This window comes from Zalophus californianus, chromosome 17 (assembly GCF_009762305.2).
Source record: "Zalophus californianus isolate mZalCal1 chromosome 17, mZalCal1.pri.v2, whole genome shotgun sequence".
In the NCBI taxonomy this organism is placed as follows: domain Eukaryota; kingdom Metazoa; phylum Chordata; class Mammalia; order Carnivora; family Otariidae; genus Zalophus; species Zalophus californianus.
In genome coordinates, this window is record NC_045611.1 from 49,764,768 (window position 1) to 49,825,715 (window position 60,948).

The 60,948-nt window shown below is 57.0% G+C and overlaps 3 protein-coding genes across 8 annotated transcripts; all 3 read left to right on the plus strand.

The window, feature by feature from the left end:
* The first annotated feature begins 10,025 nt into the window (after nucleotides 1–10,025).
* On the plus strand, nucleotides 10,026–20,313 carry BCL3 (BCL3 transcription coactivator). Its single transcript, XM_027619891.2, has 9 exons — nucleotides 10,026–10,414; nucleotides 12,145–12,298; nucleotides 17,156–17,264; nucleotides 17,505–17,709; nucleotides 17,816–17,904; nucleotides 18,124–18,201; nucleotides 18,818–18,985; nucleotides 19,230–19,347; nucleotides 19,698–20,313. The coding sequence occupies exons 1-9, from the start codon at nucleotides 10,159–10,161 to the stop codon at nucleotides 19,883–19,885; spliced, it is 1,365 nt and encodes a 454-aa protein (XP_027475692.1). The 5' UTR covers nucleotides 10,026–10,158; the 3' UTR covers nucleotides 19,886–20,313.
* A 9,961-nt stretch (nucleotides 20,314–30,274) lies between these two features.
* CBLC (Cbl proto-oncogene C) lies at nucleotides 30,275–47,620 on the plus strand. 6 transcript variants are annotated; one of them, XR_003524005.2, is made up of 12 exons: nucleotides 30,275–30,674; nucleotides 33,667–33,813; nucleotides 34,381–34,537; nucleotides 34,806–34,927; nucleotides 36,174–36,311; nucleotides 39,048–39,135; nucleotides 39,827–39,958; nucleotides 41,354–41,512; nucleotides 42,245–42,313; nucleotides 44,884–44,999; nucleotides 45,124–45,197; nucleotides 45,306–47,620. XR_003524005.2 is itself a non-coding variant. In XM_027617089.2 (11 exons), the coding sequence occupies exons 1-11, from the start codon at nucleotides 30,322–30,324 to the stop codon at nucleotides 45,131–45,133; spliced, it is 1,491 nt and encodes a 496-aa protein (XP_027472890.1). In that variant the 5' UTR covers nucleotides 30,275–30,321; the 3' UTR covers nucleotides 45,134–47,620. The 6 variants fall into 6 exon arrangements, 4 of the variants coding, with proteins under 4 accessions (XP_027472890.1, XP_027472893.1, XP_027472892.1 ...); XM_027617089.2 differs by having other exon boundaries at nucleotides 45,124–47,620; XM_027617090.2 differs by having other exon boundaries at nucleotides 30,299–30,674; nucleotides 33,700–33,813; nucleotides 45,124–47,620.
* A 2,789-nt stretch (nucleotides 47,621–50,409) lies between these two features.
* BCAM (basal cell adhesion molecule (Lutheran blood group)) lies at nucleotides 50,410–59,645 on the plus strand. Its single transcript, XM_027618874.2, has 15 exons — nucleotides 50,410–50,538; nucleotides 52,578–52,699; nucleotides 53,245–53,470; nucleotides 53,554–53,624; nucleotides 53,823–53,919; nucleotides 53,994–54,176; nucleotides 54,609–54,745; nucleotides 55,121–55,277; nucleotides 57,252–57,367; nucleotides 57,468–57,609; nucleotides 57,775–57,911; nucleotides 58,105–58,249; nucleotides 58,339–58,483; nucleotides 58,950–59,067; nucleotides 59,175–59,645. Exons 1-15 carry the CDS (start codon nucleotides 50,457–50,459, stop codon nucleotides 59,178–59,180), a joined length of 1,884 nt encoding a protein of 627 aa, XP_027474675.2. The 5' UTR covers nucleotides 50,410–50,456; the 3' UTR covers nucleotides 59,181–59,645.
* The last annotated feature ends 1,303 nt before the right edge of the window (nucleotides 59,646–60,948 follow it).

The window sequence follows — 60,948 nt, forward strand, 5'->3', positions numbered from 1 at the left end:
TAAGGCCTTGTCCTCAGGCCTACCCCAGGCCCTTCCCACCCTGAGTCAGGGGGCCTTTGTCCCTGGAGCTTCCTGGGTTCTGAGACTTTAAGACAGTGTGTCAGAGATTTGCCAAGAATGCATTTCTATCATTCTTTAGTTCCTAAGCCTCTCTGATCTGATCCTTCTTCGTTCTTAAAACTCCACTGGTCTTTGCTCCTCACGTTCCCCAATTGCAAGCTTCTCTGAGCCTTTGATCCTTTGATTCTAGGATTCATTCATTCGCTTCAAAACTATTTATTGAGCCTCTCTGCTGTTGTCGGGCTGAGGATACGGGAAAGAACAAAATGGATAAGATTCCTGCCTTAGGGGAAACCACATTTACTGAGCCCTTACCACGTGCCAGGCCCCATTCTAGGAGCACACGTGTAACTTGTTTAATCCTTCAGCCAACCGGGTGAGTGAGAGACCCCTACAATCCCCATTACATGAATGAGAAAACCAGCCACAGGACTCCGGAATGCCTTGTTCCAGAAAGGCTGGGACTCCAGAATTCTTTACCCTTAAGATTTTAGGGTTCTAGAATTTTTTTTAAGACTTTATTTATTTGAGAGAGAGAGAGAGATCAGGAGTGCGGGCGGGGGGTGGGGAGGGTAAAGGGAGAAGCAGGCTCCCCGCTGAGCAGGGAGCCCGATGCAGGACTCGATGATGAACCCCGGGACCATGACCTGAGCCGAAAGCAGACGCTTAACCAACTGAGCCACCCAAGTACCCAGGGTTCTAGAATTTTTTGGCGTAAAGATTCTGTTGCACTTGGATTCAAGTAGACAATGGACACAGGAAAAGGTACTCAACCTTGATGTTGAGCCAGGAATTGCAAATTAGAACCACCCTGAGACGCTCACACACACACACACACACACACACACACACACACACACACACACACACGCAGAGTGACTCATTTTATTTTTTTTAAGGTTTTTATTTATTTGACAGAGACGCAGCGAGAGAGGGAACACAAGCAGGGTGAGTGGGAGAGGGAGAAGCAGGCTTCCCGCGGAGCGGGGAGCCCTATGCGGGGCTCGATCCTAGGACCCTGGGATCATGATCTGAGCTGAAGGCAGATGCTTAACGACTGAGCCACCCAGGCGCCCCGACTCATATTTTTAAAAGTCTGGCCAGAACTAGTGCTGGCAAGGAGATAGGGCAAGTAGAACCCGCAGCAGAAATGGGAAATGGGAGTAAAAATTGGTGCAGTCGGGATGCCTGGGTGGCTCAGTCGTTAAGTGTCTACCTTCGGCTCAGGTCATGATCCCAGGGTCCGGGGATCGAGCCCCGCATAGGGCTCCTTGCTCGGCGGGAAGCTTGCCTCTCCCTCTCCCACTCCCCCTGCTTGTGCTCTCTCTCTCTCTGACAAATAAATAAATAAATCTTTAAAAAAAAATGGTGCAATCACATGGGAAAACTGGCCGTATCTTGCCCTGGGGAAATAGACCCATCATCTGCCCCATCCTATGACAACTCCGCTCTTGGGGAATGCAGAAAAACGGGTGCTCCCTGGCACCAGGAGATGCACACATCCTTGTCAAAAGAGTCACTCATGTGTCAAAATCACACACGTGCCCGTCAATAGAAGAATGCATTAATAAACTGTGGTATATCGTGCAAGAAAAATAGTATACAGCCGTGCACACGAAGGCATTCCCATAGACCCAAGAATATGCACATACCTCACGGGGATACAACTGAGTGCAAGGAGCCACGTCTTGCACTGTAAGATCCCTTTATTAAAAACGCAAAACTGTAGTGGTCAGGTGTATATTCATAGGCAGTGAAAGTATTTTAAAAAGCCATAAAACCGGGCGCCTGGGTGGCTCAGTTGGTTAAGCGACTGCTTTCGGCTCAGGTCATGATCCTGGAGTCTCGGGATCGAGTCCCGCATCAGGCTCCCTACTCAGCAGGGAGTCTGCTTCTCCCTCGGACCCTTCCCCCTCTCATGTGCTCTCTCTCTCTCTCTCAAATAAATAAATAAATAAAATCTTTTTTAAAAAAGCCATAAAACCATACAAAAATATATGGGTTACTTTGAGGCGAGGGCAAGTGTTATGATCTGGAAGAGGCACGAAGGGGCTTCTGAGGCACCGGCAAAACCATTTCTGACCACAACTAACCGATCCCTTTATAATAGGTCGTGAAATGGGACATTATTATTTTATGCAATGCCCCCCTTATAGTTCATCATTTGAAAATACATATATTTTTTTAATCCCGCAATTCCACATCTCTCTGGTCCTCAGATGACTTGGTTCTCCAAGGGGGAAAAATTCCTGAACCCGGAGGCAGGAGGAGGCAGCTAGAAGCCACAGGAGAATTGGGATCTGAAACACACAATACGATCTGATTTTCCCAGAAGTGAGCAAATGTACTGTGACGATGCGTAACCACAGGAGGCCAAAGTGACAAGTTCCGAGGTGGGTGATGTCCAAAGTAGACACCACAAGCCAACCGCCGCCTCCCACCCACTCCTGCAGGGCACGGCCATAGGAGCCCCCATTTTTTCCATCTCTTACCAGCCAGCCCAGAGCTAGGTGCCCCGCGGGTACATCCTCACCAATGCCTGGTACCAGCCCCATGCTTTTCAGATGTGCAAACAGCTTGCCCGGGGGGTTGTGGAGCTGAGAGGCAGCAATGCTAGGGTTTGCTCCCGGCTGGCAACCCCATGCCACAAAGTGGGGGGCTGGAGACACCCTCCCCCCAGTCCTCACTGTCCTGGGAAGGTGTTGGAGGGCGGGGGTGGCCCCCACTGGGGCAGACGATGGCTGGGGACAGGGGAGGTGAGTCTGCCGTGGCCCAGGCTCAAATGAGGAAGAGCCTAGCGTGACCTCGGCTTTCCCAGGAGCCCAGGGAACTTTTGCATCTGTATTTTTAGGCCCTGGTGGCCGCAGGGACGGTTGTGGCCTCAGACTGGGGAGATGCCAACTTCCAGCAAAAAGGCTGGCTTTTCAGGAAGGGTGCTGTCCCTTCCTCTGGGATGGGCTCCGTGCTCTACCCTGGGGAGTGGGATTGAAAAGGCGGGGGATGCTCCAAGTTCCTTGGGGGAGGCTTGCCCCATCTCAGGGAGTAGCTAGGTTGGTGGGAGAGAGATACTTCCCCAACTCAAGTCTCTAGAAGCAAGCACTAATCTGATGGAGGAGGCAGGCAACAGCTCCCTCTGGGGCAATTCCTACCTTGTTTTAAATATTGGGGACAAGATTAATCTCACTCTCCCAGCCTCCTGGTACAATGGCCGATTCAAGCTACGCAACTCAGTGAGATAGTCTGATGGAGGAGGCAGGAGGCAGACTCACTCTCAGGGAACTTTAGTATGATTGGTGGAGGCATGCCCACTTTCTCCTTGAAGCTCTAGTCTAATACTCATCTGAATGTCCCCTGGAAGAGGGCAAAATGTCTCCCCTCAATTGAGAACCACTGTCCCAGGCAGATGAGGGAAACATGCCGCCTCATTTCCAAGGAACTCCCAGTCTAATGAGAGACATCCCCCAGCCACCCACCCAGAGAGAGTTCTGGGTCTGATAGGAGAGGCACCACTCACTCTTAGAGATATCTAATCTGAAAAGATGTCACACCCTCCTTGTCAGGGGGATCCTAATCCGGTGGAGGAAAAAGAACGCAACTCAAACGCACCACAAACTCCTACACCGGTGGGGAACATGTCCCCCACCTCGGGGACCTCCCAGTCTGATGGTGGAGGTCTTCCTCCCACCCTTGGCGAGCTCTAGTTTGATGAAAGAGCCAGCCTTCTTTCTTGTACATTCTCCCTCCTCCCTTGCCCACTGAATGAGGGTTCCCCCCTCCCCAACTCTGGGGTGTATCCTAGAATTGGGGAGCTTCTGCGGGAGGACACCACAGTTTCCCAGCCTTGGGACTTCCCTTCATTGGTCAGCCCAAGACCCGGGCACCACGGGGGTCAGACATGCCTGCCCTGCAGCTCACCTACCCGCCCCCCCCACCCCTGGCTCAGCCACCCAAGGCAATCACAGTAATGACACCACCTGGCTCTTTTTTTTTTTTTAATATTTCATTTATCTATCTGACAGAGAGAGACACAGCCAGAGAGGGAACACAAGCAGGGGGCGTGGAAGAGGGAGAAGCAGACTCCCCGCAGAGCAGGGTGCCTGATGCGGGACTCGATCCCAGGACCCTGGGATCGTGACCCAAGCTGAAGGCAGATGCTTAACGACTGAGCCACCCAGGTTCATGAGCTTCCTGTCCCAGCCTTGCCCGGGGCTTTTCCACCCCTGACCCCGCCAGTGCCCTACTCTGGGAAGGACAGGGTCCACCCCCACCTTCCAGACCAGGCTCAGAGAGCACAGACTGGCCGGAGGCCACCTAGCTGGAAACTGGTAGAGTGGAAGGGAGACCCAGATTTGTCTCCATTCCGATGGATGAGTAGGAGGCATCTGTGCCAGGTAAGTGCACCAAAGGCTTTCCTGCTGACTCACGGGAGCCTCCCAGCCATCACGTTACTCTTCTCGTGACTCAGAGGGGGAAACTGAGGCTCAGAGAGATCAGATGCTGCTCCGAAGCCACCCAGGCAGAGACAGTACTCGCCCTCAGATTGCCTGACTCCCACGGGCTGTCCTCACGGACGCTTAGAGACAGGAAGGCAAAAAGTTAGGGAGAGCCGTCCATGAGGAAGGGAAGTGGGGAGGCAGGATTGGGTAGGGGGGAAGGAAATATCAGGCCACCACGTCAGCCCAAGGGAGAGCCCCTGCAGCAGACTGCCCATTAGAGGAACCCCACAGTAGGCAGAAATGGCCAGAACCCCCTACCTCGCCTGGCTCTGTCAATGGCCAGAGGCTGCCCAGGAGATGGTGTCCCCGACTGGCAAGCTGAGGCTGAACTTGAAGGAGCCAACTGTGGGAGGCTGTCAGCCAGCCATCCGCACGCCTGCCACAAATCTTTTCTTGAAGGGGGATCCAAGCAGCGTGCCTCTGTGGCAGCCCCTCCCATACCTATATTAATAATAGCAATCATGGAAAAATGATACCTTCCATTTACTGAGAACTGAGCTCCTTGCCCGCTTGAGCTGATGCACGTTAACTCCTGTGACCCTCACAACAACCCCGTGAGGATTCACTGCTTTGTCCCCGTTTTATAGATAAAGAAACTGAGGCCCAGAGAGGGTAAGTCACTTGCCCAGGGTCACAGAGCTGGTATTCGAACCCAGCTAGACAGTGAGCCCCCCATTGACAGATGAGGACGCTGAGGCCCAGCATGACACTGCCTACCATCTGTCTACCATCACCTCCCCGGAACCCCTCTGACCTTCCCCAAACCGCCCCCCTCAACCCAGGGCAGATGCCAATATCCCAGATCTCTCCCACCGCATCACCTTTGTCTGATCAAGGCAGTGCATGGGGCAGAGGGTGTCTGGTCTCAAAGCCTGAGGAGAGATGTTGCAATCCTCTGACTCAGCATCGTGCGTGCAGACCCGGCAAGAGGGAGAAAGGGGAAGATTAAGTCTTGGCCAAGGCCCCAGATGGGCTGATCCTGCTTGGTGCCAGGGATTCCAGAAGCTGCCAAGGCCCCAGGGTGGGGAGGAACCAGGAGGTACAGGGCAGGCTGCAGGAAGCTGGCCTGCATTCGCCCCTGGGGGTGGGGAAGGGGCAGCCTCTGGGAGCAGAGCTGTCTGCAGACCCAAAGCTGTGTGACCTTGGGCAGGGCCCTCCAGCTCCAGGCTCGCATATGTTTTCCTCTGCCTTTGTAAATTCGCTTGCTCTCCCCAAACCTCTCTTAAATCGAAATCTATACCTTCCTGCTGCACTGTGACCTTCCCTCCATCAGCTTGACCTCCCTCCCCTGTGCCTGGAGGCAGGAGAAGAGCCTGCAGAGAGACCATAGTCCCTGCAAATCTCTGACCACAACTTTGGCTTTTTGGGTCTGAGTTTCCCCTTCTACACCCTTCCCACCCAGGGAGGGAGGGAAGGGTCTGGAGTTAGAGAGGAGAGGTCTCTAACTGTGGTCTCTCCAGACGGCACCCCTCCCAGGTCAGCGGGTGCAGCCATCAGGGTGCTGGGGACACACAGACCTGGCAGAAAATCTCGATGCTCCCTCCACTCTGTCCCTTGCCATATGACCCTGGGGCAGTGACATCCCTCCTCCATGCTTGCTTCTTTCTCTGTAAAATGGGGCTTTTGGTTGGATTTCCTCGCAGGGTGTCTAGAGGATTGAGTGTGCCAGTTCCCAGTGGGAGCTCAGCCCAGAGTGAATGGGCCCATCTTGTCTCACCTCCGGATGGAGAAGGGTGACAAGGAAGGCCTGGCCTGAGGAGTTAAGGCAGGCAGTATGGAGACAAGAACGGTCATCATGCATTCCATCATTCCTTCGGCACACCTGGTCTCAGTCGGCTCAGCAATCCTGTGAGGCAGGAGCTGTTATTATACCCAACTATAAAGTCACAACAAAGGCACAGAGAGGGAAAGCCACGTCTCCAAGGTCACACAGCTCTCACATGGCAGAGCAGGGCCCCGGACCCATGTCTCCAAGCCCCGCAGGGGGAAATCCTAATTTCCTCAATGAAATGGGTCCAGCTGTTGAGACTCTGTGATTAATTGATAATAATAATAATAATCACGTTTCCTGTGGTTATAATAAGGCAAATCATAATTGCAGCCACATTGCATCCAGTGCTTCCTATACATCAGGCTGGGCAGGGTGGAAGCATTCGTTTCTTGATTTAGTCTGTTTTATGGTAAGGAAGCCAAGGCTCCATGAGGTTAAGTAAGTGCGTGGAAGTCACACAGCTAATGAAGGCAGAAGACACGACTTGCACTCAGGCCTCAGCTGGGAGCAAAAATTGGGGCAGAAAAAAGGCCCAGGAATTAAGCTGATGGGAACCTAGGGTCTGACAAGCACTACCCTCCCCTCTGGAAGGCCCCCAAGAGCTAGGAACCTGCCCCAAGCCCCCAGCCTTCTAGCTGGGCCTTGAACAGGTACAGCCTTGGTCCTTCCTTCCCCCAGGAGGATGCAGGGGAGGATGAGGGGGGAAGAAGCCGTAGGAAACTGGAAACGATTTGGACAGATACAAAGGGCGGCCTGCAGGAGGGAAAGTGGTTAGACGCAATGTAGGACTTCCGGGCCCTCTCTGGGAAGTTTCTGGGACTCATCCAGGGGCTGCCCCTGCCAGCAGAGGGCCTCCAGAGCTCAAGCCCAGAGTGGGGAGACCCTAGTTCTCCCCGCCTGGGGCACAGGGAGCCAGGGGGGAAAGGAGGGGGCAGCCATCCTGGTTCCACATCCTCCATTCCCGACACTGGAGGGAGGCGGTTGTGGGAGCTGGGACTTTCCTGAGCAGTAGAAGATTCTGGGAAATTAGACAGCTGTGGGGCGGGGCTGACTCCAGGCCTCCCTTCCCTTCCCTTCCCTTCCCTTCCCTTCCCTTCCCTTCCCTTCCCTTCCCTGGGTCCCTGCTTGGTCCCAAGCACGCCTCTCTTCCCTCTGCCCCAAGGAGGCCCTCTTCTAACTGCTCCTCCTCCCTCAGACCATGCTTTCCATCCTCAGACCCTCAGGTCTCCCCCCCCCCCCCGCCCCGCCGCAAATCTCCTCTTCCCTCAGAACTCCCCCCCCACCCCAGCTCTCCCCTCCTCCCTCAGAGCTGCTCTCCTCCCTTGGTCCTCCTCAGACTTCCTTAGACAGCGCCCCCTCCTTCAGACCTCCTTCCCCTCTCTCAGGCCCTCCTCCCTCAGACATTCCTCCTTTCCCTCAGCCCCTCACCTCCTCCCTCAGACCTTTACTCCCTCCCTTCTCCCCCTCCCTTAGACCATTTACCTCTCTCAGACCTGTCTTCCACCTTCAGAGCCTCCTCCCTCAGACTTTTATCCCTCATCCATCCTCAGACTAAGAACCCCCAGCACGCTCTCTCTCTCTCTCAGCCCTTCCAAACCCTCTCTGGGCCAAGTACAGACACCCCCCCACCAACCAGTGCAGCCTAGGCCCACGTGCTACAGGAAGACAGGGAGTACAAGGAACTTGGGTGCCCTTCCAACCCCACCTCCTAGTATCACCACCTTGACAAGCCCCGCCCCTCTGGGGCTCAGCTTCCCCTTTTGTGCAGTGGGGTAGTGCTCCATATAGGACCTGTCTGCTGTCCGAGAGTCCCCTCAGGCGAGGTCTGAGGGGATGAGAACACCAGCACCCAAACTTTCCAACCTAATTCCTTCACTTGAAGCTACCCCAACATGGGGAGGCAGGGCATGACGTTGGCCCCATTTGCCAGAAGACCAAACTGAGTCTCAAGACAAAGGACTTGTCTGAGGTCCCACGGGGAGCAAGGAGTGGAGGTGGGATTTGGGCCCAGACCTTGCCCCCAAATGTTTCCCCATTACAGGGGCTAAGGGACCCAGAGAGAGGCAGAAAGGAGAGAAGGGGGGAAGGGGTGAGGCCTCTCTCTGCCCACAGCTGCTCTTCAAATCCCTGGTTAACGATCCACTGGGGTGGAGCCGGAGTCCTGGGCAAAGTCCCTTCCTGGGGACCGGGGCCCCACACCGATTTTCAGGGCCCCAGAGAGACGCTGCTAGGGAGACAGAGACACAGACAGAGATTGGGAGACAAAAAGAGAGAGGGGGCGGGGCCGGAGACGGGGAGAGGGAGGCCAGGGATGGATGGAGGGACAGAGTTGCAGAGACAGGGGGAGACACAAAGAGAACCAGGGGGACCTGCGTGCCTCCTGGACAGATCCGGGGTGCAGCCCCCATTCCTCTGCGCCACCCCCCCTCCCAGGTCCCCAAAGCCTCCCCCTTGGCCTCCCGTAACTCGGTGACCGGGACTCAACCCCAGCGACAGCCCCGCCTCAAGGGAAATCCGGGAAAGCCCCGCGCCGCTGGGGTCCCTCCCCGGGGCGGAGAGAAGGGAGGGAGGGGAGGGACCCCGGAAAAGGCCCGCCTCTGCCCCTCCCCGCCCACCGGCTCCAGCCTGCCTCTGAGTCATGCCCCCAACCCGCCCGGCCTGTTCCCCACCCACCAACCCCGCCCGGAGGGGAGGGGATGGTGGGGGAGAAGGGGTAGCCAGACTGCCACCCCCACCCCCACCCGCACCCCAGGCCCGGGCTGTGGTCGCCCTGACTCTGGTCTTGTGTCTCCGCGTCTCTTGCTATCTCTCTGTCTCTCCTTCCCTTGGTCTCTCACAGTCTCTTCGCCCAGAAGTTCGGGCTGGGTGCAGGGATCCCTCAGGGGGAGACACATCCAGTGTTTCTCTGTGCACTTTCCCACCGCACCCCACCCCCAGCGAAGTTCAGACCCACTGTCGGGACACCTGGAGGCAGAGATGGCGACAGGACAGGCAGAGGGACGGTGCCTGGGCGCCTGCCGAGAGCAGTCCCTGACCTGGGGGTGTCTTTTTTCCTCCCGCAAAGGAGGAAACGGCTCAGCGAAGGGAAGTGCCTGGTCAAGGTCACCCGGCGAGGAAGTGGGGAGTCGGGACTCGAACCCGCGTTCTAGCGAGCCCAGGGCCTCCTGGAATCCCTCCCTAGGGGAGAGGCTGAGGGCAGACAGCACTCGAGAGACCGAGAGATAGTGAGAGACACAGAGACAGGAGAGACATAGGCAGTGAGAACCGAGACACAGAGATAGAGATACAGGGAGAGGGAGAGAGACCGAGTCCCAGAAAGACACACCTATCCGGACGGGAGAGTCAGAGACAGTCAGAGACTCAGAGATACAGAGAGAGAGAGAGAGAGAGAGAGAGACAGTCAGGAAGACCAAAACACTGAGGCAGCGACTGAGAGAGCCCGCACCCGCAGGGGGTGGGGACCCCCGCCGCCTGACCCCGCCTCCTGTCCACCCCCCCTCCGCCGGGGCCCAGCAGCCGGGGGCGCCGCGGGGTCGGGAGGGGGCGGGCGCGGGCGGGGCGCTCGGCGAGCCGCTCCGCGAGGCGGCGGGAGCGGCGGCGGGTCCAGGAAACCCCTGGGGCGGACGGGTGGCCCCGGGGGGGTGGGGGGGGGAGACGGCGGGGGGGGGCGGGGGCGGGGAGGCGGGCGACCGGTACCGCCCCGGCCGACAAAAGTCCCTTCAGTTCAGCCGGCGGCAGGGGAAGTCCCGGCGCCCGGCGCAGCCACCCTCCCGTGCCGCCGAGCCGAGCCGCGCTCCGGCCGCCCGCTCGGCCGCCGTCTCCGGCGGCCCCATGCCCCGATGCCCCGCGGGGGCCATGGACGAGGGGCCCGTGGACCTGCGCACCCGGCCCAAGGCCGCCGGGCCCCCCGGCGCTGCTCTGCCGCTCCGCAAGCGCCCCCTGCGCGCTCCCTCCCCGGAACCCGCCGCCCCCCGCGGCGCCGCGGGTCCAGTTGTCCCCCCGGATCCCCTAGGCGGCGGCTCCGACTCCCCGGCGGTCCCCGCGGCCCCTCACGGACTGGCCCGGCCAGAGGCTCTTTACTACCAGGGTGAGTGGCTCCCACGGGTCCTGGCCAGGTGGGGGTCAGACAGGGCATAGGGTCCCCGGAGCCACAGAACGGTTCAGGACGCAAATACAGGGGCTCCCAGGGTTCTCCCAGCTGAGAAGCAGGGGGCCAGAATCCAAGGTCCCAAGGACACAGATATGGCATAGTTCCTGGGGAGATGGGAGGGGGCAGAGCCTGAGGTCCCGGGGACGCGGTTATGGGATCATCAGGGAGCAGTGCCTTGGGACACAGATATGGGGGTCCCAGGACGCTGGGTGTCAGGGGTCCCTGGGGGACAGAGCCCAAAGTCCGAAAGCCACAGAGGTGGGGACCCAGGAGACAGTGCCTAGCCGTGCAGATATGAAAGTCTCCGGGAATCAAGGGGGCAGAGCCTATAGTCCCAAGAACACAGAGTCATAAGCTCTTTAGAACCCGAATATCTCGGATTATGAGGACTCAAGGCTCGGGCCCGAGAAATTGGGGTTCTTGGCATCCAGATACGTGGTGTCAAAGGGAGTCAGGGAAACAGCAACTCGGGTTCTTAGAAGACAGATATTAGGGATGTCAGCATATCAGAATCTCAGGAACCTGGTATCAGGGAAGAGTGGGAATCAGGAGAACAGAGTTGGAGTTTTAAGCACCCCAATATCTGGAATCACAGGGATGCAAGGAAACAGGCCCAGATAATGGGGGTCCTGAGGAGCCAGTAGGACAGAGATCTGGGGCTCTGGGCACCCAGTTATGTATGGTCACACAGGCTCAGGGTCTCATCTGAGGTCAGGAAGTCAGGGGGTCACAAAGTCACGGCTTGGGGAGGGAGGGGTCTAGGAATGGGGGACAGGACTGGGAAATTCTGGGACTGAAGGATTTAGGGCCAAGATGAAGAATTTAGGCAAAAGGCTGCAAGGCACCAAGGCCTGGTACTGGAGATATGAGGACCTGCAAACTTGGGGGTGCACGGATGGGGGCCCCCAAGGATCAGGAGATGACAGAAGGCCAAACACCATTCTCCCCATCCTATCTCAAGGAAGGGGCATCCCCTACCACAGCTGTGCCACATCACCCATCCCTGAGTGACCCCAAAGCTGCACAGAGCCCATGCCTAGTGCTTCCAGATTTTTCCAGTTCCTGCACCTTCCCCCATCAGAGTACGGGCAGTTAGAAAGCCTCAGGGTGTGCATCAGGAGGCCCGCCACTGCCCCCTCCCCTTTCCTGTTCCTTGGATGAGAACCCAGGCCTCAGTTTTCCCCATCTGTGTGATGGGTGGTAATGGCTTCAACCGCTGCCATGGATGGTGTCTGACTCCACTCTTCTCTCCTTCTGACCCACCCTTCTCCCCAACTCTCTACAATCACCCACACCCTACACCTAGTGCTTCATCCATTCTTATCTCCTTCAACCACAAATTTACTCAGCAAATAGGCCCTGGGGTCGGTCCCCCTCGTGGGTGATGATGAGGTTCAGGGCCATGCCCACTAGGAGATGGGGAGTCAGACTAGTGAAGAGAAAAGTGACAACAGTGACCAGGGCTCACAGGGGATGGTGAAGGGGGAAGCCACCTGAGCCCAGATGGATGTGGAAGGCCAGTTGGTCTTGGGCCTTTATGGCCCGGTATGAAATGCAAAAGGTACCTAGGAAAAGGGGCAGGTGACACAGCAGGTGCGAAGGCCTGGAAGCAGGGGTGGGCTGAGGGTCTGCGGGCTTGGCCTCACCCATGTCCTTTCTCTGTCCAGGACCTTTACTGCCCATATACCCAACCCCAACTATGGGCTCCCTCTTTCCTCTCCTGAACCTGCCTACACCTCTGTACCCCATGGTGTGCTCCATGGAACACCCCTTGTCGGCTGACATCGCTGTGGCCACCCGTGCAGATGAAGACGGAGACACGTGAGTAAAGCACCCCCCCCATAAATGCCAACCCTCCACCCACCTCACCCACCACAACACAGGGCCACTCAGCTTGGGCTTTCGAGTTCTCTCAGCCTGTCCCCACTGCTGGCTGTGACTTGGAGCCTAAGTCTTCTCCCCCTCCCCTGCTCTGTGCCTCAGTTTCCTCTTCTGAAAAATGGGCAGTCTGAGAGCACTTACCTCCTAGGACTCTTCTTGAAGCAGGGGGCTTCAAAATTTTTATCAAAATCCAAACATGAGAGGGGTGCCTGGCTGGCTCGGTCGGTAGAGCATGCAAGCTCTTAATCTTGGGGTTGTGAGTTCAAGTTCCACGTCGGGTATAGAGATTACTTTTAAAAAATAAAATATCCCTTGGGCGCCTGGGTGGCTCAGTTGGTTAAGTGACTGCCTTCGGCTCAGGTCATGATCCTGGAGTCCTGGGATCGAGTCCCACATCGGGCTCCCTGCTCAGCGGGGAGTCTGCTTCTCCCTCTGACCCTCTTCCCTCTTGTGCTCTCTGGCTCTCATTCTCTCTCTCTCAAATAAATAAATAAAATCTTTAAAAAAAATAAAATAAAATATCCCCTAAGATACCCCAAAATTCTTTTAAAAAAAAAATCCAAACATGTGAAAGATACTTCACTGATTGATTTGTTACGTGAATTATACATGTTAAGCTCTCAGCACTGAGCCTGGTAGGTTATAAGTGCTCAGTAAGTATTAACTAATATTATTGTTATGATTACTTTATGCTAAACCCAGCACACATCCACACATAGAAGCTTGAAATAAAACTTGCACAGAACAAAACAAGAGTCACCCTTACTAGATGGGCTCTACTCTGTATTTTCTATTCTGGTCTGTTTCATGGTCATAGAGGTCAATTAATTTGAGGATCCCTTTAAACTGATTTCACAAAGGGGCGCCTGGGTGGCTCAGTTGGTTAAGCGACTGCCTTCGGCTCAGGTCAGGATCCTGGAGTCCCGGGATTGAGTCCCGCATCGGGCTCCCTGCTCGGCAGGGAGTCTGCCTCTCCCTCTGACCCTCTTCCCTCTTGTGCTCTCTGTCTCTCATTCTCTCCCTCTCAAATAAATAAAATCTAAAAAAAAATAAAAATAAAAAAATAAAAAATAAACTGATTTCACAAATCCCATAGTTTATCCCCTGCGGTTGGGAGAACGTGCCCTTGAGGCTGCTGAAAACCCCTGCAGGGGAAGGGTCAGCTCTGTGCCTAGCACACAGTAAGCACTCAACACCCTTCACCATGCCAATTATTATTTTATCCACCCAGGTTTGAATTTCAGCTGGCCACTTTCTCGCCCCTCTCTGCCAGAGTTTCCCCCTGTAAAAACAAGAACTATAAGCATGTGAAAGTCTGTGAGGCAGACCAGAGATCGCCTCTATAAAGTGCCTATCTGGGAATTGTAGGGTTGGAAAGGACAGGCTCAGGGCTGCAGAAAATGGGGCGGGGGGAGGCCTCCATCACTGGCCAACTTGGTGACTTTACATCCCTGAGCCTCGATGCCCCTTTCTGGAAATCGGGGCTCATCTCGGACCTACCAAAATTAGGATTCAGTGCAATGATGTACACACGCAGAGAACATACAATAGGGCCAGGCACACAGTAGGTCCTTCACACAGGGGAGTGGGGCAGGGGGTGTTCTCACAGAGCTCCCCAGGGGCTTCTGGGCCATTCTGTGAGTCTAAGCAGGAGAAAGTGCCTGAGAAATCTAAAAGGCTGAATAAAACTAGTTCCCTCCCACTCTGGGTACCTCTGGGGTCATCTGCGAAATAATTTGTATCTGCCCCCAGGGATGATTTGTTTGCAGCCTGCGAATGCAGGGTGCAGAAGGCGACCTGGCACACCAGTCTCAAATCCTGCGCCCCACCCGCCCTCCCCCGCTCTCCCCCCTCTCCCCCCTCCCCTCCAAAGCAAACACTTCAGCCTCAGCTGCCTGTTGGGGGAAATCCCTTCCCGCAGAACTTGACCGCAGCCCAGCTGCTCTGCCTCCCCCACGTCAGCAGCCGTCACTCACTCGCAGCCTCCCCCTCCTGGCGTTCAGTCTAACCTTAACCCCTTCCGCTGGGGCCAAGACTTTACCGGAATGGACAGCTGGCTAGCCTAGGGGTGGGGGAGGGAGACACGCTAAGTCTGGGTCCCCAAAGCAGCCAAGCTTAGTTGGGAGCCTGGACTTCTAGGGACTCAAGAGAGCAAGAATCTCGGGGCATCTGGACCCTCAAGAGGTCAGGCACCGGGAAGCTAGAGATCTCGGTCTGCGAGGGGGGGGGGTGTTCTGAGTCCCAGAGAGCAGACGTTGGGGTACTGTATTCCTTGACCCCTGGGGGATTAAGGAACAGGGTATACAGAGCAGCTTGGGGATCTATAACTCACAGGGACTGGGGAAGCTGGTATCCGCAAAGAGTTAGGGCACACCGTATAACCGGGTCCTATGAGATCTCAGGGGTGGTTGCCGGGATCTGGGGAGAGCGAACCAGCTGGAGTCTGAGCCCTGAAGGGTGGAGTTCCAGAGGGGCCCCTAGGCTGGAAAACTTGGGGTCCTTCCCCCCAGGGAAGCTTGGGTCTCTTTGGTTGGCCTCCCTCCTGCTCCACCCCACGCGAGGATGGAAGTGGGGGTGCCGGGGGTGGCCGGGGTAGATCCCCGGCGGGAGGCTTCCCTCCCCCGGGAGCAGGAAGCGGAGCCCCGCCCAGCAGACCTGTTACTGGAAGTCCGAGGGCTGGGCCGCCCCTCCCGTCCCCACTTCCTCCAGCCCCGCCCCACCCCCTGCAGCCCGCGCGTTTATGGGAACTCAGGCCTGGACGGTTTCTCTGAAATCATTCGCTCCCTCTGCCCTCGCTTAACCCCGCCCGCCCCGAGAGGGACCCAGGCCAGGCTTCCTGGGAGATGAAGGGAGGGAAGGGAGCCCTTCTCCGGGCCGCACCCCACCGCATCCCCGCCCCCCCGCCCCGGCCCAGGTCCGGCCCCTCCCCCAACATTTTCCTTTTAAATTTGGCTTTCACGGATCGGGATCTCCGGGTTCAGCATTTCACCTGCAGAGCTCCTGTGGGGAGGTGGGCGCTACCGTACGGAGGAGAAAACCCGAGGGCCACGTGACTTTGGTCTAGCACACACAGCTAGGGAGGGTTGCAGCCTAATCTGCACCCCTGGCCTGCTTAGCCCCGAAAAGCCACCACCACCCCCGGGGAGAGGGGGGTGAGGTTGCTGCAGGATCTCTCCACCGGCACCAGAGCACTTAAGGGAGCTGGTTTATCGTGTGGATTTTGGAAGCACATCCCACAGTGGGGAGAACCACTGTTCACCTGCCTTAGCAAGGCTCTAGTTAGTAAGAGGCAGTGGTGGGTTAGAAAGTCGTTGCTCCAGTAAATGGACGTCAAGGGAACGTTGTGCAGCCTGTGTGTATGCAGTCACCCTTGTAAGCTCAGTGCTAATGTCCCCCCCCAACACACACACACACACACACACACACACACACACACACACACACACACACAGTCATCCCAGACTGCCCCCTCAACTCTAAATGGCTCTTCCAGGTTGGGGGCTGTGGGAAGGATCCGAAGGGTATTGGGAAGCAGGACTGAGCAGAAATTGGGCTGCTGGGAGTCTCAGCAGGGCCTTAGCTGCCCCACAGGGACTGGAGCAGCTGCAGCGGCCTTTAGAGTGGGGCCAGAAGGCTAGGCCCTCTATGCCAGCACTGACAGGTCACTGGATGCCATGGGATGGCAGCTGCCCCTGCTCATGACCCAGGCAAGCAGTGCTTTTCAGCGGAGGATAATTCCCAGAGAGAGCTGAGAGCGGACAACCTTCCCAGAAGCTGGGGGAGAGAGTCCTTCAGTGTGGAAGGGGGGATCTGGGTCGCACAGCCCCGGGTGTCCAGAACAATGACCCCATCCGCGTACATCCCACCTCCCCTCTGGGCAAAAATCCCTCCAAATAGATGCTCTGGGGTTAGAGGCTGAGCGTGACTTGCAGTGACAACTGCTGAAGAGAACTTCCCACTCAGGTCACAGATGAGCAAGCCAGGGCAGGACGAGAGAGGTGGGAGCACACTCGCCAGCCTCAAGGATGGCCAGGGATCACTGCCATGGATTCCTTTATTCAGGGCATGCTTGTGGAGCAACTGCTGTCAGCCCCAGCCGCGCTCCGGGGCACGGGGCAGGGACCAAAGCAGACAAAACGCCCTGCCCAGGTGGCGCTGACATTCTAGAAGGGGAGATTCAGACAGGAAACAAAGCAAACTGTACAATGTCGGGTGATGATGTGGAGGAAAATTAAGCGGGGGGGGGGGGGGGAAGGGGAGTGAGCCGTGGCCACACCATTCCGGCAGAGGCCCAAATGCGGGGAGCAAGTCGTGCAGATGATCTGGGGGATGACTGTTCCAGACAGAAGGAACAGCCAGTGCAAAGGCTCTGGGAGGCAAGTAAGCATGCTTGTTCTGTTTGAGGCACGGCAAGGAAGCCAAGCAGAGCAAAGAGAGCAGTTGGAGAAGAAGCCAAAGGGATTGAAGAGGGGGAGGCAAGATCACAGAGGGCCTGTTTGGCCCTGATTCCGAGGGTTCTGAGCAGAGGAGGGACCTGACCTGATTGAGGTTGCAAAAGGGTCTCTCTGGCTGCTATGTGGGAGACAGACAGCAGAGCAGGGGTGGAAGGAAGCAGGGAACAGTCCAGGAGGGAGGAGATGGTGGCTGAACCAGGAAGGAGAGAATGAGGGTCAGGAAAAGTGGCTGGATTCTGTATATGCTTCCAAAGTACCTGGCACGTGTTCGACTTGGCACCACGGAGTGTATGGGGGTAAGAGGTGACCAGCCCCTGATGCTTGTGATCTCCCCCATCCCCAGGCCACTCCACATTGCGGTGGTGCAGGGCAATCTGGCAGCTGTGCATGGGCTGGTCAGCCTCTTCCAGCATGGCGGCCGGGAGCTGGATATCTACAACAACCTCCGACAGGTGAGCCTGGCGGCCTGGATCTTATGGAAGAGAGGCCTGAGGGTCTGGACTCCTGAGTCCTAGGAGCTGGGGGGTCCTGAGGAGCTGGTGGGGGGCGGCCGGCAGGGGGGAGCCTTACTCTTGAATCTGATCGGAGGACTGACTCCAGATTTCTGGTCCCGGGATAAGACTGGAGCTCGGGGTCACGACTGGGATGCAGGGCAGGGCACAGGTCCCTCACAGTCTCCGTGCCCCCCCCAGACACCGCTGCACCTGGCAGTGATCACCACATTGCCATCCGTGGTCCGGCTGCTAGTGATGGCTGGTGCCAGCCCCATGGCACTGGACCGCCATGGCCAGACAGCAGCCCACCTGGCGTGTGAGCACCGCAGCCCGACCTGCCTGCGGGCCCTGCTGGACAGCGCGGCCCCGGGCACCGTGGACCTGGAGGCCCGCAATTACGACGGTGAGCCCCTACCCCGGCGCCGGGTGGGGCTGTCTGGCAAGACCTGAGGTCTTTCCGGGGCTCCAAAGCCCCAGCCCCAGGTTAACTGAGTCTTCCTGTACCTCAGGGCTCACTGCCCTGCACGTGGCCGTGAACATGGAGTGCCCCGAAGCCGTGCTGCTCTTGCTGGAGCGCGGTGCCGACATCGACGCGGTGGTGAGCAGGCGCGGGCCGGAAGTGGGGCCAAGAGGAGCTGGGGGGCGGGGGCGGGACCCCCCAAGAGGCGGCGCTTGCGTGGGAGACGGCGCGAGTGGGTGGGGTGGGGCTTCAAGTATCTAACCCGATTGAGATGCTGGACCAAGCTGCTGGGATATTGGCCGCCAGCTGATTGGGCAGAGCTTGGAGAGGCTCAAAGACCTTCCCTCCTTTCTGCAGGACATTAAAAGCGGTCGCTCCCCGCTCATCCACGCAGTGGAAAACAACAGCCTTAGTATGGTGCAGCTGCTGCTGCAGGTGGGTACGGCCCCGGCCCTTGGCCTCTCGCCCACCCTTTCCTCCAGCACCAGCCCAGCAGTCGCTCCGTCCCTGGCTTCCAGCTCGGGCTCCCGCTCTTGCTCCGCTTCCAGATCTGTCCCTTCCTTCTAGGCCTCGTTATGTCAACCCTATGCCTCACCCCCAAGGCCGCCGTCTTGTCCCGGGACTTCTCCCTTTCCTCCCCCATCCCCAGAATGAGCCGGGCCCGGCGCAGACTGCCTTGCTCACCCTGCCTTCCCGCTTTGGCCCCTTACGCGTCCTGCCCCTTCCGCCCCGCCTCGACCCTGGACCTTTCCTTTCTCTGACTCCGCCCCTACTTCGGCGGGCCGGGACCGCGGGCCGATCAGCCGGAGTCCAGCCCGGGGTGATCAGCCCGCCAGCCCAGTCCCGCTCCGGCCCACCTTGGGTTCTGGCTTCCACCCTTCTGTCACCCACCCCGGATCTGGTCCCGCGTCCGGGCCACCAGCCTGCGTCCCCCGCCCTCCGCTCGGACCCCATCCCGGCCCCGCCCCTCCTCTGGCCCCGCCCCATCCACCGCCCCGGCGCGGGTCCGGCGCGGCGGCGGCCGTCCTGACGCGTCCCTCCCACCCCGCAGCACGGCGCCAACGTGAACGCTCAGATGTACTCCGGCAGCTCGGCGCTGCACTCGGCGTCTGGCCGTGGGCTCCTCCCGCTCGTGCGCACGCTGGTCCGCAGCGGCGCCGACAGTGGCCTCAAGAACTGCCACAACGACACGCCGCTCATGGTGGCGCGCAGCCGCCGGGTGAGTGTGCGCGCTGGGAGGGCCGGTGTCCGAGCGCCGGCCCGCGTGGATGCGACACCTCGGTGCGCGCGCGTGTCTGTGCCGGTGCGCGGGGAGGGGGAGGAAGCGGGGCAGCCTGTGGGTCCCAGCGAGCTCTGACAGGGGACATGGAGGCACGAAGCAGACCCCGTGCACGACGAGAACGGAGAGAGGGAGAGCAGTGTGGGCAGGAGTAGCCGGGTGGTGACCCCCCAGCTTCCCACAGGTCATCGACATCCTGAGGGGGAAGGCGACCCGGCCTGCTCCTGCATCACAGCCAGAGCCCTCGCCGGAACGCAGTACCACCACCTCCCCTGAGAGCAGCAGCCTCCTCAGCTCCAACGGTGAGAACCGGGCTCCCGCCACCAACTGCCCAGCCCGGGCTCCCCCGGACCCTCCGGGCCCCCAGCCCCTGCTCCCCCAGAACCCTCCAGGCCCCAGCCCCTGCTCCCCTAGAACCCTCCAAGGCCCCCAGCCCCGCCTGGGCCAGAGCCCTCCAGGCCTCCAGCGCCTCCTCCCCCAGAACCTTCCAGGCCCCCAGCCCCTGCTACCCCAGAACCCTCTAGGCCCCCAGCCCCTGCTCCCCCAGAACCTTCCAGGCCCCTGTGCCCTCCTCCAGACCCCCAGAGAGGGCCGGGCCAGTTGGGTCTGGATCCCGTGGCTCATGACGCTCACCCCCGTCTTCTTCCCACAGGTCTCCTTTCTGCATCACCCTCCTCCTCGCCCTCCCAGTCTCCCCCCAAGGACCCACCTGGATTCCCCATGGCTCCCCCCAGTTTCTTCCTTCCTCCCTCATCTCCACCTGCCTTCCTGCCCTTCGCTGGGGTCCTCCGAGCCCCTGGCCGGCCGGTGCCCCCCTCCCCAGCTCCAGGAGGCAGCTGAGAGGGATGGGGGGGCAGATCTCAGACTCCTGCGGAGGGACCTCCCTGCCCTGTGGGGTCAACCCTCCTAGAAACTGTGAAGACCTCACTCTGCCCCCCCCCTTCAGGACCAGGATTTGCACAGAGGCACAGGCATCTACCCATAAGCCCCTTCTTCTGAGCAAAGAGATTCTCCGGCCTGGTCGCCCACCCAGGACTCTCACCCCTATCATTCTCAGGCACCAGTCCCCTGTCTGGAATTCCACCCAAATTCCTTCTGCTCCCCCACCCCGCCAGAGCTGGTGGAACCAGGGAATAGTCACTCCTCTCCCCTCCTCCACCCGGATGGACGAGGAGGGGGAGATGGGCCGAAGACAGGCACTGATAACAATGTAAATTATTAGGCATTTTGGTTGGATTTCTTTTGTAATAAACTATTTTTGTACCATACCCGGGCTGGGCTGGGCCTCTTTCATGGGAAGGCCTGGAGGAAGTGCGCTCGAGTGCGCACAGCTGTTCATCGCTCGCCAGCTGACCCCAGGAGTGACCTTGTGAGTCTCCGGCTGAGGATGACACGTGTGGGTGACTCTGGGACTTCTAGTGTGTTCCTTCTGTTTTGTCACTGTGCCATCATTTGTGGGGACGATACACGCGTGTGACATCTTTGTGGGGGACCCTTTTGGATTCCATAGTGACCCTGGCTGTCTGCATGCGTGTGTGTTTCTGAGGTTCCTGGGTCCCTGGGGTAACGCAGCTGACTGTCAGGTGACTGATGGTCTCGGGGCCCGTGTGTGCGTGTGCAGCAGTTGTGAGCGTTCCCAACATTGAAACCTGTGGTCACCCTATGACTATTGGTATGTGACTGCCTCACTCGGCGTGCCACGTTTTCTATTCGGTGATTCCAGGCCCCCGCTGACATACTAGGTTTGGGTTTTGACTCTGTGGATGTGTGACTTAGGTATCACTCAGGGTTTGCCTTCATCTTCTGTCACCCCTGTCACAAAGCACCACCCATTTAACAGCTTAAAACAACTGATTGATTCACTTACGGTTCTAGAGGGCAGAAGTCCAAAATCAGTTTCACTGGCCCAATGTCAAGGTGTCAGCAGGGCTGATTCCTTTCTGAAGCTCTAGGGGAGAGTCCATCCCCTTGCCTCTGCCAGATTCTAGAGGCACGCGCGCTCCTTGTCTCATGGTCCCTTCCATCACTCTGACCTCTTGCTTCTATCTGCACTCCTTCTTTGTTTCTTTAAAGATTTTATTTACTTAGAGAGAGAGAGAGAGAGCAGGCGGAGGGGCAGAGGGAGGGACAGAATCTCAAGCAGACTCTGTGCTGAGCACAGAGCCTAATGTGGGGCTCGATCTCACGACCCCGAGATCATGACCTGAGCCAGAATCAAGAGTTAGATGCTCAACCCCATGAGCCACCCAGGTGCCCCTCTCTCTGCATTTCTACCGGGATCTCCCGCCTCCCTCTTAGAAGGGGGACCCTGCGATTATACTGGACCCACCCGGATAATCCAAGTTTCTCTCCACATCGTGGCCCTTTTGCCATTTAAAGTCACTTCTACAAGATTGCAGGGATTAGAACATAAGTAGCGTTGAGAGCCTTTATTCAGCCAACCCCAGGCTTCAATCCGAGAAGCAACGTTACTAGGAGGTGGGTATATGGATAAGAGACTTGTTAAGGGGATCAGAGCATCGGGAAAGGAAGATGGATGGACGGTGGGGGAGACCAAGGGCAAGCTGGAACCCCCAAGGGAGGACTCGAACCCCCATTGGTCCCCACTGCCCCCAACCTTGATGAAAGCGGTGTCCTGTGGGAAAAGCTGGCAACCGTGGTTCCATTCTATTGGTGCATGACCATGTGTGTGTTTACTTCTGAGTAATGGTGACTTTTTTTTTTTTTAAATGGGGGCCTCCCTGAACCTCTGGCTCTTCGTCTGTCTTGGCCACTGTGATATTTCTGCTGCCACCACTCCATGACACGTTGTATCTTTGGGGCCAACTGCCTTAACGTCTTCCTGGGAGACAAAGTTGGGTCCCCCGGACTTAGCTGGCTCTACGTCTTGGTGTGTGTTTGTGACCACGTGCCGCTGTTTCTGAACCTACGCTGGGCCACAGTGTCCCTGCCGGGGCCTCACCTTGGAGGGTCCACTGGACTAAGGTCCTAAGGGCTGCTGTCACAAACGGCCACAATCCAGGGGGCGTAAAACAATGGGCCGTTATCCTCTTGTAGTTCTATAGGCCAGGAGTCCGAAATCAAGTGGTCAGCAGGGCCACGCTCCCTCCAAAGGCTCCGTGCCCCTTCTAGCAGCTGCTGGCCCCCTGCGCTCCGGGGCTATAGCTACAACCCTCTCTTCCCCCCCAACCCCCCCACCCCCCCATCTTCATGTGGCCTCTCCTTCTTGTGTCTCCTTCAGGGGTCTGGGTCTCCTCTCTGTCTCCTGTAAGGACACGGGGTGGGGGGGGGTCAGTGGATTTAGGGCCCACCTAGATAATCCAAGATGATCTCATCTTGAGATCCTTCCCTTGATCATATCTGCAAACACCTTCTTTCCAAATAAGGGCACGTTCACAAGTTCTAGGGGTTAGGATGGGGCCGTATTTTTAAGGGGGGAGGGGCCCACATTCAACCCCCTACGGAGGGTTACTGTTGGGCCCCACAAACAGCGGTGCATGAGAACTTCCCGTACGATAAGCGCCCCGCGCATGTAAAGCCACGCACAATGACCGTCTCTCCAGCAGACCGTGAGCTCTGGGAGGGCAGTGCCAGGCGTCCTTCCCTGCAGCCCCCCGACCCACAGCAGCCAGCACACTGCCTGGCCCAGAGCAGACCCTTGAGAAGTGATGGCCTAGGGAATGAGCCTCCTCCACCCCCAACCCTAGCCCCCACGTCATGGCATTCATGATTCTCTGTGGCTGCGTCTGGTCCCGCGTCACCCTGTGTGACCCGTTTGAGGGTACAAACAGAAATATAGGTGCGCCTGGGTGGCTCAAGGCACTTAAGCATCTGCCTTCAGCTCAGGTCATGTTCTCAGGGTCCTGGGATCGAGCCCCTCATCTGACTCCCTGCACAGCAGAGAGTCTGCTTCTCCCTCTCCCTCTCCTCCTCTCCCCTGCCCATGCTCTCTCTCTCTGTCAAATAAGTAAATACAATCTTAAAAAATAATAATAAATGCAAATATTAGTAGCCGTTTATTGGCCATGACAGCACCCATATTCCAGATGAGAAAACTGAGAACCAGAGAGAGCAAACCTCCCGTCCAAGCCCAGGTCTATGCCTCCAAAGCCCATGCTCGTAATCACGGGGCCCTGTCGCCATGCAAGAAAACTCGTGCGTGGTTGTATCTATTTTAATTGTGCACACCAGGCCTTGTGTGCCCCTGGAAAGGATAAAAAGTGGGTGTCTCATCGAGAGTGTAGGCCCTGGAGTCAGAACTGAGTTCGAGTCCTGCCCTTCCATTTCCTGGCTGGATCACCTTCATCAGGTGACGCCACGGCCCTAAGCCGGTTTCCTCCTCTGTGGAAAGGAGGCATAATAACGGCGTTCACCTTGCCAGTCTGTTGTGAAGACTTTTTTTTTTAAGATCTTAAAATCCGAGCGGAAGGCAGATGCTTAATCCACTGAGGCGCCCAGGTGCCCCTGTCGTGAGGACTGAATTGTGTAGAGTGCTTACAACAGCGTGGTGCTGAGAAAGAACTTGATAAACGGGAAGTGCTGTGGTTATCATCTGGGAATTGGTTTTGAGGGTGGCCAGGTAGCGGGAAGGAAGAGGATGGGACCTATTCTTTGTCTTGATGGAAAAATGAGGTAATGACGTCCTAGCCGAGGTGTGTGTATTAGCTAGACTTTTCATTCAGCTGTTCTGACAAAAACTAAAAAAAATAGAGTGGCTTAAATAAGATGGAAGTCAATTTTTCTCTCATGTCAGGGTCCAGTTAACACACCCAGGGCTGGAATAGTAGCTTGAGAATGTGGGAGATCCAGACTCCTACCTTGCTGCTCGGCTGCCTTCACCACACATTCGTACCCTGTGGTCCAATATGGTTGCTCCAGGGCCCACCATCACATCCACATCCCAACCATTGAGAACAAAAAAGAAAGGCAGGTGTACGCCCCTGCCCTTTAAGCTACAACCCAGAAATTATACATATCACATTCTTTTGCCTAGAACTTAGTCATATGGCCACAGCTATCACAAGGGAGACTGGGAAATGTCATTTTATCTGGGCAGCATATACCCAGCTAAAATTCTGAGGCTCTGTTATAAAAAGAAGAGGGGAGAAGGGTAACTAAGGGACAGCGTATCTGTCACACCGGGGCTCTGCTACCAAATGGCTATGTGACCCTGGGTGAAATGAGTGTACCATCCTGAGCCTCAGCTTCCTCGTTGGCAAAATGGGATTAACACCGGCCACTCAGGGTTGCGTTGATGAGGAATTTTTTTTTTTTTTTTTTGAGCGAGAGAGAGAGAAAGAGAGAGCAGAAGTGGAGAGAGAGGCTAAGGGAGAAGGAGAAGCAGACTCCCCGCTGAGCAGGGAGCCCGACTCGGGGTTCAATCCCAGGACCCTGAGATCATGATCCGAGCTGAAATCAAGAGTCGGATACCCAACCGACTGAGCCACCCAGGCGTCCCGAGTTGAAGAGGATTTAACAAGACCGTGGGTGCTTAGCACAGGGCCTGGCCCATTATCAGCCTGGAGCGTGTCTGTTGGGAATCTCTTCATCCTTGTGAGTCCAGGCTGTGGGTCTTTGTGTGTGAGAAACTATCCCTGGGTTCAAGAGCTGAACCCGGCCCTGACCTTGGTAAGTTACTTCTCTAAAACAAAGGATCTGGCTTCTCCACACATGGAAATTCCCTCTCAGCCTCCTGACCTTGGGACTGGGCGCGTGCGTGTCCTTACACACCCATCCCCCTTACACATCCCTCCCCCTTCCCCTGCAGAAGGGCAGACGCCTAGGATCGGGGAGGAGGCCCATAGACAGGGTCTCCAGCTCCACCCCCCCAGACCTCACAGAATTAAGCACACATCCCTCAACCACTACCACCAAGACGGCTCTCCTTGTCTCTGACACTCCTAACATTCTCAAGCCAAAAGTCACATTTTCAAACGCATTTCTCAGGGGCCCCAGCCCCTGCTGCAGGTTTCACTTGTTATCACCACCGTGGGTAAATCCAGACACTCAGAGAATGTCTCTTCCAGGTGCATGCGTGAAATCTGCCGAATGTTAAGTGCTGGCGCCATTCCCGAAAAACAAATTTTAAAGAGCGTGTGCATGAAGCAGAACACATCTGCTGGCTAGGTGTGTTTGCAGACCCTCATGGAAGCCAAACCTCCACTTTACAGAAAGGGAAACTGAGGCCCGGAGAAGGTAAAAAACTGCCTTGGTGAGCCTCTTGAGTCCAGGGTTCCAAGATTCACCGTAACCAAGGGATGGAATCCGTCACCAGTCACGGAATGACCAACATCCTGTGCCTTCTGAGACGCGGTCTGGGTCTCTGCCCCCCCCCCCGAAGGACATGGCATCTCTTTTAGAATATTCCTGCCACCAGAATCTAATGACAAGGAAATATCAGACAAACTCAAACCCAAGGGGACATCGTAACAAAAGAACTGGCCTGGCCTGTTCAAAAATGTCTACTTCATGGAACACAAAGAATGCTGGAGCCATTGTACCAAAGAGGACGGGAAACTGAATACATCTCATGACCTCGGTTTGGACACCAGACTGGAGAAAAACAGCTTTGCTCTGAAGGATAGTTTGGGGAGGCGCTTAGGTGGCTCAGCCGGTTAAGTGTCTGCCTTCCACTCGGGTCATGATCCCAAGGTCCTGGGATTGAATCCCGCATCGGGTTCCCTGCTCCGCGGGAAGCCTGCTTCTCCCTCTCCCTCTCCCACGCCCCCTGCTTGTGTTCCCTCTCTCAACTGTGTCTCTCTCTGTCAAATAAATGAAATCTTAAAAAAAAAAAAAATGATTTCCAAAGAGAAAAAAATGCGAATTAAAAAGTTAAGGTTTGAAAGTTGGAGGTTTAAGGCTCTGTTGTCTCTACGAGTATCTAAGTCTGTGCATGCATCTGTGGTCAGGGTTTGGGGAATTGGGAGGGTGAATTTGCAGCTTCAGACGCGGCCTTGGGGCGTGACCGGGGCCTTAGGGCGTGGTTAAGGGGTGTGGCCAGACTCAGAGGCCTGGCTGGGATGAGGGGCAGGCCTCAGCCTGAAGGGCGGTCAGAACCTTGGGGCGAGGCCAGGGCCTCGGAGGTGTGGCCAGACTTTGGGGGCGTGGCCTGAGAAGCTCGTTCCCGAAGGTGAGTCTGTACTTGGAGCGCCCTCTTGTGGCTATCCTCGGGTATAGCCTCCACTTTTCAAAAAACAGCTTTATTTTTTTTAGAAAATTTTAAAAAATTAAAAAATAAAAACAGCTTTATGGAGACATAATGCATACACCATACAATTCAACTACTTAAAGTGTACAGTTCAAAGGTTTTAGTAAATTCAGAGAGCTGTGCAATCATCATTACAATCAATTTAAAACCATGTCTTCACCCCAAAAATAAACCCCATACCCATTGGTAGTCACTCCCCATTTCTCCCCAATCCCTTTCAGCTTAGGCAAGCCCTAATATACTCTCTGTCTGTATAGATTTGCCTATTCTGAACACTTTATGTAAATTTAATCATACAAGGGCGCCTGGGTAGCTCAGTCGGTTAGGTGTCTGCCTTCGGCCCAGGTTATGGTCCTAGGGTCGTGGGATCGAGTGGGCATTGGGCTCCCTGCTTGGCGGGCAGCTTGCTTCTCCCTCTCCCTCTGCTGCTCCCCCTGATTGTGCGCCTTCCCTCCCTCTAAATCTCGATCTCTCTCTGTCAAATAAATAAATAAAACTTAAAAAAAATAAATACGTTTAATCATACAGTATATGGTATTTTGTGACTGGCTTCTTTCACTTTTGTTTTAATTGTTTTTTTAAGTAGGCTCCACGCCCACCATGGAGCCCGATGCTGGGCTTGAACTCAGAACCCTGAGATCAAGATCTGAGCTGAGATCCCCAAGAGTCTTGAGCTGAGATCAAGAGTCCGATGCTTAACCACCTGAGCCACCCAGGCGCTCCTAGCATAAGGTTTTTGAGGTTCATCTACCTCATGGCATTCATTCCTTTTAATGGTTGAATAATCTTCCATTGTACGGGTACACTGCTTTTAATTTACCCACTTACCAGTTGATGGACGTGTAGGTTATTTCCACAAATATTTGCAGGGATGCATGTTTTCAGTTCCCTGGAATATATCCACATAGGAGGGGCTTGCTGGGTCATACGGTAACTCTATTTTGCCATAGATAAACTCTCTTTATTTCCTCTACTTTGAGGAGCTGCCAAATTGTTTTCCAAAGCAGCTGCACCGTTTACATTCCCACCAGCAGTGTACGAGAGTTCCAATTCCTCCACAGCCTCCCCAGTACTTATTATCTGTCTTTTCCATTACAGCCACCCTAACAGGTGTGAAGTGGTAGCTCATTGTGGTTCTGATTTTCATCCAACTGATAACGATGTTGCGGATCTTTTCATATCATTCACTGCTTTTGGATCCACTATGCGGCTAGATGAACTCTTAGCCACTTTGCCATATTGGATCCAGATTTTTCAAATTAAGGCATTAATGACATCATTGAAGTCTTGGCACGTCCTTCGTTGAAGGACGTTGAAGTCTTGGCACGGCCTGCATGTCATGTCCTCCCATGTTTTCATACCATGATCTCATACAGATGCATCCCCAAATAATCTACAGCATTGGTTTTGCAGGCTTTCAAGCCTGATATAAACGACATTGCCCTGTAATTCTTCTGCACCTGTTTATTATTATTATTATTACTCATTATATCAGTTTCCTAGGGCTGCTGTAACTAAGGACCGCAAACTGAGTGGCTTAAAGCAACAGAAATTTATTTTCTCCCCATTCTGGGAAGTAGGAACCCAAAATCAAGATGTTGGCAGGGCTGTTCTCTTTGAAGTCTCAAGAGGAGGATCCTTCCTTGCCTCTTCCTAGCTTCGGGTATTTGCCAGAAATTCTTGACATTCTTTGGCTCTGATCTCTGCCTCTGACACCATGTGGCTTTCTTCCATGTATGTACCTGTGTCCGTGTCCAAATTTCCAATCATGTTGGGTTTACAGCCGACCCTAATAATATGACCTCATCTTAACTTGGTGACATCTGCGAGAACTCTACTTCTAAATAAGGTCACATTCTATTTCTACATAATGTTCTAGTGGACTTGAATTTGCGGGCGGGGCGCACTATTCAACCCAGTACACTCATCATTATGTTTTTAGGACTCACACTATTGGTATGTGTATCCAATTCATTCATTTGAACTACTGTGTGGGAGGCCTTTGTGAGAGTGTACCGCAATTTATTCATCCCTCCTGCTGGTGACGGCCTTACCTTGTTTCCAGTTTTCTCCATTTCCGACAAGACTGCAATTAACATTCCTGAACACGTCTCTTGGAGTTTCTTAGGGCAGTAATTTTCAAACTGCCCAACAAGATCCATTAGTGGGTTAGTGAAATCAATTTAGTGGGTTGCAAACATGATTTTCCCTTTAATGAAATGGAATTAAATAGAAAAGAAGCTATTATAACACATGTACATAGGGTAAGGATTACCCTGTGAGACTGTTTTGGGTGTATATCATGACCCAATATAAGCAAACGTGTTTAAGAGCCACGGAGGATGGATGTAGCCAGCAATGGCCCCGCACTCTGTCCAGGGTCTGATGGGTGCTGCCAAGTTGCTCTCCAACTCATTTGTTCATTTACACTTCCATCAGCTCCTCATCAACACTTAGCATAGACAAAAATCTGACTTTTTGCCAGGCAATGGGTTTTCAACTTATTTCTGGAAGAGGAAACAGGCTCAGAGAGGGCAGAAACGCCAGGAGCTGGACGACAGACTGCCATCCTGACTGCAAAGACCCGGTCTCTGCTGGGTCTGAGATGCAACGTTGAAGATCCTGTAAGTGAAGAATTCTCGGGGGTCTAAGGGGACACCTGGGTGGCTCAGCCGGTTAAGCATCTGTCTTCAGCTTCAGGATCCCGGGGTCCTAGGATCGAGTCCTGGAACTGCTCAGCGGGGAGTCTGCTTCTCCCTCTGCCTGCCGCTCCCCCTGCTTGTGCTCTCTCTCTCTCCCTCTTTCTCTCTGTCAAATAAATAAAATCTTTAAAAAAAAAAAGAATTCTCTGGGGTCTAAGACAGAATGAAAGCTGAGTGGGGAAAGGGGTTTAGGATGAGAGCTGAGGGTACTCCACCTCAAAGGGATGCCTGAGACGCAGGGACCGCTCGGCCCACAGCGCCCGGGGGTGGCCGCCCAGCGCACAGCCGGAGCGGGCTGACGCTACAGGTTACGCTGATTGGGGAGAAAACCACGCTCTTCCAGCCCCGAGCCTGCCGGACGCTCCTTGACCCCCGCATTCTTTTTCTTTTCTTTTCTTTTCTTTTTAAGATTTTATTTATTTATTTGACACACGGAGAGAGAGCACAAGCAGGGGGAGGGGCGGGCAAAGGGAGAGGGAGAAGCAGGCTCCCCACTGAGCAGGGAGCCCAACTTTGGACTCGATCCCAGGACCCCGGGATCATGACCTGAGCTGAAGGCAGATGCTTAACCGACTGAGCCACCCAGGCGCCCATGACCCCCGCATTCTTGAACCCCATCTTCCCGCCTCATCTCCTGGGGGGGTCCCACCTCCTCTGGAAATCTGGGTGTCTCAACTCTAGCCTGATTTTCCGCAGGCCCCTCACGTGGGGACTCAGGAATTACGTTGCCAAATTCCTGCTCCCTCAGACACCCAATCCCTGCTACTAGGGGACACCAAGGGGTCTGCTCATGCTATGCTTTTCTTGTCTGGGACAAAGGGATCGCACTATCTCCCCGACCTTTACTCCTAAAAATTTCAGCTCTCAGACCTTTAATCCCATGCCACAGCCAACGATCCAAACCTGGGTCCAAAAGTCCCAGGAGTGCTCCGTTCCAGCCCCAACTCCCCGAAGGGTTTGGATAGCTAAGCTCCCAGCCCTACACCCAGCCCGCAAAAGCCTCAGCTCTCCCCCAGCCCCTCCTCCACTGCAGCCTTGGGACCCAGCCTCCAGTCGGTCTCAGAAGGGTCCCAGGCGTCCTACCTTCAATTCCTACCCACTGAAGAGTCTCCTCCTATCTCCACCCACCGCAGCCACCCCCTCCAACTCTCTTTAGGGGATCAGACTTTCGAACCCCATCTCTAGGAACCCAGGTGCCAGATTCCCCCCAGACCCCGCCCGGTTCAGAGCGCAGCTAACCTGCTGTCCCCGCCCCGCTTCTCCAGGACCCGCCCCCTCACCTTTCGTTCCGGGTCCCGCCCCCACCCTGGGCGGGGCCGCACCTTTGCCCGCCGCCCGCCTACCTCCCGCGGCTCCCCGAGGGCCCCATGGCTGCGGCGGCAGCCCCCTGGGGGCGGCAGTGGGGAGAGGCCCGCGCGCTCGGCCGGGCGGTGAGGCTGCTGCAGCGCCTGGAGGAGCAATGCGGGGACCCCAGGCTTGCCTCCAGTCCCCCCTCGCTGCCAGACCTGCTGCCCCGCATCGCGCGGCTGCTGCGCCAGGTGGCCCACGCCCGGCGGGCGGCCGACGGAGGCGGCGCCGAGGGTCCCGGTGGTGCGAGGGACTTTCTCATCGTCTACCTTCACAACCTGGAGGCCAAGAGCAGGCAGGTGGCGGCACTGCTGCCACCTCGGGGTGGGAGGAGTGCCAACGACCAGCTCTTCCGGGAAGGCTCCAGACTCAGGTGAGCAGCCGCCCTGGCCGCAGAGAAAAGATGGGACCAGCGCCCTCCTCCCTCAGACCCAGGAGTCCAGGCCCCCAGCCCCTCCTCCTTCAGACCCAGGGGTCCGGGCCCCCAGCCCCTGCTCCCTCAGACCCAGGAGTCCGGGCCCCCAGCTCCTCCTCCCTCAGACCCAGGAGTCCAGGCCCCCAGCCCCTCCTCCTTCAGACCCAGGGGTCCGGGCCCCCAGCCCCTGCTCCCTCAGACCCAGGGGTCCAGGCCCCCGGCCCCTCCTCCCTCAGACCCAGGAGTCCAGGCCCCGAGCCCCCTCCTCCCTCAGACCCAGGGGTCCAGGCCCCAGTCCCTCCTCCCTCAGACCCAGGAGTCCAGGCCCCGAGCCCCCTCCTCCCTCAGACCCAGGAGTCCAGGCCCCGAGCCCCCTCCTCCCTCAGACCCAGGAGTCCAGGCCCCCAGCCCCCTCCTCCCTCAGACCCAGGGGTCGAAGTCCCAACGCCCTGTGCCTGAGAACCTAGAAAACTGAGCGACCCAGTTTTTTCTTTCTTTGGGCACCTATGCCCTCAGTTGCCCATTTCCCCTCCCTCTTGGCCATCCAGCAGCCCCCTTCACATTGCCCCACTCTTCCAGAGGCCTAGACACGAATCCTGGAAATGTGGGGACCGCAGGGAGCTTCTTGCACGAGGAGGGACGGACTGACATCCGATCACTGCCCCTGCCTAGGGGGACATACAGGGCCCCCCGGTCTTGCTTCTTAAACAACTAGCTCAGGACCTGGGGGCTTATCTGTAGCCCCTGCACCTCTTCTGAACTCTGGGGAAGGGGCTGCTGAGTGACAGGAGCAGATGAGGTTTAGGGTCTAGAGCCCAGAACAAAACAAGGTCTGGACCAGCGGCTCTTGACCCTGTCAAGGCAAATACTTTTGTCTCCTTAAATTCATCCTGAAATGAAATGCATAGGTTAAACTACTTACCTACCCATAATTTTTTAAAAATCACTGTAATACCCAAACTGTATTCTAAGGGATGATAAAAAGGAATGCCCTTCATAATAACATTATCTGTGTTTCAAATGAAAATGCCAAGACACAATTATAATTATGCTGGGAAGCAGAATTGGCTAGTCAGACACTGGCACCCCTAGGGAGAATCCCTACGTCACTGAACCAGTCTTCCTTCCATACATAGGATAGTTGAATTTCTGTAAAATTCAGTATAGATGTAAGATGTGCAGAAATTGCCTTTGTAAAATGGAATTGGGTTTTCGGTTTAGATCATTTTAAATAGATTTTCCACTTTCACAGATGCCTGATGGGACATTGGAAAGTGGAGTGGAATGTGAGCAAATTTTGCTAGAGGGGACTGTCCCCCACAATTTAGCCTCCCTACTGCAATCGCTATGTCAAGTGAATTTCTTTTTTTTAATTTAATTTAATTTATTTTTTTAATTTTATTTATTTATTTGAGAGAGAGAGAGTACATGAGAGGGGGGGAAGGTCAGAGGGAGAAGCAGACTCCCTGCTGAGCAGGGAGCCCGATGTGGGACTCCATCCCAGGACTCCAGGATCATGACCTGAGCCGAAGGCAGTCGCTTAACCAACTGAGCCACCCAGGCGCCCTGTCAAGTGAATTTCTAGAAGCTCCTTAGAAAGGTGGTATAACTCCATTGAGAATCACTGTTCTAGAAAATAGCATAGGGGCTTAGGGAGTGTCTGAGTGAGTGTTCTAGAGTTACTGGGGTCCCAGCAACTCTCTGAAGAAGATTCTAGAACAACACTCCCCACTAAAAATCTAATGCAACCCACATATGTAATTTTTTGTTTTCTAGTAGACATATTACAGAAAAAAATTTTTTTAATTAAATTACTTATTTTTAAGTAATCTCTCCACCCAGCATGGGGCTTGAACTCACACCCCCGAAATCAGGAGTCACCTGCTCCACCGACTGAGCCAGCCAGGCGCCCCGAGAACAATTTTTTTTTTAACAGGTGCAGTGAGTTTTAATAACATTCCCTTTATTTAACCCCCAGTATCCAAAATACTATCTCAACTTCTAATCAGTATAAAGCAATAATTAATGCGATAGCTCACATTCTTTTTTTTTTTTTCCACTAAGTTTCCAAAATCTGGGGCACCTGGGTGGCTCAGTCGGTGAAGCATCTGCCTTTGCCTCAGGTCCTGATCCCAGCATCCTGGGACCAAGTCCCACATCAGGCTCTCTACTCAGCGGGGAGTCTGCTTCTCCCTCTCCCTCTGCCCCTGCTCATGAGTGCTCTCTCTCTCTCAAATAAATAAATAAAATCTTTAAAAAATAAAATAATAAAGTCAATAATAATAATGAAAGTGCACTGAGTGTCGGCTGCACGCCAGGTACGCTGGGCATTTTCTGCGCTCAGAAGACACGGAAGAATCCTCACCGCTTGCCCTCTGACACAGGGGCTGTACTTAGCCCTGCACTTACGCCCATTTCACAGCTGAGGAAACTGATGTAAGGGGGAGAAAAGGAACCTCCCCCAAATGCCGCAGCTAAGTGTCAGAGCTACCCTCTGCTGCTCCCCACATCCTGACCCGTACCCCGGGGAGGCAGCTGGCGGGGAAAAGCACAGGGGTCCGCCCCCCAGGGCTGCTAAAACCAGGAAGGTTCCGAGCATGACGGGCTCACAGACCCCTCCCAATGCCCTCGGCTCTCGTGGGCTCCACCTCTGACAAAGCAGGGCTTCTCCTCCCGCCCCTGTGGGCTACAGGTGGAGGCTGGGGTCTGTGTGCCAGGGGGTCACTCGGATATTGGGGAGCGCCTCCCTTTCCTTCACAGATAAGGAAACTGAGGTTTGCAGAGGGGAGGTGTCGGGACTGCCATAGGCCGTCTTGGATTCGACTTTTACCCTGCACTGAATGGTTACAGAGTCTGGGGGCCTGGTGCCTGTGGGTCTTCCCCACAGCGGGAGCAGGTGTCAGTGGGAGCCCTGGGGTCCAGCCCAGGCCCTCAGAGCCCATCCCTGCAGGCGACAGCTGGCCAAGCTGGCCCTCATCTTCAGTTACATGCACGCGGAGCTGGGCGCACTCTTCCCCAAGGGAAACTACTGCGGACACACGTACCAGCTCACCAAGGCCCCGGCCCACACCTTCTGGAGGGAGCACTGCGGAGCCCGGTGAGTGAGCACCTGTCCCCGGGGCCCCTTAGCTCCTGGAGCCTCATTCTGTCCCTGCCCAGGGAACCCAGGAGTCCTGCCCCCAGCCCCCTCCTCCCTCAGACCTAGGAGCCCTCGCCCCAGCCACCTCCTCCCTCAAACCCGGGAGCCCTTGCCCCCAGCCACCTCCTCCCTCAAACCCGGGAGTCCAGGCCCCCCAGGCACCTCCTCCCTCAAACCCAGGAGTCTAGGCTCCCAGCTGCCTCCGCCCTCAGACCCAGGAGCCCAGACCCCCAGCCCCCTCCTCCCTCAGACCCAGGGGTCCAGGCCCCCAGCCCCTCCTCCCTCAGACTCAGGGGTTCTGGTCCCCAGCCGCCTCCTCCCTCAGACCCAGGGGTCCTCGCCTCAGCCCCTCCTCCCTCAGACCCAGGGGTCCAGGCCCCAAGCACCTCTTCCCTCAGACCCAGGGATCCAGACCCCCAGTCCCTCCTGCCTCAGACCCAGGAGTCCTTGCCCCCAGCTGCCTCCTTCCCAGAGGTCTTCCCATCCTAGGTTCCTCCGCTGCATACCACCCCCCCCCCATTCCAGGTGTGTGCTGCCCTGGGCTGACTTTGAGTGGCTCTTGTGCACCTGCCACCCAGTGGAATCTGGCTGCACGGCCCTGGCCTTGCGCTCCACCGTTAACCTCACCTGCAGCGGCCATGTGTCCATCTTCGAGTTTGATCTCTTCACCAGGCTCTTCCAGGTTAGCGACGGCCAAGGCTGGAAGCCTGGACTCTTGCGTCCTGGGGGAAGGAGAGGTTGGGAACACGGCCTCCTGGGTCTGAGGGAAGAGGGGCTGGGATCCCGGACCCGTGGTTCCCGGGAAAGGGAAGATCTGGGGTCTCCTGTATAACAGATTCCAAGGCCCACCCCGGGTGTAAGCCCAGTGGCTGGGTGCTGACACCCTGGGAGGCACGAGGTGTGGGCGGCTTCCTCCACCCCTCCCTGACCCAAGTGCTGCCCCGCTCCAGCCGTGGCCAACACTCCTCAAGAACTGGCAGCTCCTGGCGGTCAACCACCCGGGCTACATGGCCTTCCTCACGTATGATGAGGTCCAAGCACGTCTGCAGACCTACAGAGACAAGCCAGGCAGGTAAAAGGGCCAGGCCTCAGGAGGGGGAGGCTGCTGGGGGCTCCAGGGTCTGGATCCTGGGCTAGGGTGTTGGGGGAGCCCAGCCAGCCTTTGGGGAGTAAGAACGGAAGGGCTGAAGTACCTGGGACCCCAGACTGCCAAGAACTGAGAAGTAGGAGGCTGAGTGCCTCCAGCCACCCTGCCTCATCTCCTGGGACCTCCCAGGAAGCCCGATGATCTTGGGCAGTGCTCAACATGCACCAGCTTTCGAAGTGCTTTCTGCTGACACTCTCTTATAATGCACTTTCTCACAATCTGGCAGCTAAAGGAACAATACCTGGTCTGGCCAGGGGCCTGAAGACCCTGTCCTAGGATAAGATCCATTTCTGTTGAGTCAGAGCTCATATTGTACCATCTATTAAATATTTTTTTAATATGCCCCCCCCCCCCACACACACACACCTGCCGGGATAGGAGACTGGGATCCAAACACCTGAGTCCTTAAATGATTTCAAGCTGGGAAATTTGAGCCGTTGGGTCCTCCCAGAGGGCTAAGGATCGAGGGTGCTGAGCTACCTAGAATACCAGGAGGTTAAGGGAATAGGAGGTCACATTCATGAGTCTTTGCAGGGCTGACATACAAGAACCTCAGGACGGCAAGTATGTTAGCACTCCCCCAGTTACACTTCAGACTGGTTTAAAGGGAAAGCAAAAGGGGTGGATTAATTCTCATGTTTGAAAAGACCAGGTATGGGGTTTCAGGCCCAGCTGGATCTAGGTGCTCAAGTGCTATTGTCAGGAATCAGTGTCTTCCCTGTGTCTACTTTTCTCTGTGTTTGTTTCGTTCTCAGACATGGTCTCTCCTTATGGTGGCACAAGGTTTCTAGAAGCCCCAGCTGTACACCCTACCAGCTTAGCAACCTCTGTAGAAATGGGGTACCTTGCTCCTGATACTTGTAGAAAAAATCTCAGGGCTGACCTCCATCACTATGGTCAGGGGTCCTAAAAGGCACTGATTGACCAAGCTAGAATCAGCCTTGTCTAAGCCCCAGTGAAGGAGGATGAAGAGCCAAGCAGGTAAACCAATGGCTATCCCCTACAGTGGGAGACAGGAATCTTAATGCTCACTGCCTAAAAAGTGGGAAGCTGGGTTATAAAGAACAAGGACTTAGACACCTGGCTCCCCAACAGAATGGGCACCTGGGAAGTCCCAGATGGGACAGTGGTGACTAGTCCCTCACCCCACCCTACCAACCTCTTCCTCCAGCTACATCTTCCGGCCCAGCTGCACTCGCCTGGGTCAATGGGCCATTGGATACGTGAGCTCAGATGGCAGCATCCTGCAGACCATCCCTCTTAACAAACCCCTGTTCCAAGCACTCCTGGACGGACAAAAGGAAGGCTTGTGAGTCGCCATCCTGGCAGGGGGAGGGTGTCAGGAGAATGCGCTTCGAAAGGTGGTGCGTGTGTTGAGCACTGCCCAAGATCACTCTAAGGGCACGCAGTTCACAAGGCAGACATTATACATTTGCAATACTATCTTGTTCCAGTAGGTGGCAGATGAGGGTCTTGAGGAAGGAGAGCCTTTTCTTCTTTTTTTTTTTTAAAGATTTTATTTATTTTAGAAACAGAGAGAGCGCGAGCAAGCGCGCTTGCAAGCAGGGGGAGGGGCAGAGGGAGAGAGAGAATTTCAAGCGGGCTCTGCACTGAGCGTGAGCCCAACCCTGAGATCATGACCTGAGCTGAAATCAAGAGTCGGAAGCCCAACAGACTGAGCCACCCAGGCACCCCCAAGGGCGCCTTTTCTAGTTCACAGAAAGCTGCCGTGTGGGCTAGCAAGTGGCTGGGAGAAGGGCGGGGGGGGGGGGGGGGGGGCGACTCCACCGACTCCATTCCTGGGAATTCTGCTGAAAAGCTTTTGCTTCTAGATATCCATATCCTGTTCTAGAATCTAGACTGTTAAAGCAGAAAGAACTGGGCAAACAGCTGGACAGGTGTTTTCAACCTCTAACCTTGGCTGCCCCCCAGCCCCTCTTTCAGAAGCTGCCTTGGGTAGGAGAGGAGCGGAAAAAGGCGGGTGGGGTTCCTGAGTCTCTCCCTGAACCTTTAGCCAGACCTTTCTTACCAGGCATACCTAAGTGATATGATAGGAGACAGATATGCGGTCAGTTCTCTTTTGTTGCTAATGGTAGTTTTGTTCTATAAAGTCGCCGCAAACACTGAATTACCGAATACTGAGCCATTGCTCGTGGGGCAAATACGGGTTTAGATTCCTGCAAGACTCTGGTCCCATTTTTTTTTTTTTTTTAATTTTAAGTAAGGTCCACACCCAACATGGGGCTTGAACTCACGACCCCGAGATCCAGAGTCACATGCTCTCCCGGCTGCACCGGCCAGGCATCCCATCTGGTCACATTTTTCTTAACCAATTGCTACCTTTTTGGTAACCAATAATAACCTTTATGTGTGTTTCTGCCTAAAGATACCTTATTTAATATGTAGTCAGTTCTTTTACAGTGAAGTCAAGTCAAAACGAAGCTCATCTAACACCCGTATATTCTCTATAAGACGCATCCCAGCCCTGTATTTGGGAGCGCTGGACACTATCTTGGGGCCATTTAAAATGGCGAAATCACCAACAAAAAGCATAAAAATGCAAAAAACATGGCACCAAATGCACTGATAAGGATACTGGTTTATAGAGTAAGGAACTGAAATGAAAAGGTAGAGCGTCGCCTTCTCCAACCTCACGGAAACGTGTCAGGTGACTCAAATATTTTGCCATGTTGTGCAGTCGATGAATGACCACAAAAGTACCATGACTGTTGATTTGGGGGTGACAAATGTTAGCAAGTAGACACATTTGCAAGTACGGAATCCAAGAATAATGAAGCTCTATTGGTTATACTAGCATATCCCTACTTGACAACCGAGAAAAACTGAGGCACAGCGAGACAGAGCCACTTGCCTGTGTCACACAGCCACGGGGCTCACGGTCTGGGATGTGAAGCCAGGCTCAGAATACAGACCCTCGCCCACCGCAGTGTCTTAAGTTCCAGGTCAGACTTCATTGGAGAAAAGGATCCTAGATATAAGTATGAACACCATCAGTCTGGTTTAACCCCCCTCCCCCCACGAAGCACACAGACCCCACTACCCACTAGAGAGATGGGAATATCAAGGCCCTGAGTGAGGTGCAGAGACTCCAAGCACTTTCTACCATACAGTGAGGCGGCTTGCAGGGTCTGAAGTTGATCATAGCAGTTCCGTCTGTGGTGGAGGAAGCATACTGCACATGTTTTGTGGACGCCACCAATCTTTGCCCCCAGCATGATTGTGTCCATTTTACAGAAGGGAAAACTGAGCGCAGGGAGGTCGAGATGCCCAGCCCAGGGCACACAGCGTGTCTCTGGAAGAGCTGCATTGGGGCCCAGCCTGGGGCACCTGCCCTGCTCTACCTGGTTGGCTGGGCAGACCCACGAGGCTCAGGGGACTCGTGGCCCCACTGTAGAGTACAGTTGCGACCCAGAGGGTGCAGAGCCTCTTTCTCGGCTGTCCTGGAGCCCGGCGCTCAGACCTTGCCCACAGCCCTGGTCCTGCATCCCTCCAAGCCCCTCTGTGTGGCCTTGAGCTGTTACCTTTCCTGCACTGAACCTCAGTAACTATGTGTGAAGCGAGCAGTGTATATGGTCTAGAAGGGTCCTTCTGATTCTGCTAGACTAAGACTAGGATTTGGTCACCCCAGCAGTGTGTGACCTAAGATGCTCCTATACCTGGGCCTGAACACTCAGGAACGGGGGTGCTCTGGGAGAGCTGACGCTGGGATTCAGTCAGTTCCCTGGTTCCTGTTGATCTGATTTGTATTTCCAGAGCTTGGGACATTTAGGTCTAGGGTGCCTTTTTTGGGGGGGGAGGGTCTGAGGGGACATGGCCCTGCCCTGGCATCTGAGGGGACACCGCTTGCCCTGGGAAGTCCCAGTATGAGGAGAGGGCAGGCAAAAGATCCCCAGGCCAATGATGGGCTTGGGAGAGATGCTCATCCAGGGGCCCTCGGCCCATGGTAGAGTCCGGGGAGTCCTTGCTCTTCTGGGGTGGGGAGTCTTAGATGGCCCTCAGTACCCCCTCTCTTCCCTTCACCCAGCTTCCTCTACCCAGATGGGAAGAACCACAACCCAGACCTGACTGAACTCTACCAGACGGAACCCCATCCGTACATCCATGTGTCAGAGGTGAACTCCCAGCCTGTGCCCCCTACCGCCCCATCCCTGCTTCCTGCCCCAGCCCCCACACCGTGCCTCAACTCGGAATTCTCCCCCACACAGTCAGGCCCCAGAATCCCAGAGGCCTTGGGTTTTTGTGCTGGTGTGGTGGCCATGTGATCTGGGTTAAATCACTTGGCCTCTCTCTGCCTCTGTTCCTTCTACGGAAAATACAGCGCCTCCTGCCTCCTCCCCAGGGGTTTTTGCGGGGACTAAACCAGGAAATGATACTGCTGAGACGATCAGAATGGCTGGTGCACTTGAGCTTTCACCGATGACAGCCCCTGTACCAGCTCCTGGTCTTCACAGCCACCCCATGGGTGAGAGAGAAAGAACAAATGAAACCTTTTGGTATAAGTACATCCCACACAGTATTTGGGATATACTTAGACCTAAAAAGTTACGCATTGTTTACCCAAAAATCAAATTTAACAGGGCATCCTGTATTTCTAGTTGCTAAACCTGGCAACCCTGAGTATAGACCACCCCGGAGACCGAGTCTCCTAATAAGGTACATGCAGGAGGCTGCTGGACACACGGACTCGAACTTAGGAGGGTTCGGGGCTGGCATAGAAGTTTAAGACTTTCTTCCTGTGGCCTGACTTATATCCCTATGGCTGACACCCCCCCTTCCCACTCTCCCTATCTTCTTGCGTGCTAGGAGCAGCTGCGGCTATACTGGGCCATGGACTCCACGTTCGAGCTCTGCAAAATCTGTGCTGAGAGCAACAAGGACGTGAAGATCGAGCCCTGTGGGCACCTGCTCTGTAGCCGCTGCCTGGCCACCTGGCAGGTGGGTCTGACCACGCTGCCTTCCTGCCCAGGCTCCCCCATGGGTCTGACCACGCTGCCTTCCTGCCCAGGCTCCCTCATGGGTCTGACCACGCTGCCTTCCTGCCCAGTCTCCCCCATGGGTCTGACCACCCTGCCTTCCTGCCCAGGCTCCCCCCACTTTATGGTAAAAGCCCCTCCTAGAGGATCGCCTGCATGCCTCGTGGATCTGATGGGGAAACTGAGGCCCAGGGTCACTCAGGAGTGATGAGCGGGAGCCCACCGCTCTATGTCTTAGCCTCCGTCTCTGTCTTGCTCTGCGTCTCTCACCTCTGCTCCTGCTTCTCCAGCTGCGTTCTTATTAGTAGAAAGGGCTCCTTGTTCCTTGTTCCTGGCTGGGCAACCTGGGGCCAGTGGCTTCACCTCTCTGAGCCTTAGCCTCCTCCCCTGGAGAACGCGGCTGATAGTAGCAATCTCCCAAGGGCCGTAGTGAGGATCCAAGCCCACAAAGCCCTCTGCAAAGGCCCCTGGGAAACCCGGGGCTGTTGCCCCTGCGTAGTATAGGTACATTAAGACATTAAGCTTCTTGATGGTAATGGAGGTGTTTGACAAGCTTGATGGCCGAGGCATGCGTTCCAAGGACATTCATCTTGAATGCACATATTGTCACTGTAGGACACAGGCTGCTAGCAAAACGACCCAATAAGGAACCAGGCCACCCCACTCATGAAGCTTTAGAAAGCCCGGGGTAACCTGTCGGATAGCTGACCCCTTAAGACCCTGCTTTTCCCTTCCCACGTCCTAATGCCTCAAACTGGCCAATAAAGGGTGAACCCATGAATCCCTAGACACCCCACTTGGCCCCTAATAAAGGCAGAGCCCTGGGTGCATGCAACTTCCCTCTCTCTCCACCTGGGACCTCACCGTGGGGCCCCAGGCATGCCGCATACCCCCCAGGACCTGTGAGTAATTAGTCTGGTTCTTCGGAGCTCTGGTGGTTGTTGCTGAGGTGTGTCCTGGGATCATAAGAAGCCCAGGAGCTGGCGGAGCCACAACATTGGCCCCAGTGGCTCTTGTGAGGCAGATGCCTGCAGGGCTCACCACAATCCGTATGGGCCCCGGCAGGTGCCTCGGGCATTCCTAGGGGACAGCATCACTGGACGGCTGAGCCCCCCACAACACCCTGGCTCCGCTGGGCATCCTGCTTGTGCGCCCCGCCCCCGACCTCGCGCTCTGCTCCCATCCCCTTGCCATCCTGCATCTCCCCAGCTCCTCTCTTCACAGCTCCTCTCCCTCTCCCCCTGTTTCCCCCCATCTGTCCTCAGCACATCACTCTGTTGGGGAGGCGGGCCCTTGTGGTCCCAAGGGACATGGTGGAGAACAGGGCGACCCTGACCCTATCCCGTCCCACCCCCAGCACTCCGACAGCCAGACCTGTCCCTTCTGCCGCAGAGAGATCAAGGGCCAAGAGGCTGTGAGTATCCTATCCCAAGTGAGGCCTGCGGAAGCCAGGGCCACTGCCGAGGACCCGAGAGAGAGCAGTGACCAGGAAGATGGGGAGGAGGAGCTGGGGCAGGTGAGCAGGGCCAGGCAGGAGCTGCAACTGGAACTCCTGGGTCTGAGGGAGGAGGGAATTAGGGGCAGGACTCCTGGGTCTGAGGGAGGAAGGGCTGGGGGCCTGGACCCCTGGTCTGAGGGAGGAGGGGCTGGGGGCCTGGACCCCTGGGTCTGAGGGAGGAGGGGCTGGGGGCCTGGGCTCCTGGGTCTGAGGGAGGAGGGGCTGGGGGTCTGGACTCCTGGTCTGAGGGAGGAGGGGCTGGGGGCCTGGACTCCTGGGTCTGAGGGAGGAGGGGCTGGGGGCCTGGACCCCTGGTCTGAGGAAGGAGGGGGCTGGGGGCCTGGGCTCCTGGGTCTGAGGGAGGAGGGGCTGGGGGTCTGGGCTCCTGGTCTGAGGGAGGAGGGGCTGGGGGTCTGGGCTCCTGGGTCTGAGGGAGGAGGGACTGGGGGCCTGGGCTCCTGGGTCTGAGGGAGGAGGGGGCTGGGGGCCTGGACTCCTGAGTCTGAGGGAGAAGGCGGCTGGTGACAGGATTCTGGGGTCCTACAGGCCTGGACCTTTGCTTCCCCAAGGGTTTGGGGCTCTGACTTTCTCCAGCTGTAACTCTCCTGAGGGTTAGGACTTTGCCTTCTTCTCTAGTCTGTCTCCAAAGCCTAGAAGAGGGCCTGAATGCTGCGACTCTGGGCTGATGGACACATAGGGGGGAAGACAATGGCAGCTTACAATCCCCTCCTCACCCTCTGTCTCTCCTAGGTGGTTTCCTCAGCTCCCCCACTGCCCCCTCAGCTGAGTGCGTCCCCAGCTAAAGGCCGGCTGAAAGTGGTGAGTCAGGCACTGGTCTGAGGTGGGCAACTCAGGTCTTGTCCAGCCGCGGGGTTCCTCAGGAGCCCCCGGCCCAGCACTCACCCTTCGCGCCCATTGACAAGGTGCTGGGCAATCCTCTGTGCCTTCTCGTTCTCTTCCTTCGTTACCCCCCTCGCTGGCTTCCTGATGCTCCTTCCAGCATCCCAGGCATGTCTTACCCCAGGGCCTTTGCACCAGCTATTCTGTCTGCCTGGATTTCCTTTCCCCAGGCTCGCTTTCTCATCTCCTCCTCAGGGAGGCCTTCCCTGACCACCCTGTTTTATTGATAATAAGACACCCCCCCTCCCTCCAAGCCCCTTCCCTGCTGATTTCCATAGTTCTTTTCAGCACCTGGCAGAGGATATAGTCTGTTTCTCACCGTCAGCAGGGTCCCTTCGTCCTGAAGGTTAGGACTCTGTCCTCTCTGGTATGTCTCCAGAGTCTGGAACAGTGCCTGACACATAGCAGGTATACAGTGAAGAGGCGTTGAATGGATACTTTCAACTGGTTCTTCCCCGTAGCCTACAAAGTCAAAACTGTTCCCCTCTTCACTTCCCAGAGGAAGAAGCCTCAGAGAGGTGACCACACTCACCAAAACCTCACAGCCTGATACAGGAGAATCCGGTGTTGGGGCGGGGGGAGCTTAGAGAACCCTAAAATCATCTGCTTATTTTCTATGCAAGCCCCAGTCTTCTATCTCTCCCCCCACCCCTTACTTCCTACCCCAGGATTTTCTGAGCCCCTGGCCTGCTGGGGAGGGGCCTGACTCTGTTAGCATCTCAGGCTGAGCACACGCAAGATTCAATCAATACAGGGCCGTCTTCAAACAAACAGCTCAGGAAGTCCGGGAACATTATTCGACCGCAGCAAACAAGTGAGCCAGCAGGAAGGGGGGTGGCGGTGACACCAGCCAGGGAAGCTAAAAACAGATCCAGACCTGCAGCCAAAAGCAAATGGAAACATTAGGAGGCACTCAGCCGGCTCCCTGAGGACAATGAGGGGGACACAGCCCAAATGGCAGGCCGACGGGGGCATAGGGGCGCACCTTTGCCTAGGCTGGGCCCTCCGCCTGGCATGCCCTTTCCTCCGCTCCCCAAACCCTGCCCGATTCAAATCCCAGGCAACTCCTACCCTTTGTTCTTCAAAACACGCTGCAAGAGAGGCGGCCCCGGGAGGGGGTGGGGGGTGCCGCTGCCCAGCAAAGTGACCGCCAGAAGGAGAATAGTTAACGTGTATAGTACTTGCTATACGCCTGGCACTGCTCTTAACGTATTGATTTAATTGTCATGACAACCCAGGGAGGTACGTACTGTTATGACCCCTATTATGCAGAGCCAGATGTGGAGGTCACCAGCTCAAGATGACAGAGTCGGGACCGGCCCCCAGGCCCCTGGCTCTAGACTCCAGACTCCATCCTCCAGTCCCATGGGCCTCTGTTCTCCTGTCTGTGAAATGGGCACCATGCCGGTCCCTGCCGCATGGGGGCGAGGAGTGAGCTGCTGTGGGCACAAGGGCAAAGGGGGCCATGTCAGCGTGGCTGTGGTTTGCATAAGCTGTTCCCACACTGCTGTTCTCCGTCCAAGAAGCCCACCTCTAGGCAGCAAGCCCGTCATTCAGTGGGACCCGGCACCTTGCTGGCCTCCAGCGACCTCTCCCATCCTCACTGTCTCCATGCGGAGAACAGCAACAAGCCTGGCATGGGCCCTGCAAGTTCTGATGAAATGAGCAAGACTGGGTGTATGTAACCTGGGTCGCACCCCTCCCTGACCTCTCAGAAGCCCCCACTTGCCCCCCAGGGCCCCAAGAAAAAGCCAACACATTCTCCGCAGCCACAAGGCCTGGGGGATCTGACTCCTCCCCACCTCTGCACCCTCTCACCATACCCCCAACTCCTTTTCAGCAACAGTGGACCCCTGCTGTTCTTCTAACAGGCCAGCAAGCCCGCCGCCCACTGCAGGACCTCTGCCTACATCCTTCTTAATACTCAGCCTTCTGTTCACTTGCCTCCCCTTCCAAGAGGTCTTCCCCAGCCACTCCTATCTAGTCGCCCCCCACTCTCCCCATGCCCGTTTCAGTTCCCTGAAGAACATCTAACACTCTCTGGATATTTCCTTGTCCGTGCACTGATTACTCATGGTAAGCTTCTTGCTCAGTACATCATCAGTTGCATGAGGACAGAGATTTGTCTACCTGGTTCATAGCTGTCTCTTCAGAATCTAGAATAGTGCCTGACACTGTAGATTCTCAGGAAATGTTTGTGGGATGGATAGATGCGTGGATGGATGGATGGATGGATGGATGGATGGATGGATGAGTGGATGGATGGATGATGGTGGATGGATGGATGGTTGGATAGATGGAGGGATGGGTAGATGGATGGACAAACAAAACTTCCTACTCAAGCCAGAGGTGCTAGGGGATAAAACAGCATGGACACTGGGCTTTCCTCCCCCTCCCCCCAGCCACCAACGTATTACCACTGTCCAGACCCATGAAATCAAAGATAGCTAGAGCCCTGCTCTGACGTTCCTTAATCTCCTCCCCTCCAGGCACCTCTGGCCCTCCCCAGACTTCAGGGCCCTCTTTCCTTTCCAAGAGTTAAGACTGTGGCCTTAGCCCCATGGCAAATCACCTCCAGCCCTCAGGCCAGGGAGGGAGCCCCAGGGTAAGTGTAGAGGCAGCTGGGGTCTGGGACTCCTGGGGGTGCGGGAAGGTGGGGATGGGGGGGCAGAAGGGAAACACTGGTCCTAGGAAATCAACAGCCCTTCTTCAAACTCTCTCCACTGCAGAAACTCCTAAGGGAAAAGTCACCCCTCCGGCTGCCCCTGGGGGGCCCATGATCGCTGCCCAGGCATGGGGGCCAGTGAGTCTACTCCACCCCAGCCCCAGCCAAGTTCCCTCCCTTGGCCTGGCCCTACCCTGTCCCCCAACCTGGCTGTGATACTATCTAACCCCCTTCTCTGCCTTGCAGGGCCCCAAATGTGCTGCTAAAAGGAGCCCCAGGAGCTAGAAGGGGTTTGTGAATAATAAACTGCCAAGCCTGGTTGTCCTCTGATATGTGGAGAAAGTGCAGCAGCCACTAGGGGGCAACTTGACCTGGGGGGGGGGGGGTCCCTGAGGCCTGATCATCCCCCCCATTAATGCAAGGGTCTGGAGGGGCGAGTGGGGTACCCAGCTCCTCTGGATCCAGGAGTCCAGGCTCCCAGCCTCCTCCCTCAGACCCAGGAGTCCAGAGTTCCAAGTTTTCGGAGAATCAGGCAGTCATCCCTCTTTCCCCACGAATGCAAAAAAATTTTCTGGAACGAGATCCAGATATCCGAGTACTAAGGCCCTAGTCAAAAAGACCCCACATTTCTTTAAGAGTCATGCACCTGATCTTACCCCAATGTTCTTTCCTCCATTCCACTCTGGGAGAAGGATCCCAGTGATTTCCAGTCCAAATCAAACTGAGGACATGTCTCCCCACCTCATCACTGATCTTGGAGGGACCCAAGCCTCCCTCCACTTCAGTTCAAGCCAGCCCGCACCCCCTGAGCCCAGCCCTGTGCCCAGCCCCAGGCTGGGTGAGGCTGGGCGAGGCTGGGCGCATATAGCAGTAATCACTGCCCCCTGGTGGCTCACAATCCAATGGGTGCCATACAGTGATGACCCAGAGTGGGCAGGGCTAGGGGGGTGGGGGAGAAACGGGGCGCTACAGGAACCCAGAGTGGGCAGCTGAGCCAGCCTGGGAGGTCAGAGAGGACCTCCAGGAGGAGGCATCCAAGCTGAGACTGAAAAGAAGAGGAAAAGGTATCCCGGTGTAAAGGGAGCATGGAAGTCCATACCACAGATTTGTCCGAAGCAGCACAAGCCGGGGCAGAAAGGGAATTCATTGAGAGAACGTGGGATTTCTCACAGATTCCCGGGAGCGATTAGAGAACCAGGACGGGAAAGTGAGCCGTGAAAGGCAAAGGAACCACCGGCATTGGGCTCCGGTCTGAGCCCAGCCCCGATCCCGCCACAGAACTGGTCTGATGAGGCTACACTGAGGCCCCGAGGACCCCTGAACACCAACCAGTCACCTCGCTGCCTCTGCTGCCCCAGCAACCGGCTGAAGGTGCTCTTCTCATGCGCTGTTGCTCAGAACAAATCACGCCAACACTTAGTGGTAAACACTAAGGATTTGGGGACAGGCTCAGGTGGGTGGTTCTGGCTCAGGGTGCAAGCAGGTGGCACCTGGTCCAGGGCCTCTGGGGGCTGGACAGATGGCTTTCTGCAGTCAGACCTCTCCATGGGGTCGCCACACTTGCTAGCTTGGGCTTCCCCATGGCATGGCCGCCTAAGGCAGCCTGACTGCTCGTAGGGTGGCTGATGGCTTCGTGGGAGAGTCTCCCAGTGACCCTTTTCTACCTGATCTTGGGAGTCTTGCAGCATCACTTCCGCCACATTCTCTTCTTGACAGGAGAGTCACAACATGGCACAGATATAAAAAGAGGAAGGAACGTAGGTTTCCCTGCTCTTGGGGGAGTATCGAGATCAGATTGTTAGAAAAGCATATGGAATGAGAGATTCTGTTGCATCCATCTTTGGAAAATACAATGTGTCCCAACCACAAGAGCGTAGAACCAACCAGTCCCTGCTTCTTTGGCATTATTATATCCTAATTCTAAGTACAGTAGGGTTTAGGGGCGCCTGGCTGGCTCAGTCAGAAGAGCATGTGACTCTTGACCTTGGGATCGTGAGTTCGAGCCCGGCGCTGGGTGTAGAGATTACTTAAATAAATAGAAAACTTAAAAAAAAAAAAAAGTTCTTATCTAAACTTTCCCTGCACAATAAACTGTTGTCGTCCAACCCAGAATGCATTTATACTGCCCCCCCCCCAAGACAACACAGACTTGCAGTAGTTACATTTTCCAGCTGCTCTGGAATGCCTGGGGAGTCCCCATTCCCCAGCAAATGTGTCATGATCCCATATTCCACAAGCTGTGAACTGTTTTAAAGTCAACCATCACACACTATGTAAAATAACGGGATAAACGTACCGGAGTCCCCCTTATCCACAAGGGGAATGTTCCAAGATTGCTCCCGGACGCCCGAAACCAGACAGTATCCAACCCTGGATATACGGTATTTTTTAACTAGGGACTTAGGATTTGGCTATCTGTACATACCTATGATAAAGTTTAATTTGCAAGTTGGGTACACTAAGAGATTAACAATAACAATAAACTAGAACAGTTATAACAATGTCCTGTAATTAGAGTTATGTGAATGTGGTCTCTTTCTCAAAATATCTTCTTGTACTAGACTCACCCTTCTTTTTTTTTTTTTAAGATTTTATTTATTTATTTGTCAGAGAGAGCACAAGCAGGGGGAGAGGGAGAGGGAGAAGCAGGCTCCCCGCTGAGCAAGGAGCCAGATGCGGGGCTCAATCTCAGGACCCCGGGATCATGACCTGAGCCAAAGGCAGACGCTTAACCGACTGAGCCACCCAGGCGCCCCTAGACTCACCCTTCTTGTGCTGATGTGAGAAAATAATTGCCTACAGGATAAGATGTAGTGAGGGGAGTGGCACCAGCATTGTGACATATCCTCAGGGTACTCCTGCCCTTCTGACATATACATCAGGAGGAGGATCATCTGCTTCCAGACCACTGTTGACCGAAGGTAACAAACCATGGAAAGGGAAACCGCGATAGGCAGGGCTGCCACAGAGGAAAAATAAGGCTTGTTCATTAAAACGTGTAAGTGTATACACATGACACAGGACGGATGGGATCGGGAAATTCATATATTGCACAGATCTTGACTCCGCTCCTCATACCAAGCACTGTTCTAGGCGCTGGAGATACAGTGGTAAACAAAACAGTTTCCGTTCTCTTAGCACTTAGGTTCTACACAAGATAAACAATAAAAAAATAAATACATGGCATCAGTAAGTGTTGCAGAGGAGAAACATAATAAGGGAAATAGGAATCGCTGGGATAGCAGGAATGGCTCTTTTAGATAAGATGGCCAAGGGAAACTGATGCGGTGATGTTGGAGAAGAGATTTGAAGCAAGTAAGGGAAGGAGCTGTGTGGGGCAGAATGTCCCCGCAGAGGGAAGAGCAAGTGCAAAGGTCCTGAGGCCAGAACATGCCTGGCACTGGAGGAACAGCAAGGAAGCAAAGAGACCAATGTGGCAAGAACGGAGCCGGCAAGGGGGAAGAGAAAGAAAGACGGAGTCAGGGAGGTAACGAGGACCGGATCGAGGACCTCGTGAGCCATGGAGTGGATTTTAGCTTTTACTGAGAGGAGCCCTGGAAGGATTCTGAGCAGAAGAGTGATGTGGGTTGACTCACATTTTAACGGGATCCCTCTGGCTGTTTTGTGGGAATAAATTGTAGGGGACAAGAGCAGATGACGTTACAGTACTAGTTTCTGCAATTCTGCGAGGGACTGTGGCTGGTATTTATGCCTTCCCTCCTTCATACACACTCCAGACAGTCCTTCCCCTTCGCCCAGAACCTTGGCCAGTTGGATTCTTGAGGCACGTGGGAGTGGGAGTAGCTGATGAGAGGGAGCCTACCAGAGTCCAGCCCAAGCAAGTAGGCGCACAAGCGGGAGCCAGAGGAGCTGGGGAACGGGTGTCCGGGGTCGCAGTGTGTGAGCTTGTCCCCGGGAGCACTTGGAGTTGTATTTGTCCATGAGTGAGTTTGTACCATGTGTCCTGCGATGATCCAGGGAGCCTGCGTGCTCCAGACTCTCAAGCGCTGCAAACCTTCCCTGAGCACCTGCTCTGTGTCTGGCCTTTTCCTGGGGACACAGCAATGACCAACAGAGACAGCGCCAGCCCTGCCCTCATGGACCCACAGTCCAGTGGGGGGGGGCAGATTAATCCCCAGACAGGAAGACCCAGAATGTGCAGGACTGGGGTGGGGGAGCCCAGGTGATTGAGGGAGCCCAGAGGGGGCACTTGACCTAGCCAGGGGATCAGGGAAGGCATCCTGGAGGAGGTGATGGTGCAGGTAATACTAAAAGGTCTCCTCTCCCAGTGTAACAATTGCTTTCCTGTATCACTGATGAATAAAGTAGCCTTGACTCGTCTGACCAATAACTCCCAAGCTGACCTGTAATCTAAGCCTTCCTTCTGTGCCCGATGGGCAAAGCCATCTTACCAGTGACCCCCATTCTGGCCAGTGTCGAGGGCTAGTACTCCCTATAACCAGTGACATCTCTCCCTTCCCCCGCCCCCAGAGGATTTTGTGCCCATCAGATCTGGCTTGTGAGAAGCCTTGAGCAGTCGGGATCCGTGAGCCCCCCCTCCCACACCTGACCTGTGACCCTTCCTTCAGACCCCTGGCTCTGCTCCTCCCCACTGCCCTCAGGTGCCCTGGCCTGCTCCCCTCCCCCACTCACCTGCTCCCTCCAGCCTGATTCTCCTCCCATCCCCCCCCCCAAGGTTGGGAGGGAGTGGAGGGGAGAGGAAGGGAGGAAGGGGGGTGGCATTCCTGGGATTCCCGGGATAAGGGGAAGAGAGGGAGGGCTCCACGGAGGAGAGCCAAGGGAAGAGCACCCCACTGCACTCCCTGCCCCCCACCCTCATCACAGAGTCCTGGACTGAACTCAGGTTTGAAGACCATTAAATTTAAGAGATTGAACTGATGGGTTCCAGGCCACTGGTCAGACAGGAAAGCAGCCCTGAGCAGTGGCTACAGGGGAGGCCTCACAAGGCATACAGGAAGAAGCTGTTCTAGGCCACTGATCAAGCTGGGCACCACTGGTTGTACTGGGAGAGGCCAGTGCATGCCCTAATGGCCCCCAGTCAGAATGAGGGGGAGAGGGTCCACGGCCGTGCGCTGAGGTCCCAGCTCAGGACACTGGTTAGACTGGTCTGTCAGGCCACCGCCGGGGGCACTGGTCAGCCTGAGCCAGGCAGCCCAGGGCTTGGGGGCAGAGGGAGCCCCGCTCCGGGCCCAGCGCTGGGAGGTCCACTCCGGGCAGTGGGAGGTCCTGGCGGGGCGCCCGGGTTTGGGGGGGGAATCAAGGGGGGGCCTGGAGGGCGGGGCGGGGCGGGGCTGCCAGGGGCGGGGCCTGGTCGCTCCCAGCCCCCGGGGCCGCCGAGCTGCAGCCCGGGCACTCGCCGCCGCCGCCACCGCGAACATGGAGCCCCGGGACGGCCGGGCCCGGGCGCGCAGGGCCCCGCGGCTGCTGGTGCTCGCGCTCCTGCTGGGGGCGCACCCAGGTATGGCTCTGGCGGGGCGCAGGGCGCGACTGGGGGCGGACCCCGGGAAGGGAAGGGGTAAGGGGCTTTCATCGAGCCCAGGAAGCCAAACCTGGGACCCCCCCGCCCCCCGCCCCGAGAAAGAGGGATACGGGAGCATGGGGGATACCCCTCCCAATGTGAGACCTGGGGACAGCCAGGCAGAGGGGCTGGGCATCGCACAGCAGTGGATTAGACAGCGCGGGAGAAGTCAGCCCCCTCCAAACTCGGGACCAAGGAGTGAGGAGGGCCCTCAGCCCCTGGAATCTGGGTCTCGAGACTCCTGCTCCCTCAGACCCAGGAGTCCGGGCCTCCAGTGGCTGGAGCGGCTTCCTCCAGGACACAGGAGACCCAAACCCCAGGGCTTCCCTTGGAAAGGTTCTCAAGTTCTGCGAGGGTCAGGGACCCTGTGGCTAGAACCCAGTGAGTCACGTGCTCTTGAGGGTTCCCCCAACCTGGATTCAGGGCCCAGACTCTATAAAGAACCCACCTCCCTCATGGACGAGCTGGAGCACTGGCCCCAGGCAGTGATGATGGAACAGAGTGTTTCCGAGTGACAGGGCCCCCCCTTCCTGGGGCCCCAGATAAATCCACACACCTGTGTGGTGGTGGGAGGGGAGGAGGCCCAGAGGGGCTGGCAACAGAGGGACAGAGAGATGGGGGAGATTAGGGCACAGAGATCTCTCCATCTGTCCTCCTGTCTGTTACTCAGACCAGCCCCAGGCACTAGCCTGGCCCCACACCCCCTCCCCTGGGACAGGCCTGGGCCAGAGGTGGGTGCCTGGGAATCCAGGCCCCTGGCACAAGCATGGTAAATAGTGGGTCCCCAGGGGCAGGGCTGGTCAAGCTGGGCGGCGAAGGGAAGGGAGGTTCTAAGAAGTGAGAGCTGATGCCAGGATGCCAGCGCAGAGGGTGAGAGAGCACGGTTTCCCCAATGGCAACAGCTCTATCTGCCAGGATCCTGGGATGGGAGTCCAGGCCACCCCCCCCAGCACTGCCCCCCACTCCCACCCCCACCCCACCCCCCAGCTCCCTTCCGCCTCAGGACCCAGGCTCCTGGGCCTCACCCCTCTCCTATTCGGAGGGGACACACCTTACCCCCTTCCCTGCTCCATCAAAGAGGCAGAGGGGCCAAGGGGCGGGTAGGGGGTTCTGGCGCCAGGCTGGGCAGGTCTGGGCCAGCCTGTCCCTCCCACATTCCTGAAACCTGCCCAGCCCTGTCCCCCCTTACCGCCCCCACACACCCATACCTCAGCTGCAGGCTCAGCCCCAGCCCCCTGACTCATGACAAGAGACCCAGGGCCTGAGAGGGATGGAGACAGAGTGCCAGGCTGACGGAGAGGCAGAGACTGGGGATTAGAGGTGGGAAACCCAGAGTGAGAGACACACAGGCAGAGATGGAGAGAAATCTATCCCTGGCACCATGCCAGGCTCTGCGCAGGGGTGCTGGAGGCCAAGGGATGAGCCAGGGCTGGCCCTGCCCTTGAGGGGCAGCTGGTCTAGTGAGAAGAGCAAGGACAGGTGCAGTTTTACCCCCAGGAGGATTGGACAGAGGGCCCTACGTGGTCCAGGGGGGCAGCCCTTAGTTCTGTGAGGAGAGAGATGGAAAGAAATGCTGATGGATTTGCAAGCCCAGAGATGCAGACATGAGAGATGGAGGGAGGCAGGACCTGGGGCGGAGGGATAGGGGGCTGAGGGTCGGGACTGTGTCTGAGGGAGGAGGGGGCTGGGGGCCTGGACTCCAGGGTCTGAGGGAGGAGGGGCTGGGGGCCTGGACTCCAGGGGCTGGGAGAGGAGGGGCTGGGGGCCTGGAGTCCAGGGTCTGAGGGAGGAGGGGCTGGGGGCCTGGAGTCCAGGGTCTGAGGGAGGAGGGGCTGGGGGCCTGGACTCCAGGGTCTGGGGGAGGAGGGGCTGGGGGCCTGGATTCCTGGGTCTGAGGGAGGAGGGGCTGGGGGCCTGGACTCCAGGGTCTGAGGGAGGAGGGGCTCAGAGGCAGAGAGAGCTCAATGGCCCTCCTGCAGGTGCCCAGGCTGAGGAGCGCTTGTCTGGGTCCTCCCTGGTGGAGGTGATGAAGGGGGAGCCCGTCGCCCTGAACTGCACCGCCTTGGGGGCCCACGACCATTTTGTGCTGGAGTGGTTTCTGGTAAGTGCTGCAGGCTGGGGGCCAGAGGGTGGCCAAGGGGGCTGGGAGTCAGGGCACTGGCAGGGCTGCGCACATTCATCCCCTCATCAGAGCCCAAAGGACCGAAGAGCTCCATCCAGCTGCCTTTACATTTTACAGGTGGGGAAGTTGAGGCCAAGCAAGGGGAAGGATTCTCCAAGGTCCCCTGGTGTCTGGGCACAGCTGAGACTGGAAGGAAGATGCCCCCTTCGGAGCACAGGCTCTTGAGAGAGAACATTCAAAGACAGGGGAGGACATAGTTGGGGGGGGAGAGAGACTAAAGGAAAAGAAAGAAAAGAGGAGATAAGCGGCCAAGGGACAGGGGGGCGGGAGAGGGAGACAGAGGAGGAGAGAGAGGAGCAGAGCAGGATGGAGAACGAGGGACCTAGAGAGAGGAGACAGCCCCACGGGGCCCTGGCAACAGGGGCCAGACCAGAGGGAGGTGACAGGAGGAGAGAGACGACCCGCAGGACGGTGGGGGAGGGCAGGCCGGGCAGCTCTGGCGCTGAGGCCCGCCCCGCCCACAGGCAGACCGCTCTGGGGTCCGCCACCGCCTGGCCTCGGCCGAGGTGCAGGGCTCCGAGCTCCAGGGCGGGGTGCACGACTCCCGGGGCCGCAGCCCCCCATACCAGCTGGACTCCCGGGGCCGCCTGGTGCTGACCGAGGCCCAGGTGGGCGACGAGCAGAACTACGTGTGTGTGGTGAGGGCGGGCGCGGCGAGCACCGAGGCCACCACGCAGCTCCGCCTGTTCGGTGAGTGTCTGCGGCCACCCCGGAAAGGGAGGGCAGGTGAGAGCCTGGGAAAGGGGCTCCTGAAGGTACCGTCTCCCCCACAGCGAAACCGGAGGCCACGGAGGTCCTCCCCAACAAAAGGATCCTGTCCGTGGTGGATGACTTTGCCCAGGAGGTACCTCGGACGGGACCCTGATTCCAGGGTCCTGGGGGAGGAAGGGGCTCGGAGGTTTGCACTCCTGCGTCCTGGGGGAGGACAGGGCTGGGGGACCCAGGCTCCTATATCTGAGCGAGGAGAAGTCCTGAGGAAAGAGGGGGCCGAGGCTTCAGAGTCCTGGGTCAGAGCCCAGGGCCATGCCTGTGTCTGTCTCAGATCGCCACCTGCAACAGCCGCAACGGAAACCCCGTCCCCGAGATCACGTGGTATCGCAACGGGGAGCCGCTCCGGATGCCCATGGAGGTGAACGCAGGTGAGCCCAGCTGGCCGTGGGTTGGAGCTGGGTGGCGGTCCAGGCTGGCTGACCGCCTCCTCCCTCTCTCCCAGACGGCTACATGACCAGCCGCACGGTCCGGGAGGCCTCGGGCCTGCAGTCCCTCATCAGCACCCTCTACCTGCGGCCCCGTAAGGCCGACCAGGACGCCAGCTTCCACTGCTCCGTGAACTACCAGCTGCCCACGGGCCGGCGCGGCCGCCTGGACAGCCCCACCTTCCGCCTCAGCCTGCACTGTGAGTCCATGCGGGTCCTGACCTCCCCGACCTGGGACCCTCCAAGCCGGCCAGGGGTCCGCCCTGACTTGGAACCCCCCTCCCGCACCCTGAACCCCACGGAGTCTCACGGCTAAACGTGCTCCACACACTCTCACACCGAACTGGGTCCTGGAATCTCGCCCTGACCTGCCACCCGCACTGACCTCTGACCCTTGGCTGGTACTCTCAGCTCAACCTCTGACCTCTGGTCCCTGATCTCAGACTAAGTGTGAACCTGAGCTGTGAAAGATAAGACCTCTGCCCTTTGACCAACCACAGCCTGCCCCTGGATTGCGGCACTGACCTCTTTCCCTTAACCCAGCCCCTGCCTTTTACCCTTGACCCAACCTACCCTTGACCCTGATCATGAGTCTGCCCTGACGTGTCCGTCCCTCTTGCGCTTTCCCTTAGATCCCACGGAGAACGTGGATTTCTGGGTGGGCAGCCCGTCCACCACCGAGGGCTGGGTACGCGAGGGTGACTCTGTCCAGCTGTTTTGCCGGGGGGACGGCAACCCCAGCGTGGAATACATATTTTTCCGCCTTCAGGTGACTCACCCCATCGTTCCTTTGGCAGTCCCGGCCCCTGACCTCTGTGACATGTTGGCCTCCACCAACTTCTGACCTTTCACCTGGGTGGCCCCTGGCTTAGTAAGGCACCTGACTGGTGACCCAGGAGCTAACGGGACCTCTGAGCCCGGAGTTGAGAGCGTCCTAACTTAGCGTGATACCTGACCTGGGGGACCCCTGGCCTAGAAGGGCCTCTGCCCCCTTCCTTGAGGGGGCCCTGACCCTAGTATGACACTAACTTGGTGACCCCTGGCCTACAAGATGACTGACTCTGACCCGGGTGGCCCCCACCTAGCATGACCCTGCCGGCCCAGGGCGGCGCCTGAGCCGGGTTCCTCATCCCTGGTCACCCAGGACAAGCAGGAGGACGTGCTGAAAACAAATCTTGAGGGGAACTTGACCCTGGAGGGGGTTCAGCGGGGCCAGAGCGGGACCTACGGCTGCAGGGTCGAGGACTACGACGCTGCTGAGGACGCGGTGCTCTCCAAAACCGCGGAGCTGCGCGTGGCCTGTGAGCGTCCCGGGAGAGCGGGCAGGGGGGCCCTGGCACCAGCGGCCTCCTGGCCCTCACCCCCGCAGCCCCACCGCCAACCCTTTCTCTCCATTTCTGTGGTCCTTCCTGGTCCGGATGGTCCCATCCGCCCCCAGGTGCCTGCCCCAGCCCCCTCTGGTCTCCCACACAAGGCAGCCAGAGAGCTCATTCCAAAGCACAGACCTGCCTGCCCCCAGCTCCGAACCTCCCATGGCTCCCCAGTGCCCCCCAGGAGAAAGCCCACATGATCCACCCCGGCCTTCAAGGCCCACCTGGCTGGCTTCACCTCTGGCTGACCCTGCTCCCCACCCAGGCATTCTCCTCATCCCAGCCAAGCCCCTCTCCTCGTTTTTAGGTCAACGCCTCTGCTTTCCACGTTCCATGTCTAGCCAGTCTTCAGGGTCCCAGTCTTCTAGAAAACCTTCTTAGTCTGCTCGCGCCCGAGTCCTGGGCAAAGGCTCTGTTCCTCCTTGGCACTCCTTCTGCCTCCTTTCCTGGGGCTAGACCCTGTGGCTGGGGTCGGAGAGACATCTGTGAACAACACAGCCCAGTCCCCGCCTTCTCAGAGCTCCCAGCCCAGTAGGGGAGACAGGTGGTAGAGGGTGAGCAAGGCGCTTTGAGTAGTGATGGGGCATCTACAGGGGCTAACACAGAGTGAGGGGGTAAGGGATTGGCTGGGTGAGTGGGGACTGTTTTAGACGGAGGATGTCACAGGCTCCGTCCCGTCCTGGGAAGCAGATTCTGGCTCGGAGATCTGCAGGCAGGAAGTTTATGGGAAATGCCTTGGGATCCACATCTACGGAGGCTGAGGAAGGGAAGGAAGCAGGATTGGGCAGAGGCGGAAAACGGGCTGCAAAAGCCTCAGTAGGCCCTGCAGGGCACTGGGAAGCTGGCCTCATAATTGTCCCCAGTTGGGGCGAGGGGCCTGGGCCTTTCTGCCCCCATGTCAACCAGTCATTGCACGTGGGCCGCCCAAGGAAGGGGGCATGACCTTGAGCGAGGGGCTCTCTGCAGCTGAGGCAGTTCCCAGAGAGGGCCGACAGCTGAGGGCTGACAGCTGACATCCTTCTCAGCAGCTGAGGGGATAAATCCTTCAGTGCCGGAGGGGAAAGCTGAGTGTCCACAACGGGGTGTCAGAGGGGCCTCTCTGAGAAGGGGCCATTTGAGTAGGAAACCAAAGTATGGAATCAGAAATATGAAGAGCCCGAAGAGGCGCTTCCAGGCAACGGGATCAGCAAGTGCAAAGGCCCTGAGGCAGGACCCAGCTATGGCATACTGGAGAAAAACGGCAAGAGAGTAGGGTAGCTGGAGCTCGGGACAAAGGTGCAGGGGATGAAAAGTGAAGTTGAGGAGGTAGGCAGAGGTCAGACCAGGCAGGCTCCTGTAGGCTTGGTCAAGGAATTTAGCCTCTATGCCAAGGGTTTTGGGCTGAGGGCAGGGCGGACCAGTGTGTGTTTTGAAAAGATCCATCTGGCAGCTCGGTGGGGGGATAGACTGGAGGGGTGGAGAATCCTGGCCAGCAGGGAGACCCAGTGAGGAGGTGGCTGCCGTGGTCAAGGCCGTTGGTCCTGGAGGTCAGAGATGGCGAGAAGTGGGAGGGTCCGTTTCGGAGGCAGAGCAGACAAAACTGGCTGAAAAGATGGGTGATGGGCTCTGGGTGGTAAGTCAGAGAAGGAACACCTCACACCTCCCCAGTCGTGCATTAACTGTGGGCCCAGACGTCCGCTCAGGAGGAAGATGGTTGAGTTAACCATGGGTCTTGGAGTTGGATTTGGGCTCCAGACTTGGCCTGGATGGGAGTGTGGCAAGCTCGTGGAAGTGGGGAGAACCTGGAGGTGCACTGACAGGCTCTGCTTCCGTGTGCATTCACGTCTGCACCCCCAACAGACCTGGAGAGCCCCTAACCGCATGGCTGAGGGTCGGGGGAAGGTGACAGTCTGTCCCCCCCTCCAGACCTGGACCCCCTCGAGCTCAGCACTGAGGAGGAGCTTTCCTTATACTTGGGCAACAGCACAACCGTGAACTGCTCCGTGCGAGGGCTGCCCACCCCGGCCCTGCGCTGGACCAAGGTGAGAAGGAGAAAGGAGCCCCCAGCCCTGGAACCCTCGGCCCCGTACCCTCGACCCTGCCCTCACACCCGCCTGGCCTTCCCCCTTCTCTCCCTGCCAGGACTTCGTCCCCCTGGGGAACGGCCCCACCCTGTCGCTGAGCTCCATCACCTTCGATTCGGCAGGCACCTACGTCTGTGAGGCCTCCATGCCCACGGTCCCCCTCCTCAGCCGCACCCAGAGCTTCAAGCTGCTGGTCCAAGGTTTGGGCTGGGGCAGGTTTGGATGGGGACCGTGGTGGGGGGGGGGGCTGTGGGGGTGGGGGCCAGGACAAACGGCTGGTCCCTCTGTCTGCTATTCCTCTCCTCCTCCTTCCCCTTCTCCGATGGAGGATGGACCTCCTGCTCTTCCCCACCCCCCACCCCCAGGGCCGCCTCAGTTAAGCCCAGAAGAGCCTCAGCCCCAGACAGGGGACAGCTGGAAAGAAGGAGAAGAAGTCAGGCTGGTCTGCTCTGCCCGCGGGTATCCAGAGCCCAAACTCAGCTGGAGCCAACTGGGAGGCAGTGTAAGGGACTGTCCTCTCCACCCTGAGCCCCACGGGACCCAGGCACCCCTCCCCAAGCCCCTCGGGGGACCCTGCCCCCTTCGCCGATCCAAGCATTGTGCCCCTCCACTTCCTGGGGGACTGGACTGTCTTCACCTCTGCCCTCGCCCCAGCCCTCGATCCCAGGGGCCGGGGCTAACCCCAGCCTCCACAGCCAGCGGAGCCGGCCCTCAGAGGGCACGGCTGGGTGAGCAGCTCCCTGACCCTGAAGGTGACCAGTGCCCTGAGCAGAGAAGGTGTCTCCTGCGAGGCCTCCAACACCCACGGGAAGAAGCAGCACGTCTTCCACTTCGGCTCTGGTGAGGAGCTGCGGGGGTGGGAGGAGGCCGCCCGCGGGGCCGACAGGGCCCTGCCGGCTGACCGCCCCCCCCCCGCCCTGTCCCCGCAGTGACCCCCCAGACTGCCCAGGCCGGCGTCGCTGTCATGGCCGTGGCCGTCAGCGTGGGCCTCCTGCTTCTGGTTGTGGCTGCCTTCTATTGCATGAGACGCAAGGGTCGCTCCGGCTGCTGCCAGCAGGGGGAAAAGGGGGCTCCGTGAGTGGCCTGCAACCTTGGAATTGACCTCTGCAACCCCACCCCATCCCTACACCCACCTCTGACCTCACCTCCCACCTCGAGCCCAAAGCCAGCCCATGACCAGCCCCAACCGCATCCTGTCCTCAACCCCAAACCCAAATACGTCCCCAGCCCCGACCCCAACCGCAACTGCATCCCCAGCCCCAGGGCCCCTCCCTCCCCATCTCGCTCCCGTTCCTTACTCCAGTTCCCTCTCCATCTATCCTCTCCGGGCCCCATCACGTGGCCACCCGCCACTCCAATCCGCAGCCATCCCCAAACCCATCCCTGGAGCTGACCGCCAACTAAGTCACCGCCTCCAGCTCCGACAGCAGCCTACCCACCCATCCCTAGTCCCGATGCCATTACCACTCCCACCCCATCCCCATCCCAGTCCCCTTCCCCAGGCATGACCCCCTCCAACATGCTGCCTCCCCCCTCCCAGGCCACCTGGGGAGCCCCAGCTGAGCCACTCAGGGTCAGAGCGGCCTGAGCAGACGGGCCTTCTCATGGGAGGTGCCTCTGGAGGAGCCAGGCATGGCAGCGGGGGCTTCGGAGATGAGGTGGGTGAGGGCCCTGGCACCCTGAGGGTGGGGGGGAGCCGCGGGGGGGGTGGTGGGACAGCCCCTGTGGGGCCCGGGCCCGGGCTGACCTCTCCATCTCCTCCCAGTGCTGAGCCCGAGGACCTCCAAGAGACTCTACTGGACCTGACATCAGAGAATCAGCCTCAGATAACCAGCCCTGCGCACGCCTCCGCCTGCCCCCACCTTCCCTCTTCCCCCTCCGCCCCCCCCTTCCCTTCCTTCCTCTGCAGGCTGGGCAGGGACCTACAGCAGCTACTGCTTGAAAGGGAGGGAGGGAGGGTGGGTAGGAGGGGACCTTCCTCCAGGGAATGTGACTCTCCCAGGCCCCAGAATAGCTCCTGGACCCAAGCCCAGGCCCTGGCCCGGGACAGGACAAGTCTCCAAGGCTCTGAGGGTCGGGTGGCCAGGGCGATTTTTACCTCCTGCCTGCATCGCTGGTCCCCCGCCCCACCTGACATCCTACTGCATAGTCTGACACTGGATCCCCACCCCTGCCCCCCCACCCCCACCCTGTCATCTGTGGACACTGGAGTCTGGAATAAATGCTGTCTGTCACATCACACCATGCTGTGGCCAGAGCTTCCTCTGGGGGACGGGAGGAGAAGCGGGCGCAGGTGATGCTCCCCTCCCCCACCCTTGCAAGACCTGGGAGAAGTCTGATGTCATGGAGAAAGAAATGAGAGCAGAGAGAAACTCTGCTTGCTGGCCAAGGGTGGAAAAGAGAGGTGCCCAGGGCCCAGAGGGTGTTAAGTGCCTGCTTTGGAGGGTAGGGTGCTGTTCCCTTAAGTAAAATCCTCAGTCTTTCTTGCAGAGCCCAAATGGGAATTGAAGCTGCAGAACGGAGCAAAAGCTTTCTCTGAGCTGTGGAGTGGATGGAATTAGGGATGGAGCCGCCCCCTCTGAGAAAGGCAGGGTGCCTGCCTCTGAGGATTCCCTAGGGGAGGAGGGGTGACTTGGAAGAACCCACAAAAGGGTTTCCGGGGCAGAAAAGAGTGAGGCCAGTTCGAGAGACTTACTGAGGAGGTCGAGGAAAAGAGCGATTTGAGAGAGAGATGGAAAGACGGGGAGATGGGGGGTTGGACTGCAGAAGCCCAGCGATGAGACCCCGAGGGTCAGATGGACAGAGATTTGGGGAGAGAGAGGCAGAGACAGGCAAATAAGGACAAAGAGAGAAACAGAACTGGGACTCAAAGATCACTACAGTCAGCAATTTGAAGAAAAAAGGTTAGAAGGAGCAGCTGAGAAGGAGGGGGGAGGGTGTTGGGGGGGGGCTGTGGGACCTGGGCTCTCACACTTGGGCAGTGGAGGGGCTGCTGTAAGGCATGTGTGCGCCAAGAGCTCTCTGCACTCAGACCTTAGGTCTCCGGCAAGTGACTCGGCTTCTTTGTCCTCAGCCTGCTCATCCACAAAATGGACAAAGTGGGATCTGTCACCCTGGGAAGGTGGCGAGCTGCTATGGGAGCCTCCTGGTTAGGGGACTGAGCCCATGCCCAGGGTCCCCAGAGCAGAAGAGCTCACAGCCTGATTGAAGATGCTCAAATCCCACTGTTTATTGAATTAGTTTAAAACAAATGAGAGAAACTGGAGAAAAAGAGGGAGCGGGTTAGCACACTTAGATCAATCAGGGCAAAAGTGATCAAGGTCCCCACTGCCTGAGTTTTGGGGTACACACGGCTCCAGAGCCCTGTCTCATCGTGGTGTGGTTCTGATGCCCACAGTGGAGGGTGAACCAGGGGGTTCCGCACCCCAAAGGTGCCAGGGCCACGGCGGGGGGGGGGGCGGGGGGGTGCAAATGCTCTTGGCCATGACGGTAGCTGGCTGAAAACATGCTTGGCAGCCATGGCTTTTTTTTTTAACTGC

Excerpts from the sequence above, each read along its gene's own strand:
- BCL3 (XM_027619891.2), top strand. The coding sequence starts at position 10,159 with ATGCCCCGATGCCCCGCGGGGGCCATGGACGAGGGGCCCGTGGACCTG. Across the intron at positions 10,415-12,144 it reads AGAGGCTCTTTACTACCAGG|GACCTTTACTGCCCATATAC; the intron begins GTGAGTGGCTCC and ends TTCTCTGTCCAG. Across the intron at positions 17,710-17,815 it reads GGAGGCCCGCAATTACGACG|GGCTCACTGCCCTGCACGTG; the intron begins GTGAGCCCCTAC and ends CCTGTACCTCAG.
- CBLC (XM_027617089.2), top strand. The coding sequence starts at position 30,322 with ATGGCTGCGGCGGCAGCCCCCTGGGGGCGGCAGTGGGGAGAGGCCCGC. Across the intron at positions 36,312-39,047 it reads GACGGACAAAAGGAAGGCTT|CTTCCTCTACCCAGATGGGA; the intron begins GTGAGTCGCCAT and ends CCCTTCACCCAG. Across the intron at positions 39,959-41,353 it reads GCTGCCTGGCCACCTGGCAG|CACTCCGACAGCCAGACCTG; the intron begins GTGGGTCTGACC and ends TCCCACCCCCAG.
- BCAM (XM_027618874.2), top strand. The coding sequence starts at position 50,457 with ATGGAGCCCCGGGACGGCCGGGCCCGGGCGCGCAGGGCCCCGCGGCTG. Across the intron at positions 53,471-53,553 it reads CACGCAGCTCCGCCTGTTCG|CGAAACCGGAGGCCACGGAG; the intron begins GTGAGTGTCTGC and ends TCTCCCCCACAG. Across the intron at positions 55,278-57,251 it reads CGCGGAGCTGCGCGTGGCCT|ACCTGGACCCCCTCGAGCTC; the intron begins GTGAGCGTCCCG and ends CCCCCCCTCCAG.